Source organism: Opisthorchis viverrini (genome assembly GCF_000715545.1).
Source record: "Opisthorchis viverrini unplaced genomic scaffold opera_v5_74, whole genome shotgun sequence".
Taxonomy (NCBI): Eukaryota; Metazoa; Platyhelminthes; class Trematoda; order Opisthorchiida; family Opisthorchiidae; genus Opisthorchis; species Opisthorchis viverrini.
This window is the reverse complement of record NW_008751731.1, coordinates 405,532-473,472: the sequence shown is the minus strand read 5'-3', so window position 1 is coordinate 473,472 and position 67,941 is coordinate 405,532. Positions and strand designations below refer to the sequence as shown.

The 67,941-nt window shown below is 43.3% G+C and overlaps 2 protein-coding genes across 2 annotated transcripts; both read left to right on the top strand.

The window, feature by feature from the left end:
* Positions 1 to 14,287: 14,287 nt before the first annotated feature.
* On the top strand, positions 14,288 to 24,173 carry T265_04501 (hypothetical protein; the record flags this gene model as incomplete). Its single annotated transcript, XM_009169256.1, has 4 exons — positions 14,288 to 14,390; positions 18,075 to 18,176; positions 18,488 to 18,800; positions 23,933 to 24,173. The coding sequence occupies 4 exons, from the start codon at positions 14,288 to 14,290 to the stop codon at positions 24,171 to 24,173; spliced, it is 759 nt and encodes a 252-aa protein (XP_009167520.1).
* A 1,047-nt stretch (positions 24,174 to 25,220) lies between these two features.
* Positions 25,221 to 39,549, top strand: T265_04500 (hypothetical protein; the record flags this gene model as incomplete). The annotated part of the gene is made up of 8 exons (XM_009169255.1): positions 25,221 to 25,328; positions 28,018 to 28,118; positions 30,387 to 30,501; positions 30,566 to 30,671; positions 30,720 to 30,762; positions 33,062 to 33,187; positions 37,583 to 37,753; positions 39,387 to 39,549. 8 exons carry the CDS (start codon positions 25,221 to 25,223, stop codon positions 39,547 to 39,549), a joined length of 933 nt encoding a protein of 310 aa, XP_009167519.1.
* Between the last annotated feature and the right edge of the window lie 28,392 nt (positions 39,550 to 67,941).

Here is a 67,941-nt window from a genome sequence, read left to right as displayed (position 1 = left end):
CCATTGTTAAAACTTAACTTTTTTGGATGAATAGATTGTTGTGTACGACGAGGGTCGGAGTGCAACGACAATCAGAACGACAATGGAAAGGACTGCCGAAAGCTATTTGAAAAACAGAGCAAATATATAACACCCGCTTTTGAAAGGCATTGTGTAACGAGATGTTTTGAGTTATTTCCTAAGATCACACCGCATAAAATGTCCGCGGTCGGTACGCAGCTGAAACAGTCGTTCGGTTTTGTCTGTGCCCATTGCGTCCAGTCAACCACTGAGCTGATTTTCAGATGTGTTAATTTTACACACGTATGCACTCAAATCTCCGGCAACAAAAACGATGTCTAAGCTTCTAGCTCTGGTGCGGTGTTGCGAGTCGACTAGTTCCAGGACGAGATTAGAAGGAAGACGAAATAGAAGAGTGTAATATACACTTTAATCGTCTAATAACGGTAGTACATGAGCTGAAAATATAGATTGAGAATCGCGAGTTAATGGTCTTTTCTAAGGTATGGTTTATGCAATCAGGACATTCTCCACGCCTTGGAATGAGTGTTTACTTTGCGGAGAAAGAGTAAAAAAATCAAAAGCTATACTAGTTATATGGAGTCTACACCTCTCAGTTGCGTAGATTTTATGGGTGAGTGCACTGTTGTCGGATAAGAATGTCCAAGTTATTTCCTGGATCTGCACTAGAATGGGATGAGGGATCGTTAATAGGCGAGAGTTCAGTTTCTGAACAATCACGATGGACTGATGGTGTTGCCTGAAACTCCCCTTTTTCGGCGATATGTATTGGTTCCAGTTCTGTGTCGGATATCATGTCATTGCCTTGAGGAGCCAAGCGGCGTAAGAATACGGTTTCGTGTTTGCCATCTGGACGAACTATGTGGGCGTACTGTGGATTGCAAGAGACGAGTTCCTCTCTCTATCAGGCGGTCGTATTTAGAGACTTGATCAGTGCGTTTTAGAAGGATCGGGCCAGGGACAGTAGACCGAGTAGGTAGGGAGACGCAGTTGGCTGATCGTCGTGTGAACGGCATGAAACATTCGTGTGGGGTACAGTTGATACTAGTACATAACGGGGATCTGATACAGTGGAGAGCATCAAGGAGGACAACTTCCCAATGTGTGATAGGCAAGCCGCGTGATTTTGCAGCCAGGCATATGGTCTTCCAAAGAGTATCATTAGGTCGTCCAACCTGACCGTCACATTGCGGGTTATATGCAGCGGTGTGACTACTGGCAACACCTTTATCGAACAAAAGTGTTTAGGTTCACATGAACGCAGAACCGCGATCTGAGTGAATATAAGCAGGTATACCAGAGTGAAAACAGTTGACTCAAGCAATGAATCACAGTGGAAGAGGACACATCGGCGCAAGGATAAGCAAAATGGAATCGATAATACTCATCAATGATTGGTAGGGCGTACTTGTTAGGAGTGTTTGAGGGAAGTGGGCCTTTAAGGTTGATACAAAGGCGTTCAAGCGGTTGTGTGGCTTTGATAAGCGGACCACGAAGAGTGTCACAGGATTTCGGTTTGAGTTCGGAGCATGTAGAACAGTTGGACACCATACGTCGGACATCTCTGACTGAAAAAGGAAGGTTCTTAGAACGAACAGAATGTGCAGATCTCGTGACCCCGGGATGTCATATTATGTGAAGCTCTTCAAGTTTTTCCGCCCCCGCAATTTTAGCACAAAGTTTACGAGATAGAGTATCAGCAACGCGGTTATCCGTTCCAGGCCTATCGACGACTTCGTAGTTGTACTCTGCCAACTTGATTTTCCAACGTTCAATCTTGTTCTTTATTTTACTCTGTTGGTTCCCGTACATAAATTTGACCGAACATTGATCCGTAATCAGTTTAAAATATCTCCCGAGGAGATAGTGGCGCCATTTGCGGGTCGCTTCGACTATAGCATACGCTTCTTTTTCAACAGCAGAATGAGTTTTCTCGCTTAGTCAAGTTCCTGGAGAAAAAGGCGACCGGCCGGTTACCCCGGCTCAGGGATGCACCAATAGCGATGTCTAGCACATCAGTTTCGACGACGAGGGGGATAGTGTAGTCGAAGTAACCACCATTGCATTTCCTAGTTCGTGTTCAAGGTTCTCAAATGCTGTTCGGACATTCTCCGGAAGCGGAAATATTTCGTTTTTGACCAGTGGGTGAATTTTGTCGGAAGACACCGATATCCACTGTGAATAGTAGGCGTCCACGGGTGCAGGCATGTAAAAATCGCTCAGCTGTAACACCCTTTCGGTGCCTAGCTGCCATGCCACCTGAAGGAAACACCTGGGCTGGGATACTGCCAGGTTGCCCAAGCCCAGACAGGTGAAGTCGAGAGGCAGAAGTTGGGTTCGAACTACGGACCTTCCGGTCAGTAAATTCGAGCTTGTGACCACTGGACCATCTATACACATTAAGCCTTCATAAGAGACCGGAATTCAGGATGGACTTCATCACCAGACGTTCTCACAGTTTCTGACAATCAGTTGATCCAAAAGCAGTTTTCAGTCTTCCATAGATGTGGGCGCGAGGTGGCTCAGTGGTTAGCGTGCAAATTTAGTGATTGGAAGGTCCCTGGTCCGGATCCGACCTCTGCGTCTCAACTTCACCTGTCTAGGCCTAGGCAACTAGTATCCCTCTCTGGGCTGGGATACTGCCAGGTTGCCCAAGCCCAGACAGGTGAAGTCGAGAGGCAGAAGTTGGGTTCGAACTACGGACCTTCCGGTCAGTAAATTCGAGCTTGTGACCACTGGACCATCTATACACATTAAGCCTTCATAAGAGACCGGAATTCAGGATGGACTTCATCACCAGACGTTCTCACAGTTTCTGACAATCAGTTGATCCAAAAGCAGTTTTCAGTCTTCCATAGATGTGGGCGCGAGGTGGCTCAGTGGTTAGCGTGCAAATTTAGTGATTGGAAGGTCCCTGGTCCGGATCCGACCTCTGCGTCTCAACTTCACCTGTCTAGGCCTAGGCAACTTGGCAGTATCCCTCTCCCCGTATTTGCTTCGGGTGGTATGGCAGCCAGACAACGAAAGGGTGTTACACCTGAACCCGGTGTGTTGCAGTTCCAGTCGGGGTCCATTGAATCGAGCCAGTCGACCGAACAGTACGAAAGTGATTATTCACTATATTTCCATTCCGGTAAGGCTCGTTCAGCCCTGTAACTAACTACAACTCCCACGACATGGATGACACGAGTCTTTGTCAGAATCACCAGACATCCCATAAGAGTAAGTTGCAAGTAGTCTGGGTTCGCCCAGAGCAGTTTGGAGTGTTTGATCGGACCGAGGTCTCGTATACGTGGTTCCGAGATGCAACACACATTCAAAAGAGGGGGGAAGGTCTGAGCAATAGCTAATTCGCCCGATTTGACACAATACACAAAATTGACTGCAGTGATATAGAACAGATCTCCTGGAGTTGACAAAGCTTTATTTTAACTCATCTTACTGGACCGGGGGTTTATATAGATGACGGCGGTTAGGCGATTGACAGCTAAATGGACCGTGAGGGCTTAGTTGCACATGTGAGGAAGGGTCTGTGAATTGCCCAAGATGAAGAGGTCGATATTCCCCAAATTGAGCCATTGACTCGACGGTCTGATTCTTAAGACTGGGAGGATGCAAGGTCTTGCTCGGAGACGTTTACCGTAGCGTCTGACTAAAAATTCCAAACATGGAGACAGCGTTTTTAGGGTTTTCTCAAGAACCCTCCCCGGAGCCAATGACTCAGTAGCTTGTTCCAATTGGCTACAATGTGTTGGCCTGACACGAGGGCGCAGACGTTAAGACCCCTGACTAATAATACTGCTACACTCAGCAGTTGAGTTTGGGCAGCATCGGAGTCGGGGGGGGGGTATTTGTTTTTTTGACCGTCTTGCATAATTTACCAACGGTGATGGTCAACAGCTGGGCGACCACAGTGTCTGATTTTCACGGCCGCATTTTCTAACCTGTCCTCTTCGGGAGAAGGCAGTGTCGTGGACGTGCTTGTTGCCCGGAGGATGCACCTTCCTTCTTTCGCATTCCTATTGCAGGGGACAGTACGACAGGCCTGGCCGCTGCAATTATTCTAAGGCTCGTACACCAAGTGATCAATTTGACAGCATGAACGTCACCGTCATCGATTAACCGCCGTTTCTTGCAACGTCTTTAGCGAAGTGCAAATGGTGAGCCATGGGATCGCATCGTAGAAGGCTGACCGCACAGCAACACCCAAGCTCTTTGTAGTGTTGGTCACACTTTTCTGCCAAGTCACCTGTCCGTCTCACAATACGTGCCATTCTGAAGGATGTGCGAAGAAAACACTCGTTTCGTCGGATGATGTTTCGGCATAGGTAGTGCGTGGTTGGGCCACCGCAGTTGATGGTTATGAGTGTTTCTCGTTGCACCGCATTCTTCGTCGACAAACCTCGCGTCAACCTGTTCAGGCATGTCCAAATACACCTACAGTCCAACTCATTGATTTGACTCCGATAGCTGTCTAATTTTCTCAATTACCCGAAATCTGATGTTTAATCGGTAGGCTTGTCTGATTTTGCGAATGATCAACTCGAAGGTTGCAAAATTAGAATGGTCATGCATAGGTCCACGTTGTTCTCCCGGTTGCTCGTTCTAGAGCCATTGATTTCAACTCTGCGTACAACGAATCCCACAGTAAACGTGTTGTTCTATGCTGACAGGAGGTATTGATGACGTCACTTGCATGTCCTATGCCGAAATACACCGTTACACCAGTAAGAGAACTGAATGTCTGCTAGACACTGCTAAGTGGCTTGCTGGAGCCTTTCTGTGGGAGCTCGAAATAGCTTGGTTATTGAGGTGTGGACCGGAGGTTCTGAGATTCGAGCCCCACTCCGGAATTTTGACTACTCCTGTCTAGGTTTGGGCAACCTGGCACTACCTCAGCTGTCGTTCTTCTTGTGGCATGGCAGCTGGTGTTTGCAAATCCAGCGCTCTATAGTACCTTCGATGTACAATCACGGCATGTGGGAAGCATAGATTAAATCACCAGAAACGTTTTCAAAAGGTTTTTACCCCGTAGATGGTAGGGTTTGTGGGATATCGCTGTAAAAATCGCCGTCCAGGGAAGAAAAGAATCGCTTAGCTGTAACACCCTTTCGGTGCATAGCGCTCTAACCACTTGAGCCGTCTTGTCCAGGGAAGAGCTATCAATTTGTGGCGGTTAAGGTTGTATTCTCATCTGAGTGTGGAATGTTAGCCGTCAATGAGATTGGACTTCAATGTTTTGACACTGGAATGGCCGTTCGTTAGTTTTCGGCCGCAGTTTGCGTTTCAGTGTTGACAGCTATACAAATATATGATCGGGGGTCAAAGGTATTCCGTACGTTTTAATGCTTACCCATGTACAACGTTTCATACTTACTTGTTGCATACTCAAGGGGTTACTAAAAAGATACAATAATGATGAGACTAACTGCGACCAGTCCTGACCACAACGCAGTTTTGCATTCACTTTGAGAAATATTGCTCGCAATGTACAGGATACATGCAGTGTTGGACGGAAAGTTTGACCGCCGAAGAGCTATAAAGGAATGACGGACTTTGAAGTGTTACTAGTATTTATGGTGGAAATCCTTCAAGGCTTGGCTTTGTCCATAGTGGTGTGACAGATCACTGATTTGTTATCGCAAACTGGTGAGACAGACATTATGGTGACCTGCTGAATAAAGGAAAGAATGTGAGGAATTAATGGATACCAGAGTTCTTGTCACATACGTCCTGTCCCTACCTAGATTTCTTCCGGTACCGTCGGACCTGGAACATGCAGTTGGTGAAAATACGGTCGCTAGGCGCCGGTCATTCTTGTCGAATCCAGTGACGGACCCGTATTTCTAAAACGTCGGAGTCTTTAATTATTGAAGTGGCTGAGTTTTGCGTTTTTCCTACTTTTCAGTCTGACACCCAAAACACATGCAGACAGTAACAACGGTCAAATTGTTGTCATACAGCTAGGAGTCGACCCGATGGCTACTGTCGTCGTGGTTTCGCCGAACACATCACGTGGTTACCACACGCGATTTGGTGAATGTGTCACTGATCCGTGCGTCACATTCATTCTCAGTTTATTTTTATGTCTGGAAGTTGGGATTAGCAAAGCACACTTGGTCAACTTAGATTTATTGTGAATACTGCTTCTGTGCGCAGTAAGCTGGGATTTGGCTCAAATAAACGGATTATGATTTGTGCTATTTGCGCAGTAAACTTATACTTTCGAGTAGCTGGTCATTGTGGACCGGGTATTTTGTCAGCACTGGAATAATTGCACGGAATGTGCTCAATCCTTTAAGAACGATTGCCGAACGTATTATCGCAGAATCCATCGTGCACAAACGCATTTAATGTCCATTCGTGCTGAAAGCAGGGAGTTCTAGCATCAACTTTAGTGTTTTCAGATTCCTGGTGTTCTTTTTTGGCCATCTGTATGCAGATCCAATAGGAGCCTTCATGTTACTTAAAGAAGTAAGGTAGAATTATTCACAACCAAGTTATCAGATACAGCAGTGACAAAATATTTCAATGTATTGTTGCAATTGAATTGCATACAATTCGTTATGTTCTGTGGTTCATTTGCTAACTCGAGTAAAGCACCACGTTTATCAGTTGGAACCGGTACTGATCGAACATTCCGGTCCGCATTGATCCTCTCAGAGGTTTTGGGTTAGTGGCATTAACTTCCGCAAATTCTCTGAGTGGAATAATCTTTTCAGCGGCTCATCGGAAACCCCTAATTAATCCATCCCGCTATCTTCGGGTAATGGGGCCTGTGGACACAATATACGAAGGTGGTCGCGATTTACGTTTGCTACCGTAGTAGTGACATCACGACGACAAAAGGTGCTACAACAGGTCGCGTGATCGCGGTAAGCATGGGGTTCCATTATGATCAGCGGGCTCAAAAACCATATGATCTACGAGTAGTAGACATACTGACCTGGTATAACCTCCATAATCACGGCGATGTTACGGTTCATAACTATGTTAGCAGGACTACCGGATATTGGACCACGCTTTGGGTTCTTGGATCCGGCGAGTCTTCTCATCCACACATAGTTAGTCTGGCAACACCAAGTTCAATTACAATGGCATGCAGCGGTCGGTGTAGCGTCATGAATGCAACATAGTCAATACGGCATGTGGCATGAAGAACCTCTTCTAGGCTAGTTGATAATGTCCGCACGGCTCACAGTACGACGTGCTCTGGTGTTAAGCGCGAATTAGAGGAAAGGGTATTGCTAGATAAACTGAACTCACACCTGGTTAGTCAAGGTATTTTTGATCACAACCTAACGAGATTTCCTATTCGGAATTGTCGGCGCTTTTAAGACCTTTCTTGTGAATAAACTGGGCTTTCTTGTCCTGGAGGTTTGCAATAACGAACCCTTTCATCGGTGAAAATCTATTCCTTGTGTCGTTTTTCTCATTCAGGATCATTTACAGTAAAGGACTGATGTATGATTGTGGGTCTCCAAGTTGTAGTGGGGTTCCCTTCGAAGCGTTAGTGATGGTTATCTTTGAATCAAATCTTTCGTGTAAGAAGGCGGTTATGTTCGAACGTCAAGGCTGTTCTAAGTGCATCTTGGTTCCGATAAAGTGTATTAGTCACGCTCTGGAGGAACAGGTCAAAAGTGGTCTTTTCTCGCAAAACGAAATTCCTAAATTCACATTTTGCGCAGACGAATTCTAATGATTATCCGTATAATACACGTCTTTCCGAATTTCTCAGTCTATACTGCGCCTGAAGTGAGATCTACGGGTTGTTTTTAAGTGGAAAAGGTCTCAGCTCATCCACTTCTTGGATTGAGAGGAACATATCGCCGTGTCTAATTGAATCAAGTTCAAACAGGAATAATCGACCATGACGATATGATGGGTTCACATAAGCGAATTGGATGTGTGAAATGGTTCTGGATATCATAAATGAAGGACTCCGTTGAGTCTCTCGTTAACATCAACGTGTTCGGAAAATAAGTGTATTTTGCTAGGTTTTTGTTCGACTTCTGAGATCTTTGGGGAAGCTGAATCAGATCGAAGGGAATAGGATACCGAGTGCGGGTGGCGGTTCCGACTGCAATCATTCCACCCCGATACCTGCTTCTCTGGTCTCTGAGACAGCTTCTGACCCAAACTTGCTTCGAACGTTTTCTTGATGGGACATTATTCATAAGATTGGGTAAAACCGCCTGAATGTTATTCTTTCTCCAAGCTGGCAGTCACTACGGGGTCCTAGTATTTGATAAAAGACTCAAAGGACATGTTATAAATGCTCTTTCCGGAGGGTAGTAGCTATATCTGTACGACAGATTTTTACAGTGATGGATGGGAATCTGTAGCTCGGGGGTTGTTACCGCTCCCATTTCCCGACCTCCTAGACAGGAATAGACTGGCGCTCCTGTTGAATGTTATTGTCCACCACAGCCTTGAGCGGATTTTAAAGCTAGCGAAAAGAAACACGGATACAATAAGTTCCGATGGGGGTCAGTCATGTCCCCTGCTACGTAATGATTTAGTAAATAACATGGAGTTGCAGTCGACAGTCACCAAGTTAAGTAGTATTCTTACTTGTCGGCTGTTGATGAATGTCTGAGATTGAGATTACCATTTGTACCGCACCAACTAATTATGTTTAAGACCATCTATATCCTTCCACTGTGTATGTGCTGTTTTCCTGTTTAATTCCATGAACTCTAATCAATACAACATCCCTGTAGTAGAGTCAGTGAATTACTCGTCGAAGTGCAACACGACTTGAAGAGCTCTTCTTGGTATTACACATTACTAAGGTTGTTGAAAACTCTTTGACAGCCCACGATGGGTATCACATTCATCGGGCTCATCAGGTAGACGTAGTTCCAGAGTTTCCGCTAACCTTGTTTAACTTGAACACGTAATGGACGGAATTCGCCAAATACTCAGTCGGACTGATGGCCTTTTTCATAAATGAGTGATTGTTTTATTCCGTTAATTTTCTCGTCAAAACCAATGCATATGCAACTGGGGGTATTTGGCGAACTACTGTTTTTGTCTTCCGGTTCATTAGAGACCTCTGGTGAAACTTTCCACCGCGTTTTATCTGACGCCGCTTTTAATTGCAGATTAATATTTATCGTAGATGAGACCTACTTCAATTCAACGATTTCTCTTGTGGTATGAGATATTGTTGACGGTAATAAATGGCATACAATTAAGGGTTTCGTGATCGACTTCGAAGTCGTTGCCACAAAGTTTGTCAGTTTTTTCTTCAAGAACTTGTAATTTTGCATACTGGGAAGTGGACCTCGAACTTGACTTGGTAATGACAAACCCGAGTTTCCAGTCACCGACTAGCTATCCACCACTAGGTCTGCTGTCTATGATTTACTGGTGGGTGGGAACAGTTATAACCAGTCATGCATCGGCCAACTCGATTAGAAAGAGAATGGAGAATATATCGATCATCGGTAGCATTAATGGGTGGTAATACTTTGTCGAAACACATGGGCAGGCGACGCGCCGCGGCTGAAAACTGCAATAGTTGGAAGGAGTCATGTAGCAATTTTACTTGGAAACCAGTTCGGTTGTTTGGCAATCTGGCTGCTGTATGTTGCGGTTCCTTTTGGGATAATTTGGTTGTCGCGGAGGCGTAGCACGGTTATCGTTAGTGGAACTTCTTTGTTGTTTGGCTACTATTTTTTTGTTAGTAGCGCATCGTTATTTTGCTTCTACCTTCGCGACCCCTGGGAGTGCACATCATGAGAGACAAACTATGATTCGAACACTACTCATAAGTTTGCTGAAATCTCTTCGATATTGTACTCTCTCGAATATCGTACCAACTGAAACATGGTGTGGCCTGCTGCAGCACATTCAGTCGAAGCGAACCATCATGAAAGGGAGGTTCAGACGGATTCTTTTGGGTCTACCGTCAAAGCCGAATTCTTGTGTCGGAAACAGCCATTCCGTTTCGTACGTTACCAACAGTCTGTCGGTTCTTCTCTTCAACTGTCCGAAGCCAAACCCAATCCAACTGACCAGTTGTCTATCTCTAAGTGGTGTTCAACAAGGGAGATATCGGTGAAGCACGTTGAACTCTCTAAAGTGCTAGCCATTCATTGCTACACCACGACACCCTAGTTAACGTAGTGGAGCATCTCTCACGACTACCCTCAACCTACAATTTATCACTTACTGCGGTTTTAAGGTTCATTCTGCTGAAACGTCAATTGCTTGGAGTTCTTTGCCTTCGCATCCTCCAATCAGTTCACTGGGCGGTCTTCCATTCACGTCCACATGTCCGGAGCCCCAACAGGCTCAAGTTGCCTGTTAATGAAATTTAGTGACTGAACTTATCCCCTCTGAAAACCGTTCGTCTCCTCAGATTCTCTGATGTGTTGTTCTTCCCCGCTGCGTACAGGAAGTGGAGGCCTATTTGCTGTTTCTACAGTTCACAGTTTGTTGGGAACGAACGAAAAGTGCGATTGAAACAGGATATGTGTATAAGTACTGTTTGGCGTCGCAATCAAAGTCATGCTGTTGGGTTCCGCACTTAACCGCCCAGTTAGTTTACAGCCCGTTTCGTATTTTTTAGGTTCACTTTCAACGATACCAACGATCCCCCTTCATATTCATTTGCTGTTTCTGCTGCAATAAGTTTAACACAACAGGTCACGAGCGTTAGACGTCTGTGTAATTTTAGGACTTTACAGGTTTTAGCCTTTTTTATTCGCCTCCAGGACCCAATGTGCTGCCAGGATTTACCACTGAAAAGTGCCACTTGAAACGCGGACTCATTCGCGTGTAGATTCTATTCGACGTTTTCCAACACCCAGAACTGCGTCTGAGCATGCTGTGAGTAAAATTCCATTACTGCTGGTGGCTGTTTTCTTTCCAGCTGTACGAATTTGTTTTCTAAATACCAGTTGTTTGATGAGAGAGAATTTTCTCAGTCCAAACCTATAATGAACATATTCAGGGTAAATTTGACGCCGTGGTTTTCCTAGTAGGTATTGCGCTTTGAGGTTCTGCTCGTTAACATCCTTATAGAGGAGCTTGTGGTCCTCACAAAATCAGCCTTCACATCGTTGTTGTAGTATTCGTATACAATGGTTGCGGTAAATGTGTAAACAGGCCGTGTTCGGTCGTTTGGACCTCGTCTATGCCATGGCCACACGGAATGCTCGTTCTGCTTCTTATGAACTCTTGTCTGATGTTTGGATGGACGGATTCAAAGGCTGCAGTGGCCAGTGCACAATGTATCTCGAAAGAAAGACGTCGTCCATCTGGCCCGTTTTGGTTTGGTATACGAAAAGTCCAATGCAATGCTTCTACCCGGAATCATCAGAAGATTGTAGCTCGTGATTATTGTTTTGATAGGCATGTGGTTATAGCAGTAAATGGTTGCTATGCATAGGACTAGGTTGAGTCAAGTGGCCAACATTATTACTCCATTGATCAAGACTGGGTCCGGTGTAGAAGTATTGCTCTCGACGGGGAGTCTGATATGTAGTGGGTGAGAACTTTTTCGGTGTTTCAGCTGGGTTTCGGAAGTTTCAGTGATTATCTCTAACAGTTAGACATTAAGGTTTTCAAAAAATCGAAATGTGACTGGATCTTCAATGCACTAATGCTTAAATAACAGAAAAACAAACCATCCATTTTGTCGGCTACCGCTGGACGCGGTAGACGATCGTTTTACATTACTGGTTGCTACCACATTGCATCTGTTATTTAAGGGTCATATATAATAATACCTGGGTTCGATATAAGGCTGTGATGCGCTACATATTGAGAGGGTGTTGTTTGTCTGGTCAGCATCTAGCGGCGCTGAAGGTCTCAGTAGATTTTTGGCATTCGGTGGTCGCTTGCAGGAATCTGACCTTCCTGATACGGTTAAACCTGGTTCCACCCTAATGGTTGATGTGTTGTGGTTTTCACGGCTGGAGAGAGCATGCTTCTCTATTGGGGCTCGCGAGGTTTTGCTTAATTGCAGCTGAAGCCATTGCAACGCTGCTTTTGTGAGACCACGAAACTAAACTGCTATTTACAAGATTTTGATGTTTAATTGTAAGTATCCTGGTTGTGGGTGTGGTGGGATACTACCAGGTCGCTCATACCTAGGCTCCTTAACGAAAGCTTTTGGCTCAAAACCTAATTTCAAGGCAGCGGTGTTTGGCGTAAGGCCGTCAGAGCAGCCTGCATCTTCAAAGAACATGTCGCCACACATGTCCTAACTCCCAACCTAGAGGACGAGGAGGATGTGTTAGTCAGACCTTTATCCATTGTCCAATCTGGTGTGACAGACTCTGTGGGTGTCATACAGGTTCCTAGGTTCCTCCGGTACCACCAGACCATGCGTGTAGGCGAATTAGTGAAATTGGAATACACACTTGGTGCATTTTGAAGGATGTGATTATTTACCGACCTGTTCTAACCATATTAGTCTTGATGGACTGTGCGTATTTCGTTCAGCTAGTTTGGGCTAGTTTGGGCATATCAAGAGATGAATTACCTTAGCTCTCGTAAACGGTGACCACAATGCAATACGAAACAGGAGCTGAAGACCAGCGCTTCATTGGATGTACTATAAGAGGAACAAAGACTACCTGTTCGGCAGCAAATACACGCACTCATATTCAGAAGAGAAACAGATTTCGTGTCACATATACCATGTAATTAGTATTTGCAGTGTATCCACGTTGTTTCGTCTCGTTTTGTCATCGTTTCATTGGACAGTCCGGACTACCTCAGACGAAATGGAAGTGAATCATATTCACGTAATCTGGCACCATAGACTGAACTAATCACAACCGTATTCTTTCATTCAGGCAGATCAAAAGGAAGGTATCGTTGCCAGGTCCCTTCATGTCTTGGGCAACAATACTTTTCTTCACATGTACCATTTGCATCTGTCCCGTGACATTTAGCTCAGAAAAGTGCATAGATATCCAGACCTGTTAATGCCACACCAGTACCCAAACACGTTTGTTAAAAAACCGCTGTACCACTGTGTCGGATGAGGATGACTGGATCGGATCTATCGCACCTTCAGCCGAACCACATTTAGCTCATGCTGTGTACTCGGCGACACTACAGAATCCGGTTGTGTCTCGAATTCAGGAGACCCAGTGAATTATCCTTTATTCAGTGATTGTTACTGTTATATCTACTGCTTCGTCAATCTGAGGTATCTGCTGCTGACCCGCTCCAGTGCCTAGTGTCGGAGAGAAAAGACTCACAGAGGGAACACAACAGCTATATTCCGAACAAGCGAGCGAGTGCGTGTGAGTGCGAGAATGAGAGCGAGAGCGAGTGCAAAAGTTACAACGGCCCCACGCTATTTAAGGGGGACTTTCTGACATTGATCCAGGCTGTCTGACAGGCGTTAGTGATCACCCATCAACATCGATCGTGCCTCTGTGAAAGGCCTGAATGCTGATCACATTCGGTCGTGCTTCTGTGGCGCAGAGAACACTCATCAGGTTTTACTGAATTGATCGAATGATTGACTGGCCTGGATGCTTGCCGGCTTTCCAGTTGAGTTTTTGGTGGAGCAGTAGGTTCCGGGTGTTCAGAAGTTGATTTCAGGAATCTGACCTTCCTGATAGTTACTGACGGAGTGGTTGCCTAGTGATGTGAAGGTGATCCAATAATTCACCGCGTTCTTGTCGAAAAGTTCGAGTCCTGAACCAAACGGGCAGGTTAGGCTCCGAAAGTAGGTAACTATTTGTGAAGTGAGATGGCTGAGTGTTTAGTGCGCGAATTTACTGACCGGAAGGTCCGTCGTTCGAACCCGACTTTTGCATCTTAACTTCTGTTTAGGCTTGGGCAGTCGGATAGTATCGCAGCTCTCGTGCTTCCTTCCAGTGGCTGATTTGAAATTGGTGCATGCTCTGTGAATTGTGTGTCTCTTAAGGGGGAACGTGCCACTTTCTAACCCATTTTCTGCGGTGTGTTTACAACTGTCAGTGTGTTGCTGAGTTGTCTGACTGGTTCGATCAAAAGGACAACGTGACCCGCTGGAGAATGGTGCATTTTCAGCTTCGTTCTCGCGCTGTGGTCAAAGGATGAGTGGCGCTATGCCCTGTTTAAGTACAGGTTAGTCATAACACTGATCAGCCGCTCATTGCCGAACGGCTGTGTTCAAACTACCAAGCGGAAAGTCGTGTGCTCGAAACTGAAATTTTGTGAGATGCCTATTGATGATGATTCCCAATGAGAACGAAACGACTGTAGAGTGCTTTTCAGTTTTCCGGCATAGACTGGTTTCACTTGCAGGATGCAATCTCAGCTGGGAATTCCCAAATCACCCCATACTACCAACAGTATCCTAAGCCTGACGGCCAGAATCCAACACAATACAAATCGACCACACGTAGCAGGTAAAGTCAGGTACAACCGTTGACGGCTGGCGTTGACAACAGGCCAGCCGTCACTCCGAATGGGTTCATATAAAAACGAATACACAAAAATGGCTGCACGTGCGAACGGGCAATTTACTTCCTGCTATAGAAATCGCTATGAATTAATTAACAGCTTGGAAATAGCGTCGAATACCTGGAATATTGGGCAAGCAGCTTGCATATGCAGGATGCGACGATTTTCGAGGACATTGTCATCTACCGCGAAGTAGGGATTATGACTCGCCAATATCAGAATCTCAACACAATCTATCGATTTGTTAGCTAGGTGAAGTTTTGTAAATATTTCCGCGGAGTTGTCCGACAAATCCCCCCCTCCAAAACACTTGCGCCTGTGAAACACTGCCAAGGTATTCTGCCTTGAGTATTCATATGTTTCGGCCCGACGCAAAACAAACAGTAGTTGTTTGATCTTGTGTGAACTGGTAAACCCGACCGAAATTCAGGAGGGAATCGTGTCCAGTTGCCAACACGCACAGTTTTCGAATTGACAAACACACAGAGACACAGATGGCAAACTCGCAGCGGTGGTGCATACAGCAATACAAGCGAGGCGGGCAAATCAGCAAACGTACTACTGAAGCGCGTTTCTTGTGGGTTTGAATTGTTATCCATTGCGATAGCACAAAAAGTAATGCATTTCGGGTGGCTTGTCTGTGTGTACGATGTTGGGCGTGTACGGTTCAGAAAAACCCTATGGGATTGTCTTTCCCTAATAGTTTTTTACCACTCAACATAATAGTTGCATGTTGTCTTTAAAAACATGTGCGGACTGTTCACAACCCGATGGCGAGCAATGTCCCAAGAAGCTTGCGTCCGAAATGCGCGCTTTTAAATCACTTCCTTCAGGAAGGAAGAATACCTCATTAGATTGCATGACGTTGCAGCCGAATTCCATGTCCGCACCAGTTAATATGGATATATCTGAGTTAATAAAGAGCAGTAGTAGAATTATCGAACAGCATGCTATTTGATCGGGAAGTAGAATGCACTTTTATTCACCTGGGCCTGTGCTCACATCCATTTAGCAGACCCCTCCACACGCACACTAGAGGTGCAATTTGCATCAGCCGAAGCGGTTAGGTCACACTGGACGAATTAGTGAGGCGAGCAAATGTTTTCGACGCATGCACAAAAGCTCTCAAGGGCAGGCTGGATTGTTGACCAAATGAGGCAACTTTACGAGGTTTAACTTAGTTCGCACATGCAACCGATTTGTGGCCTGTGAGTTAAACACCTCCCTTTGAAGGTACTCATTAAGATATCAAATGAAGAATGCCCTTCGTGCCAATTTCAAAAAAGGGCAACGCACCCAACCGAGCACTATCCTGATAGGCAACTACATCACATTTATCAGTAGTATAAGTCCAACCTACGCGCTCAAAGTATACAGGAGAGAAAAATGCTAAAGCGGAACAGGAGTTATTCATTACCTAGAAACACAGATTATAAAGTATCGCGTATGCAACGACAGTCGAAGTGCAGCAGACAGCTAAGCTTACTTTGTGAGGTTAATGATCAAAGCGGTGGGAAGCTGTGTGACTGGGTGCGTGAACTTGTGTGAGCATGAGAATAGGCCAAGGAGATGATGAAAAATAAAGCACGGGTTCACATCAGCGAAAGGCATTACGAAATAAGTGATGGCACTGTTATATTACCTTATGCCGTGGGCATGAATTGAACTGGCTACTGTGTTCAAGCTTAACATCTGGGGCATTTCGGCCAGTTTGATTTTTCCTGCGTTATTCTAAAATAAAGTTCGAGTAATGGCACCCTAAACATGTCGTAGAGAACATCTCTCTTTCAGAGGAGTTTCTTCAAGTTGCATAAAACGTACTCCTAAATAAAGGCTACTCAATGAAAATTCTTATGTCCGGATCTCCCATTTTACTGGGATAACATACATTATCACGAACTATCAGTCTTACAGAACAAATGTCCTCAACCGTATCTCGCTTTGTAGCCTCATTACTAGACTTCAATACATGAAATTTGTGCTTAATGGCGGATCAATGATTACGCCCAAGACATTAAATCACCTCAAAGATTTTGTCTGTCATTACTTTTGTCTCACTTTGCAGGTTCTACCGTCAGGGAAATGAGGTTCCCTACATCGTGGATAGGACTTCCAGTACGAAGTTTGCTATGAGTGTTTGGAAACACTGGTGATCTAAATGGTTAATTTTCCAACGATCAAAATTTTAGGCTGGTTAAATTTTACCAAGTCGCGTTTGCTAGAGACCAATAATCAAAGATGACCATCTAGCTTTGTGTCCACAAAAGGACGAAAGAATGGGGAGGATCATAAAATGAGACAGGTCAAAGTGCTCATCCTAGAGACGATCACTTTTACTGGAAATTTCGGTTAGATGACTCTGTCCAGTTACTGATCAAACCACTTATATCTATCTGGATGCTCAACAATTATTTGTCGACGAGAAAAGTGAAATGTATCGTTCCCGACGTCAACCTACATTTGGTCACGTTCAGCCTCCCAGTGTGCCGAAACTAAAAGGCTGTCAGATGAAATAAACCGTCATAAGCTACTGCACAAGTGGTTACACTTACAAAGGTGACGGCAGTGAATCACTTTCAGCGTATAGCATTCGAAACATTGGAGCCGGAGGTTAACGTTGAGGCTCTGGCTTTGGTATGTTCTTTTCCGCAACCTTATACGCTTTTTTTGAAAAGATGTGGTTAACCACTGTAAATACCCATTGTTGTATCTTCTCGATAGCGCACTTCTTGTGCAGAATTGTATATTAGGAATAGACCTGGCTGTTGCAAAAATTCGCTCAGCTCGTATGGGTATACAGCGATCGAAAAATATTACGGTGAAACCGGTCTATTTTCGTTTGAAGAGCCTTAGTAAACCAGTGGGTATGGAAGCGTCTTAGGTGCATGAGTCTCTATTTGAGATTCTGACGGACTATTTAGATTTCATGTAAAAGGCGTGGATAAGAATAGTTGATGTTACGAATTCCTTGTTTACTGTGCAGGGTATAACTCTTACCCTGACTGACTTATTGCTTCAAAGTGTCTCTTAGTTCTGAGGTCAACCAAGAATTGGCAAGATGAAGCTGTATGTGGAAAACTAGTTGTTGGCGGGTCTCAGTCAACCACATTAGTGATGCCACTGGTGTTCCCCGACCCCGAGAATACCATGTGGCAATACTTATAATCTTGTTGAAAACTCTTCAGCAGCTCACAATAAGTTTCACTCTTCTTGGGCCTTATATGTTAAGCACAGTCCCAGATTTTCCATCAGTCTTAGAAGGACGTTGTCTGCGGAAGTTACCCAATACCGGCCGAGTGAAATGTGATGTGTATTTTTACTCGAAATCTGAAAATAACCTAACGCTTCACAAGGAGTACATGGTAGACTGGTCTAGTTCGGTTCTGCTCATCGGACTACGGGCTCAGAAACTATCATTGGAAACGAGAAATGACCAGTTACTCGGTGGTTCTGAGGGGTTGGAAACTAAGCCAAATAGTTCTTCGTTTACTATTGTTCACACTCTGAGAAAAGCTTTACTGTTCGATATCTCAGTGAAAATAATTGGTCGCAAGATGAACTCAGGTTCTACTGTTGTACGCGATTTTCAGTCTAGTCACATCCATTATTTTTTATCTACCATATCACAGGCCTACGAATACCATTCTTGACGTGTTTCCGAAAAAATAATCGTTCGTTATCAGGTTGGACGTGGAACACCCTATATACAATACAGCATTTGGATTATTCTGGTAGCTAGCTGGAGCAAATAAATCAATGGTTAGCTTGTTCAATGGCAGAACTTCTTTCACCCAACCTTCCGGTTTCTAATCAGACCCGTTACCATTTATATCTACAGTTTTCGGATCATCGTCTCATTTTCGCTAACTATTCACGTACGACGAAGCCGCCGGTACTTACATTCCTTATATAGAATGTCTAGATTTGATTATACGTCCAAATACAACTGAATCATGGCAATTTTACAGTTTCGGATCATCGTCTCATTTTCGCTAACTGTTCACGTACGACGAAGCCGCCGGTATTTACATTCCTTGTATAGAATGTCTAGATTTGATTATATGTCCAAATACAACTGAACTATGGCAATTTTACAAGCCGAGTTCTATCACAGATCAAACAGAGATCTACGGTTTAGGAATAGGCTGCCTGGGCTGTACGGATGACCATTTATCCCGGAGACATGGTTCAGATGAACGCCGGGGATGTATGACAGAATTTGCCGAGTGTCGAATATCTGTGCACGCAATCAAACCGTACCATTTATTATATCTTCTGGCAACGGGGAAATTGTCTCTCAATACCAACAGCATGTTTGTTCGTTTCTTCTGTCCACCATTTCAGTTTCTCCAGGAGTGTATTTTGAATATGCGGAAGAATGTGCCGGAAAAAAGTGTGCCGCTTAGTGATATGCACAAAGCAAAAATATCTTAGTGATGTTGACTTAACGGAACGGTCTAGCTTAATTAAAGTCACTTTCCCGAAGGAGGTTGGCCCTTGTCCGACTGCACACTCTGAAAAATTGAAAAGACCACTCCCATGAATCTTACATAGAACGAGTTTTCTCATGTTTCTTGGGCACAGTCCTACAAGAAACAACACGTTTGCAGGGTTCATCACTTTTTTTCCATTTGTTGCTTGAAATGACACCCTGTGAGTACCAGTGGATAATAAACGAATTCAGAGCCGACGAGTGAAACACACATGGGAGATGACAACTGATCTTGTGTCGATTCTTATTGAAAATGTGCTGCTATCAATCACTGATCTATGGTCCATGGCACTCCAGAGGCAGTGTCGTGATGTGTGGCTTACAAAAACAATGTGCCTTTTACAGTGCGTCTTTTACGCAGAGCTGGTACTTTCATATTCGGGCAAGCAGTCTAGAGCAGTCTATCTGGTCGAACTGAACCAAATCCATGGTGGGCCCTAAGAAAGTGTTCTGTAGAATGTTCAAACATGTAGCAACTCAAGTTGGTAAGTGTATCTTGTGCTGAAAGGTGATACATGTAGTCACGGTAAATCACCCAGGAGAAAAATGTGACAGGTGAAAAAGAGGTGAAAAAAGATAAACTTGTGTCGGATTGCAAATCATATGCACACCTACCTGGAAGGAATATGTTTAAAAAATCTTCACCGGCTGAATGAAGCTGCTCAGTAGCATTGCGACACCGAAGAGGAGCTCTATACTTGAACGGAACTGTTGCATAACTTATCTCAGTCTTCTGTTCACTACAAAATGTACCATCATAATGAGTTTCCCGGGAGATTCGGACCCGCGACCTCCCAGTCAGTGGTTGAAGACTAGGTGCTTCAGTCTCCCCATACTATCAACAAACTGTAAGTAGTTTAGAAAGAAGAACCTTCCATCTGAGAAGTCACTACCCGAGGGGCTAGTTAACACGTCACCACGTATGCAGACTTCGTGATTAAAGGATAAGTGGCGATGTATCATTTGCGGGTTAATAAGACTGGTGATCAGCGGCTCTGGCCGAGAAGTTTAGTTTTCAACTACTAGTCTGGAGGTTGTGGGTTCGAACCTCCTTCAAGACTCGGATTTCGTAATTTAGATGATACAGCTGTACAGTCCTTTGCGGTTCTCCATTGGGGGTGGGATCTTCATTGAGTTTCTTTTTACCGAGTTGCCGGAAACATGCCGTTTTTCGGAAATCGTCTTCCTTTCTTCTCGGAGGCATTTCGGAAATCGTCTTCCTTTCTTCTCGGAGGTGATCATTCTAAATGAAGACCGTTTAGCCCCAAGGCATACCCTGTACATACCAACTGCCCCTGCAGAGATGCCATATCTAATCAGGCCGTGCAACTGCCTACCATTATTGAGAGGGAATCGATGATCTGAGAGGTGACTACAACTCTAACAAGCGAGGTGGGCTTGGGAACGCAACCAGTGGGGACAGATTATCTGGACCGGTGTCTTGTTGTCTTATTCTACCTTCTCATCAAGTTACACACAAAGACGCTCCGCTACATGGTTCCTAAATTAGGTTACTCACCTAACTACTCAACTGTAATCAACTGCTCTAGACTAATTCTCTTTCATTTGACAGAGTGTAGAGAATTTTGAATGATTCCGCTTTTGAAGTAACCACTCAGAAAAGTTTTTCTTTAAAAAAACTTTAGAGTGTATTTACGATGAATTTCAAGTATTTGCGCTGCGTTCAATGATAAGATCATGATGCTCACAGGGAATGTCAGGACGAATCTAAGGACTTTTCCGCTATTTAACACAATACTTCCACTCGATATCGTTCAAGGGTTTGAAATATTTCCGTCCCTCTTAAACACGGCAGGTAGAAAATCCCGCTAAACGGACTGTGTGTGTTCTTTTCAATAACTTCAGTCACTACACAGCACATACGTTAAATCGGGGGTTGATAATCACTCAGGGTTATTAGATCGATGTATCCTTCCTTCCTTCCTTCCTTTTGTATCCTTCCTTCATCAACTTCTTCCGGAAAAATAGGGTGTCAGCAATCTCGTCAACTGGTTTCGGCAATGTCGAGGAAATATTCTCAGCTCTTGGGGGTTTCGCTTCCCTGTTTATGTTCATTTATTGTGACCATTTCTACACCCAATAAGTCGTGCTTTCTCAGAGTCTAATGACTTTCATATCTCTGACCGTTATGGACCTTAGACATACTAATCCGAAACTACTGTGCAAATTAAATGGTGCATGAAAAGTTCGTTTGCACGGCTGTGATAATTCGGCTTCGTGCGGCTTGTGCTGATGAAGTGATGATAACAAGCTCGCCTCGAATATCAGACGTTCTGATTCCAGTTCCCTGGACTGCCAAGGATGCTTGCTGATGATGAGCTCTCATATGAGCGAGACTCGAGTACAATACTTTATTTTTTTGGTATGAAACAACCAGAATAATCGCACGGAGGATGGAAAAGGACTGTTTGAAAGAGAGTGGTGTGTGCCATTTCTGAAAGCAATATCTGGAAAACTGAGCTAATCAGAAAATTTGTTTGTGAGATTTATATTCCCGAAACAAAACTACGGTGAACCTCCGGGAATACACCGATTTCGGTCGTTCACTTCAGACGTTTCTATATGGTACGACTGAAAAACTACCCCTAGATTCCGTATCCACCGATGGTGATTACTTTTCAGATTCCCTAAAGTTCATTTCTCCTTTTGACCGACTTAATTAATCACTAGTCTGTAAGGCGACTAATCGAATCGTGAAGCGAATGTCGGTGGCAGACAACCATTAGGTAATTTCATATGTGAATGCTGGAAATGAGATTGGATATTTTGCTCCTAGGCATAGTTTAGGGATACGGAGTAGATCACATTAACGCACAGGATTGTTCAAAGAGTCAGTCGGCGACGCACACACATTGTGTATGGCGACTAGTTTTGAAAGAAAAAGCTATCACACTTAGTTAACAGCAATTTTTGAGTGGAAAACGTAAACACCAATAGAGTGTAGGACAAAAGAATGTGTCCATTAGTGGAGAATTCGTCCTCTAAGTGAAGTCAGTCTACGTTGAAAAGCCAAGAAAACACTGTGCAGCTGTTGCATTCTTACTGGGCATCGCCAGCAGTGTGCAGCTCACGAAAGCCCCGTAGGGCGTCTCGAGCTCGCGACCTCCAGAATACTGGTTTGAACACCTAAATTTCCGCCATGACAGCCCGATCGGCAATGCGATAGTGGCATCCAGACGGAATAAGACGAGCATGATAATCCTAGTCCTTGGCTCTTCCAGCAATATTAAATGTGATTACAGTTAAGCAGAAAGCTCGGCCAAATCCTCTGTTGGACGAATCCGACAGGTTTAAAATCGTTCCAGCTGAGTGATCCTGTAGGGCAACCCGAGAGATGAAGATGGTGTTTGAGCAAGCACTCAAGGTGCATCGGTTGAGCTGAACGGTAGAGTACTCCGGGGCCTGATATATATATGAAGTGATATGTAACCGAAAGAATATCACATCAACTAGAATGTGCTGGTGTGGGATGAACCTTAGGGCACCTGATAGTGCAGGACCTAAATTCTTCTCGGTGTATGGACGCGCGTTTCCGCCATCGCCCGCTTGACGATTAGACAGCTTCTTAGATAATCCAAATCATAGCTATTTAGGAGCGGCAGTCAACGGCAAGGAACTGGCATATACGGATTCAGTTCTGATTCTTATGGAGGAAACAGGTCTCTGTTCTTGCGTCATATGAAATCTCAGTTGGTTCGTTTTTATTTCTTTTAAATAGACGGAGAATAACACTCCCATTTGATCTAATAAGGGTGTCAGCTAAATCTCATCTAACCGCACTTTAAATAAAAACCTCCTCTTTGAATTTAGCATCTCCAGTTGCCAGTCAGGTAGGTAAACCAAATAATGTGAATATTTATTATATGTCTTTGATCATGAAACTACAGGCTTTCTCGTACCTAATGTCCTATCGATTATGTCCAACAACCATGCTTTTGCTCAAACTGAAGAAAGCACATGTAACCATAAAATACGCGATATCCCTAAAACAAGTATTTCTTCGTCAAATTGACCACTCAACGCCTGGCATCTACATTCTATGGAAGGCAAATCAGTAAGGGGCTCTTATTTGTTCATATATCAGTGATTAATTGAGATGAGGAAAGACAAAAAGTCTCCATTGTCTCAGTCCAACTGAGTACGAACGGATGTCACTTCATGCACTGTTAGCGTTTACCTACCAGTGCAGTAAAGGCCCCGTTCTCCACAATCATACAGGTTAGGCAGAGCTTATGATGACAGTTCCAGAGATTTGGCATCAATGGTTCAAACTCTCGAGTTTCACGTCAGGCGTTATTTTCTCTGAAATAATGGGACAAGCAGTATAATCATTCTGGAAGATCTAAAGAGACCAAGACCATGTTGTATCTAAGGGAAAACGAAATTCACACCTTGTTGATGTTTTTTCGAATAAAGGAGGGAGTACATCTGTAATGTAGAGTGCATCATTTGATTTCCCTCAAATTACTACGGACTGTTGTTGAATAGAGATCACTACTCCGTTCGGTGACCGATAGTATGCATAAACCTGATGAAAATTCTGGACAGTCAACTATCGGTTTCGTCTTTGTGGAGTGTAGCCTGTAGGTCTGATTTTGAGACATCTTGAGAGATCTTGAATGTCGTTCCAAGTGAAAAATAAATGTGCATCGGTATTCTTGAAAAAAACTATAGACGAGGGATCCGTGTGACTTAAAGCTGAGTCCCATACCATTCTACAACTAATCGATGTGGCCACTTGTGTTGACGCCAACTCATTTCTTTTGCATATAGACAGGTTTTTTCAGTCTTTTTGCAGTTCTGTCATTCCTGAAGATCGACCCTCCCTTGAGATAGAGAGAGAGTCCAGTAGGTCACGTTTCCTTTGAGAGCCTGCTTCTCTTCAGGACAAGCTCTGGACATCATCATCACCAGTGACAGCATGACATCAGTGTTCAACACCGGTGCTTCGAACCCGGGCTAACTGCTGAACAGGGTTTTTGACGATACTCACTTCACAATGGAAGAAGAGAACAACGGGAATTTAGCGTTTTTGGACGCTCTCCTCACTTGTTTGCCGAAAAATCCTACAAACTCAGGTCTGCAGAAAGGTGACGCATACGGACTGAATTCTGAACTAGCATCCCACCCTTCTAGGTTTTCAAAAACGAACCTGCATTTGGACACTTTTCAGAAGATTGAGACATACTTCAACACTGTGGAGCCTAAGACTTAAAAAGGAACACTCCTAAACGATTTCTTTCATAGAAATGGATGTCTGAGCACTTTATAAATCGTTCAGGAAGCTAACTAAAACTGTCACAACAGTGCAAAGCGGTAAAAAGCGAGTCGTACCGCCATACATCAAAAGCATCGCTGAGATGACGACAATAGGATATAACGGTCGCTTACAAACCCGCGAACACCCTGAGAATACCTACCAAAATCAAAGAAAACTGAATCCAGTGCTACAGAAACCCTTTTTTATACGTGATCCAATGTCAGAAATGCGACAAACGCTGCAAAAGTTGAACATGTAGGAACATCTTCATCAAAACACATGAACACAAGCTCGCTGCTAGAAGACATTATCAATTATTTTTCGTCCTCGAGCACGTGGATCTTGGAGGACACGGATTTGGAATGACGTTCGTATACCTTCTCAAACAAGGATGAAGAAAGAACGTGAATTTATGGAAGCATAGTACTCTACCGAAGACGTTGTCTACAGGTATACCGAAATTGATCTAATTTTTCAGATGAGAAACCAGATAAGGAACTCGTAGAAGAAGCATGAAGTTCCGATTCAAATAGATAAATTTGCTTTAATTGACGGTCGAACCAAAGAATCAAATTAACCGGTCGATGCACGGGTACCAGCCTTTACAGTGGAGATAGTAGGGCGGGGTAACCTACTAGTCCACCCCGAGGTCAGAGTACAGCGCAACGCAGATTGCGAACGGAAGGGTTGAAAATAAGGAAACAAAATCGTTGAAGGATGGCCAAGCAAATCCAAGGGAGGCAAACCACAACGCAGCGCATATCACAGACGGACCAATGAACTCACAAGGGCGCCATCCCACAATTTTTTCGGCTGTGGCACCCTTTCGGTGTACCAGAAGGTGACACGAGGGCTTGGATACTGCCAGGTTGCCCAAACTTAGACAAGGGAATTCAAGAGGCAGATGTCGGGTCCGAATCACGAACATTCTGGTCAGCAAATTGGTGCACTAACCACTTTGACTGTCTCGCTCATCCCACAACTGGTCAATAGAATTAAGAGATGACAGATACTCCTCAAATTCTGTATAAACGCACGCGGGTAGGAATGAAGTACCCGCCCAACTGTGCACTGATGAAGTCTCCGCGTTTAGTGACGAAAACTTTTCAAGTTAACTGCCAAGCTTGGTGAATAGACCAGGAGCTGTCTGATCAAAAACAAATAAGTACACACAATCTACCAATATTTATACATTGAATGTTTCATTAAAACAGTGCTTTCTGTTAATTTTGTTCCTTTGATGTCATTTGCTTTTGATGTCCCTTCCGTTCAACGGTCAAACACACACATTATGACATGTACATACGTACAGCATTTAATAAATGTCCTCACAGAGCTGAGTAAGTAGACAATGAAGTTACTTAATTAAACTATCAGGACAGAAAAACAGGATACTTCATTTGGAAGGACAAACAATGCAGACAACACAGGGAAAGCTAGTCTTCAACAGCATGCGTAGTGAAATCACACTCTCCCCTGGCTGACTTGTATAGTGATATTTCGTGCAAGCATTCGATAGATGAGGTGATTTCTTCATACAGATGTGGAGCGACAAGGTAGAAGTCATTATATTTACGAGTAGGGTAAAACGAGGGTTTGTATTATCTAACTGAATGACCAAACTCCCACCCACATCCAGCAGAAGAGGAATACACTTTTAACTTGACGTTTCTCCCAGTGTATGGATACGAAAAGAGTTACGACCATGCAACAAATGTATCGTGGATTTCCTTCATCTTATTTAGACGTCCACGAGTCTGAGAGTGACTTACGAAAGTTTTAAGGTGTCTTTCGTACTCTTCATTGCTTGGTCTGGACATTTACGGTGGATCAACTAACCAAGAAGTTTTATCAGTGGGTTTGCCAGGCATGTCCTGAGAGGATTCGTCCGTTTATGAAACCACCCGGGTTTTCTCCGTCAATTCACTTCACTTCTCACTTTTACATCTCTTACTCTGGAAACAAAGCCCTTGAGCTGGATTTTTGAGATGTCCATGGTGCAAATCATTGGATGAGAGTGCCCAATATCCTTGAATCATATGTAAGTGGCTTTGTTAAAAAGCTTTATCGGAGTGATTTTACTTTCTTTCGGCCCTATGCTCCTCGCAGTTTGCATACAAAAAAGCAATGGTCGCTCTATCGCGTTTTGACTACCAGGAGATGCACTGCGTTTTTCAGACAATTCATACTTAGTTGATATCGGAGTGATTTCACTTTCTTTCGGCCCTATGCTCCTCGCATTTAACATACAAAAAAGCAGTGGTCGCTCTATTGCGTTTTGACTACCAGGAGACACTGCGTTTTTCAGACAGTTCGTACTTGGTTGACTCTCATCACAGCTTTGTTAGCACATATTGTTTTGTTTTAAGTCTTCATACCACCTCGATAGACGTCAAAATAACAATAATCTGTTTGCATTTGTCGAGTCTGGAAGGCCGGCCGCTCGTCCGTCTGTAGTAGTGAGGGAACGTCATTCATTCGGTTCACTCAACACTGAATGATGGCTCACAGATTCCGGTTGATTGAGAAATTAGCACACTGGACCAGATATCAAAGTGACAACACAAGAAAAACGGTGAATAAACACCCAACTGCAGTCGTCATACACCCCAACAGGAAAGGATAGTCCGATGAAGTTGTTTACACTGTCTTCTTTTGTAACTCTAAAGTAAACTTCCGGGCCCGTCTGCGTTGGATATTCTCGTGTTACTGACCAGTACAAAATAAACATGGGTCTACTGGTCCCCAGTGTAAATCCATCCAACTAAAATATTGTAAGTCTGTTAACTGGCATACTTTGGAAATTCGCAGGTCTATAGATACTTCGTAAGCTAAATCAGGGTGGCATTCTGCGATGTTCGTTAAAATAAACGTAACAATCAATTAATCGAAAAATTTTCTGTAGAGGGCACCGTCTAGGAAAACGACAAGCATTCAAGATAACGTTGTTTTTTCAGATAAGTCAGTATGTCAGATAGTGGTAGTGTTATTCTGTACAATCAAAATTAACTTGCTAATCCATAAGTAGTTAGTTAACCGCAGCAGATAAACGGAATCTGAGTGCCGGGAAAACCAGACTCACGGATCTTTCTAGCCATAAATGAATTCAGTGCAGTTTTTATATTTAGCCTCGTGGTGACAGGCAAACTTTATCCGGAAAGCACTCCATTCACTAACCGCCTTTACTGGTGAAGTTATCAAAAGGAGTAAATGCAGTCTGGTGCCTCCACAGAGCTTCGGTCAATGTACCTTCCTAGAAGAATATCAGGTGCTTTAAAAGTTACCGACAGATCCTCTTCAAGCATACAATAAAGGTGTGATCGTACGCCCAAAACTTCAGGAACACGAGCGCCATTATTATAATTGAGGCTAATCTGACGGTTTAACAGGGTTCGAACAGCTGACTTGCTAAATGACATTTCAGACGGTAATTTTTGGATAACGCATTCTCCAACGGGTTCGGCTTAAGGTGCGATTTTTGATCTAGCCAACTGTCGACTAATTTTAACGGTTATCCAACAGCGCATATTACTGATGAACCCTGTGAGTAAAATCGGGCTTCGGTTTCAAGCATACTCCCGCATCTAGTCGGCGGTTGAACTGGAGATTATTGAAATGTTCCCATGTGTCCATTCACTGACCCCAAATGTTTAAACAACGCTTGGGAAAGCTCAGGAATACTTCTTAGGTTAGATTTCTTGAACTCTATGTAAACGGCTTTGTCAATTCCGCCCCCGATTGCCTATAACCTCACAGTTTGCGTTCAAGCCCGTCCTACCCTTTACTCACAGATTGTTAGGAAGCATCCGTCCAGTTGGTCATGGATACGCGTCGGGTCCATGACCTTCCCGGTATCTCCGGCTATCCGGCTTCTGAGATGATTCATGCCTCCGAGCGAAGGTATTCATGTGTTATCGCGCGCGCATACATTGAGTCAACACCACGCTTCCCGTGAGCCTCAGTTTGTGTGATTTTTCAGGGGGTGTCTCATCCCCCCAAGCTCAAGGCTCAATTAAATTGACGACACGGAAATTGTCCAGACAGGAAACTTTTCAACAAATACATTCATTTGCACATCAACTTAGTTTTCATGGGATACTCACTGAAAACTCAGCTGAATATGTCGCTTATTACGTTCTTCTTCAGCTTTATACCTGATTGTTTTTGTCAGGAAGGTTATACTCATGCTACCAATAGGATAATCAAACCATCAAAAATAGACATTTTGGGTACGAGACAAACCTTGCTGATTTTGTTTAAGCTAATTGGGATTCAGCAACTCATTGTAGTCTAAACGCTCGGGTTAGGTAATTCAGGAGTATAGAAGGGTGATTTTTTTCCCTTGTGTCGTGATGTTCCTGATGTTTCTGCAATTGTAGGATTTAACACCCAGACCGCTACAGTCTCAAATTAACAAAAGACAACTCTCTGGTAAACTGGAAATGACAAATTGATTATCCAGGTTCCGATCACCATAGTGATAACTTAGCTGTCGAAAAGATCTCAGAAACCCTATGGGTGTTGTGTTACATCTAGACAATAAAGTATTGTGATATCTCGAATATCGTACCAAATGAAACACAGGATGGCCTGTTGCAACAAATTCGGCTGACACTCACCAGCATAAACGAGGGACTAGTTGAGTCTTCTGTCAAAACCGAATTCGTGTGCAAATGAGAGTAGCTATTGACTTCTGTCAACAGGTTTCACCGCAGTTCATCGAAACAAATATCACCTTTTCGTCCAACTGTGAACTAGTGGGTCCAGCTAAGTCTGTTGGTCATCTGGATGACAGAATGATCCAATTCATCACTACCTCTTACCTCCTATCGGAAGGCTAAGAAATTACGCGCGTGTGCCAAGGAGGCATTCTTACTATGGAGAAGTGAATGGTTTTAGCGAAATGCACTCAGTTGCAAACAAATTCGGTTTTGTGAGAGACTCACCTGGAACCCAGCTGAATCTCTGGTTTGTGATGTTTCCGGTGAATGATTTATTAGTTACGGTGTACACCCAGGTGGTCAGATTTAAGAACTCTTTACTACAGGAAAAGTCATTTTATAGATAGCATAACTCATTTTATTGTTATTGTTTTTTCACCTGCATTATCCCTACGAAGAGCTGTTCAAGCACCGGCTGTAAAAATCTTCAAATATCACCCTGTTCGCCTTAGTTTTCGAACAAACGATTGAAATTTCCTCAGGTTCACCTCCACTAATGGGAACACAGAGCCGAAAAATCCCCAACCATGAAAGACATGAAAAGAGCTGATACCGCTTGCGACTGGAATGAAAAACGAGATGATGGAGAACTTTGATGAACATCTGTGCAACCTTCTCACGCACAACTAGCATGGACAATTCATGGACTGATACGTCTATGTAAAAAGCGCACACGTCGGCGGTCAAACCTATTCGTTTAGAACAGTCAATATTTGACACAATGTGTGTTCGGAGACAAAGGAATTGGAACTGTCATCTGTCATGTGTTCCCATGTTTATTCGTTAAGCCAAGCCTCAGGTGTACAAATAATATTGACAGGTTTATACCGGCCTGGAGACACGTCGTCAAAAATTATACCATTGGTAAAATTTGGACAAATTGAACCTTTTTGGAGTCTTTTTTCAATTAACAGAGAACCGATCCACTGCAAATTTAAAGTACTTGAAACTTTTTCAGTGTGTATTCCTCTCAAACTTACATTCTACAGTTTGCACTGCACTCGTCCGGTGTGGAATAGAACATAACAGTCGATGAGCACATGGTACTACAACGTGTCTAGACATACGTGACTACAGATCAAGATGTTAGTTCAATTGTAACAAGCAGTTCAGTTGTCAGTGCTTCATCTTGGATGTCGTTGTTCTGGCAATACAGGCTATGAGGCAGAAAATTCAAACAGTTTTCAGGAGCCAGACAAGATGAATGACAAAGAAAGGTTGAGTTATTCAGTGACCAGAAGAAAAGTTTCGAAAATGTCTATAGTTAAACTGGCCTATTCTATTCGCAAACGCCATTTCGATTTCAACTAGTAAACCCTAGTTTTGCCTGGTTCAAGAAGCTAAAGTACCCCAAAAGAGTAACTGATGAATTCCTCGAGCTTCCATCGACTTTATGTACTACTTGAAACCAAATTGCACGAAACTAGCGAAATACACTCATTTGCAGACTAATTTGGTTTTGCGAGAGACTCACCTGGAACCGAGCTGAATCTCTCGTTTGTGATGTTCCCAGGCGACTGAATGTGCTGCACCAGACGGCCCCTTGTTTCAGTCGCTTCGATGTTAGAAACCTAGTAGTGCATTACAAATATATATATATATATCGCGATATCTCGAATATCGTAGCGACTGAAAAATGAGGCGACCTGGTGCAGCACATCCAGTCGCCTGGTAACATCACAAAGGAGAGATTCAGCTGGGTTCCAGGCGAGTCTCTTGCGAAACCAAATTAGTTTGTGAAGGAGTGTATTTCGCTAGTAACTGGTGAAATTTGTTTCAGGGAGCATTCAGCTGCGGAATGGACCATTTCAGTTCACACTGGAGTACTTGCCGAGGAGGAAATCGCATGTTGAAGCAAGCAAACTAATACACTTTTTCTGAAAATCCCGATCTTATTCGTTTGTAGTAATTACAATGTATCTGGTGGTCCAAAAAGTGATTTTCTTGAATCTACCTCTAATTTCCCTTCGTTAAAACCTCACTGATTTTTCAACTAACGGCTTGGATTGACCGTGCTTCCCTGGATGCACTAATTGATATGGAATGTGCAATGCGTGTAAAAGCCAAGAGCTTACCCATGAGCAATCTAAAAAATACTTACTTTGGCAACGTAGTAGATAACCGAATCAAATATGATTGTCATCTTTCCGATTGTTGGTCATTGGGTTCTCGACAGATGTGTTCCACACACAAAATGAAGTCTTTCCGGTCAATCATAACCAAAACAACGATCGTACAGTGGTCATTTTTAGGTTTCTACTTGACCCCATAAAAATTTCAAGAAACTGAAAGTCCTCGCATTTGCTCTGTTTGTGGGTGCGTGTTAATTGCATTGCTGATCCTTTGCTCTTGACCGAACGCTTAAGAGTTCAAACTATTAGCCGCATAGAGAGTGGACATCCTCGCAGGGCACAGCTCCTGGTATGGAGGCCTCAATAGAGCTCACCATGCACTCATAAACCCACAAGCAAGTTAGTGTAAGTACTGGGTAGTGATCACAAACGTATTTGGTATGCGCTATGAGCTCATATAGGCGGGAACATTGACGGATTGACAAAGTCAAAAGCAGCCTTGAATTCAATGGAACCTTGTACATACGGATCGTCTGTACAAATGGCGTCGTGACGGAGTCAATTCATCCTATACCTAGTCGAAATCCCGCTTGATGTTCATGAGTGTGTGCCACCGTAAGACAGCGAAGAATCAGTGATGTTATAAGCTCTGTTATAAGCTTACACTCCTGTATGTAATGCACTGCGAGTACTTTTTTTGAAAATGATTACTATTGTCGACTCGCCACCTATCTGGGACGGTCTCTTTCTCTCAGATGGAGGATAATAGGCTAGACAGGTACCGCCTACCATCTTTAAGCAGTGGATGTGGAAGGTCGTCGGGACCAGCACCGCGATGAGATATTCACTGCGATATTTATGAGGCTGAAGTGGGTTCCCTGTTCACAGTCTACAACGTTCTTAATGAAAGACTGACAGTTCGGATTGAAAATAGCAGGCGGCCGGTTGTAAAAGGGTATCCACATCGTCATAGAAACAGTTCTTGGCAGATTCAAAGCTACAATTCGTCAGGGCGTAGGCAGATATAATAGAAGGGAGCGACGAACCTAACTTTCTTGAGATTCTCTCACAGACGCTGGCAAACAAACAACACAGACGTGACTATCAGCGGGTATCTAATAAACTAGAGTTAGCCATGCTAAATGGCTCAACACAATACATACACCGATACATCCAGTTGCAGCAGCCTTCGTGACATCAGATGTGTGCAGCCGTTACCCAAAATAAAACCGGAGACAGTCGGTTCAGTGGTATTACTGCTTCCTGTTTTTTTGTTTCTGAGAGAAAGGATATGTCGATACAGCGTACGAGCAGGAGCCACTTGTTGTCCTGCTTGCTTCAATATGCGAAAATTAAAGGGTGCCTTCGAATTTCGAAAACAGACTGAATTATTTTTCGGGTTGTTAGTTTAGCCGGGCGCATGGAACCCGCAGACTAGTGTGATGCATGGCGAACAAAGCGGTCAGTCCTAGCGCCAGGACCTGCGCAGGAAGCATTCAAATTAGGGTGGAGTAGGGTAGAATGGAGAATGCGTGAAAGTTTAAGAGGCAGCTGTATGTTTTCCCTTACCCGCCCTGTTGTATGTAACAAGTTAATCAACCAGGTCGATGGCACCACACGACGACCAATGTAGCATGAGCGTATTCTTATTTACAGTTATCATGATTTTACGTAGGCTGAGGTACTGCCAAGGCGCTTAGCTTCAGACAGAAGGACGGTTGGTGTCCTCGATCGAAGACTTTTGCTCAAAAGCATTACCGCAGGGCACCGGGTGGGTGCTGGCGGACTAGTACAAGCTTTGTAAGGAACAAGTCGCCTTGCCTGTTTGAACCCCCGGCCTGGAAAACCAAGAGACCGTGCTCATCAGAATTCTACCCACTGACCAACCTGGTACCATTAACCCTGAGAAAGTCAAGATGCAACCTCACAGTATATTTCTGTGTCAGACAGGTACACAAACCTCCGCACCGCTGGAATTATCAGTTTCTCTGCAGCACTCACCATCGTTAGACTGAATGTGCCTTCCAATAATGCTGCGTCACTCATATAGGAAATCAGATTGCACTTTTCCCTGTGGTGCTACCCTTAAGGAAGAGTATTTTATATCAAGACAATTGATGTTGCCAGTCAACGAGAAAATGGTCACACTATACAAGGTAGTCCAGAGTGAAGACAGGTGAGTGGGAACCAGCCTCCGGATTAGCATTATGTCGGACAGCTAACACCAAACGGTTCAAAACAGCTGACTTAGCAGAACAGGATCGGTGTGACGGGCGGTGAACAGCGCCGTCTAAGTCTGACATTCGCAGTTGAACGGCGGCAATTCTCTTATTCACTGGCACTTCTTTGTTGGTAACCAGCGTTCAGATGAGGGCGTGGAAGTAGCTCAGGTATACCAACCGACAACTGATGCAAGCGAACTGTTTGCTGTACCCATTTGTTCCGCTTTATCACTGGATGCCTCTGCGTCCAACCAGCGGTAGATTGTCACAATACCTGGGATAATGGCTGTATCTGTTCCTTTTTTTACGGACAAGTATATCTGATTTGTTTGGCTGATCGTGGTGTTCCAACTCACACTGACATTCTACTCTCATTCCAAAAGGTGTGAAGCTGAAAGTTCTTCCGTGATTTTTTGATTACTAACGTAGCACTTTTGAGCTCCCCTTAAAGCAAAACTAATAGTTCGCCTGGATTCAATTTCTCAAAACTCATGTGATGAGTTCGCCAGGCGTAGCTAAACTATTGTATCATTTTGCGTTTAATGCAGATAATCTGTCATAGAATTTGGAGCTTTTTTCAATGGACATACAATCATCTGGATATACAGAAGATGCCTACGAAAAAATGTAACATATGAATTTCGATCTTGGAGCAGATTCACTGAGTAGATGGGTCAGACACGTCTACACACTAACATGATAGATAAAGCCACAAACTTCCAGATGAATATCAATTGTCATACACAGTCTCTCGGAATTAAGGTCGGAACCAGAAAATTGCTCACCAAAATGATACATGTGCGTACTTTCTGCGAATAGACTCCGTAGAAATCAAGCTGAACTGGACAGACAGAGATGACTCACGAAAAGCTACATCCCGCCTCATCAGGCGCTCAGCATTAATCTTTGAGTGCTTGCTGTTCTCTGGTGACTTATTTACGCACCCATCCGGTAATTAGACTGGGATGGATGACTTGCACGTTAGTGTTAGAACAGTGTGGATTCTATCTATCTGGCCAGTATATACACAAAGCAATTAAGAACGCCCAACGCAGCGTATTGAAAGCTGTGGGATAATGAGATATTGTGACACTCTCCCCTGTTTGGGTAACCATGCCGTGGATGTAGTTAGTGTAACCAAAGTCATGAGTTGTGGATAACAGACAACTTGCCAGTCCCTGAAGTATTGGCAAGGTGGTTGACTTTTGAATGCGTAGCTTCCTGTAAAAACTGATATCTTGCCTATAGAGTTGACAATATCTGTGCACATAAGTTTCGCTGTTATTCAGTATTGTAGCAATCCGATGCACAGTTTATCAGAATAGTGAATAGGCCACATCTTTCCTAACACTGGAGTTTTCTACAGAGTGTATGTGACTTGCGATTTTAACCTCTCTCTTTCGGGCTAGTTTTAAAAAAAGCCTTCGTCATTGTTACTGGTGAAGCCTCATTTCGGTAGGTGCACCGATTTGTCTTTTCGAATGTTGACGAAAACCTTGCAACTACATTACCAAGCATGGCGAACATATCACCCACCACGTGGTCCGCAGTCAAGATCATATCTTCGTTCTGATGAACAAATCAACAAGGTCGTTTAGGGATTTGGGACGTGACTGTAATCAGTCCTGGATGTTTATTAGTTGATCGTTTTGCCTAGCACAGACTTTTTGGGTTTTGCTTGCGTTTTCTTCCGTCTGCTAATAAGCTCGGCTACAAAACCTTTTGTACTATGACAAGAGCTGTTTTAGTGGGGTCAAACCACGACTGTAATCAGTCCTGGATGTTTATTAGTTGATCGTTTTGCCTAGCACAGACTTTTTGGGTTTTGCTTGCGTTTTCTTCCGTCTGCTAATAAGCTCGGCTACAAAACCTTTTGTACTATGACAAGAGCTGTTTTAGTGGGGGTCAAACCACAGCATGAATCGCACATCATACCATTTAGGGGGTGATCACTTAGCGAAAATTCAACCTTACAACGAGCAAAATACAAAGTAACAAGGAGTGTTGTGAAAGTCTTTCTTGAGTAAAGGGGTGCCATAAATGGTTGGGTTGGGTGGCACTGAGTAGTATAGAGCACAGAGGCTCTAAAATGGTTTCTCGCCATACACCCACCACATTCAATATATCGTGACAGTTTATTCGTACCTCCCAGCTTTATCCACCTGGTTCGTGAGAAAACCACTTACAAGTATTGCGCACAAATAGTGCGTTGCTATTCTGACTTCATTTAAGTTTTGCAAATGCAATCCAGAAGAAAAAACAAAACCTAGTTAGAATAATGAATTTAAGTATGACTTCACGTAGTGGGAGACAATGTGTTGTTTCTACTTGTCTAATCTGAAAGAGGATTGAAGTGTGTGTGGTCCATGAAATCGCAGGCGCACTACGTTTCTTGGCTTAACTCTGCAATCGAATCCCGTGTTGAGGTTTATCAACTCGGGGTCTCCTATGCTGCGTGCAATCTGTGTGAGTAATTTTGATAAGTAATAATGCTCACCAAGACGACAAAGAAGTGGATTCTAGCTTTTTCCATGACTGCCCTATGCATGTCAAAGTGGTCACCCCAAAAACACACGATGCTATGTTACACGGGTGGACTAAGTGACAAAGGACTTACTGGTACCGAACGTAGCGGGAATGGCTTTGAAACTAACTGCAATAGGTACGCCAGATAACATAAATAACAGCAAAATCATTAGTGCGTTAGGCTTTTCAGAACAACCATCGGTAGAGTGGGGAAAATGACAGCGTGGAACAATCAACTCCAGCTGTTAGAGGGGAACAGTGGCCTGTCCGCTTCAGACAGACTTGAGTACGAAAGTTTTTATTCAGCAGGTTGATCGTCCAGCAGATCTACCTAACTCATCATTTGACTTTTCGTTATAGTATCGACAATCCCTCTCCGCGTTTGGCTGAGACGTGACGTTGGACAAGCTTTACGGCCGATTGATTTGAACGGCAGATATACATGGTCAGGACTGAAAGCGGGATTGTACCTTTCATACACAAAAATAATGTATACGATCCCGAGACAACCGTAGTCGGATGATAGGTAAAATTATTTTGAAATATGCACGAAAGGAAATATTTTATTCCCTCAGCGTTCTACATCCTTACCCGAATAGTTTGATGGTAAGGGCCTCAGAGAGTTAAACACTCTTCCGGGTGACAGCACCTCTTTCACCAAGATAGGAACGAAGCTACAATCTTGTAAGGACAAGTGTCAGGAGATCCTAAATTCTGGTGAACCGAGACGATAGTGAGCTTCCTAGCGGTTACTGTCTTCATCAATGGGAACCTATATTATTCTTGGTTCACAAAATCTCCTTCCTTGGGGATGAGTTCCGGTTGAGAACCACTACTCTAAAACATTCCCAGCTCTATCGAAAATCCCTAGCTTTAATTCACTCCGGTATATTTTAGAAGTGAACAGAATATGATTTAGACACACTGGTGATATATTAATCACGCAACTTTGATACTAAAGACACGGGGATCCCGAAAACTCAAACGGTATGAGCGATATTTTCCCCGGTAGGATAGAGTAGTCTGGCGGGGAAGAATTGAGGGCTTGGTTGTCTGGTCAACAGTTGCAGGCCGTTTAAGACCAAAAATCACATCACACTGCCTGGCTTTGAGCTGGAAATTGGTTCGTTTTGCACTAATTACAATGGTATAGTAATTCGCTTATATCATTATGACTTTCTGTGGTTGTAGCGAGGCGATGGAGTTCGCACTACTCATTTTGAACAACAATTGCAAAATTTGTCCTAGTCAACTGGGAAACTTGCCGCATTCACGTATGTTTGTAGTTTAGTCACTGATTTCTGTCACTCGCGCATAAATCCTACACACCAGAGTTCTGTCTACATGCTCACACGGTTAATCGTCAGACAGGTTTGTGGATGCAAGTGCTGTTTTCTGACCTGACGGTACTCTTAAGAATGCGCAGTCTGATATAAGTTGGCCAGAATTCCGGCAGCAAGTGAACAAGTAAAATAAGCTAACCTCTGTCACAAGGGGTACGCCACTCATCTAGAAAAGCATGGTGTGGCATTGCCTAAATAGGGGTTGAGGTGCCTGTTCTGACGGGCAGCTTCTCAGCGTGACGTTGACAGTTCAGTTAATTGATCCATATTGAAAAATCCACAGTCGTTTTGTGGTGTCCTCGTTTTGACGTTCTACATATGATGTACAGGTTAACATACCGGTAAAACTGAATGAAAATACCGTTTCACAGGTTAATTTGCACTGCAAAGATGTCGCATTTTTATGACGCTTTCTAACGATGTGGTTGACTAATTTATCTGTGATGTGGATCCGCAATATCCGCAGGATCCTCCATTCAGATGTTTATTTGAAAAAAAACTGCTAGAAAAACCGAACTGGCTGACAGAAGATGACTCTTCATCCGTTTTCCACGATCCGAATGGAATCGGTACAAATGATGCTTTTGAACTGGATGGTACTTATCACGACAGAAGAGAGATTGCAAACTACTTCTTGAGGATGACTCGCAGGTTAATAAAGTGCCTCGGGGTTATAGGAAATTAGTTGGACCATTCCATTCAAAGGTCGAGCTGTTACTAATTAATAGCCAGATCAGACCTATAGTTTAACCGAAATTTTGATGTGTAAATTTGGATCATCGTAAATGACACCAGTAAATCACCACGGGGATGCGTGAGTAGCCCCAGAAGCTATTGTGATCACGAGTATCTCCAGCTTATTTCAATGAGACTTACAATCGATTTCAGTTAACTCAAAGCTACGGCTCACAAGCACGGAAACAAAAACCGAGATTTCGTCCTGTCAGTGAAGGCAATCAATGCTGAAAAGCCGAAAAGCACTGTACAACTGTTTTATCCGTACTGGAAAGCATCGACACTGTACCTCTTACGAAGCCCAGAAAAGTTCGAACCCTTGAGGCCAGTGGTTAAACTCGTAACGGTTTGGCCTCGAGCGGCTGAACAGCAGTGTGCTTAGCTCCCATCGAACTGACTACCTCATTGTTGATATCACGATGTGGAATTTTCAAACAGCTTCAAAAGGTTGGGACTCACGGTCAGTCAGTTCCCTCACCCCGATGAACTAAATGATCACACTGGTTAGCACTTAGGTGTTTAGCTGTTACAAAGCCGACAGTGCTTCGCCCGTACTATCACGGTCACCTATGCAGCAAGAGCCCACCAAAATTATAAATGTATGGGTAGCCATCAATTGGGTTGCACAAATGATGTTCCCAATTAATATCAAAATGTGAGGAGTATGGGGCTGAAACAGGGCATCTTCTCCCTATCACAACATGTACTATTGATTCTTCGCCAGCTGTATTTTTGTTTTTCTATTCGAAACAGTATTACTGAGGTCCAAAAGGTCTACATCAGCCACATTGTATGAGTGCAACTTTTCTAACGCCATCATCAAGTGTCATCAACTGAAACCACAGGAGCCCGGTTCTTGATGGTATCTTGTTCTTTGTTGCTTCCCCTATCCGTTCGGTTGTTAATACACTAAACAGATTGAGACTTGCATCAATGTCAAAAGTAGAATTGAACTGCAAAGACACATGTGCCTGAATCATCAGTGTCCTCCTCCAAATTGACCCTCAAACTCTTGAGCAAAGAGTTCTAAGCTGATTACAACGTAGGCATGAAACCTTTTGCCAAGTGACATTCATCAACTGGAGGTAAAGACAATTCCAAGTTGATCGTGAATCCTGAAATGCTCAACCCCCATAACGAGAGTGTCCGGATTCGGCTGGTTTGTGCTTGCGGGGAAATGTATGCTATGCATGAGTCCGGTGCCCACACTTCGTTCAGCTTCCCGAACAACACTACCAGAAGAGGTTGTCCGCAATTGCACTCCAGTTACCAGAAACGCCTTCGTCCGGTGGCTGTGTAAAGGACGTGCGGTTGGGTGACAGATGTTCCAAACTAAAGTTCAAAAAGTTCCCACGATTTTGTGTGTTGTTGCAGTATCCCGAGCGATGAGGTGTTCTCCTTACCTAACCAACTGTCCACCAGTCTCGAAACAAGGCTCGAGTCATCTAGCAAATCTTAAAGTGGTAGTAATTCACGTGCCACTGAGAGAGGTTGGTACCAGGGGACCTGTTTCGGTTCGGCGGTAATGTATATATCGTGATATCTCGAGGATCGTATCGACTGAAACATGTGGCCGCCTGATTCAGCATATTCAGTTGCTTGAAAACGTCATAAACGAGAGATTTAGGTGGGTACCAGGTGAGTCTCACGCAAAACCAAATTTGTTTGAAATGATTTTGTGCATTTTGGTTTCAAGTAGACCAAAAGTTTGACAAAAACTTGGAGATCGCGCCTTCCTCATGAGCCTCAAGAAGGGCGAAACCGGTCGCGGGCTGTAGAAGAATTTTCAGCAATCTTAAGAGTAGTGTATTACGTCCATAACTGACTTTAGGTTACAAAATGAATACAGCATCGGTGGCGAATAAGCTTAGATTAGGCCCTGTAACAGAGATCATGTGGGTTTAGTGCATTATGTCCTGTTTGGTGTCCTGTTTGCTGTCCATCCACATTTATTTAAGGCTACCAATTGTGCTAAATACAAGCTTTCTTTTCAACTTCATGATGACTATATGATAGAAAGGGACACAAATCAATCTGAGTATAGCGTCTTCCGGATGACAGATTTGTAGACAGTAATGGCAATGTTCCTCTCTATTCTCAGGATATGTTTTTGAAAAAAGAGTGCCAGAAGTTTGCTAGATGCGCTTTGAACTTCGAGAATGGGGAGAAAATAACTTGACTCCATATAACAAACCATCCGCTCGGGAGTGTTGACAAGTGAGTGTGTGATGCAGTGACCTCTAATCGAAAGACACACCAATAATAGCTATTACCACTGTACCCAGCGATTTCAGCTATTTTAAGTGAAGTACAAGCAGAAATTTAAGAAAGAGTAAGTGTCACGAATTTGTGTTCCAGTTTACTTAAAAAGGGAAACAATCTACTGGAATCTCTGTCCAAACTGAACAATCCAGGTTACGCCATTTAAGAAAGAGTAAGTGTCACGAATTTGCGTTCCAGTTCACTTAAAAAAGGAAATGATCTACTGGAATCTCTGTCCACACTGAACAATCCAGGTTACGCTTTGCACAGTCTTTAGTTGCCAATTTGGGTTAGAATTTCCAGCTCAGAATACTTCTTCTGGGTCTAGATGAGATTTACTTTGGCCTTTCCAAAGCTGTTTTAACAAACCAAAGATGAACGATATATGAGGAGGACGCCCAGCGGAGATCGAATCCAGATTGAATTATATTGTGGTGCTTCAGGACCTAAGAAGCTGGGGTACACGCAGGGATCTAATGGCCAATCGGAAACTTGACTGCATGTGACCACCTAGATCTCATGGCAACCTTCATATGGAAGTCACGCAGATTTGCACGCCTTTGCATTTCAGCTAACCCGAATTTAGTGTTTCAGTTAACCTAGTTCGGTTGTGTGTTTTAGGTGTGAAGACCACAGAAAGCATTAACGGAATGCATGTCTGAAGAAACTGATCCATTTGAGTAGCATTCCCAAGTTCCCTACTTATTTGTAGATTTGACGGGCAAACAAAAAACTATACGTGCTTTTAACCCCATCCAGGTAGAGAGATAGAGTACGAGAACTTACAAAAAGTGTCTAGTGAGTGTGGATAGACTTTGGTCCGCAAAGTGTGCTGAAAACTTACTGTATGTTGAAGACAATGGTTTCAGCATGGTAGGAGTAAAGACAGACTGGCACACTCACGGGTGACTGTTTTCATCATGGAAATGAATACTTGTGGGGGTTCGGTTACTATAGTGCCTCATTTGTGAGGAGAATTTGACTAGACCAAAACGCAACACAAATCTCAAAGTGGCCAACCAATTTAAGTGCCAAAAAGCTTTCAAACAACCATTGACCTTGTGTAGATTAACTACGCTTTAGAAACAAAATAAACACTAGCATAAGTGGAGGAATCACACAACGCCCAACCAGGCGCTTACGATCTCTTCTCGCATGGGAATGATGTGCCTGCAAGCTAATTACCAAGCTCCGCCAACGGGTCAGTTTCATCATGCAAGCTAATTCGTGGAGGGACGCAAATGTAGACCCAGTTGTCATATCTGCTTCCTGAGCACAGTGCGAGACACATTAACCGGAGTACACCTGTAGCGACTAACTCTGTTTCGGTGCCTAAAGAATTATCCATGTGTGCCTGTCACTGAAACCCACATATAAATTAAGAAAGCTTCATCGAATTTCTCCACTTCTTAGCGAAATTTCAGGGACTACGAACTGGTTGTTATAGAGAATCTGTTTTCCCGAGGGTTGTAACGCCATCGTCGCTTCACAATATAACGTATACACTTGGAGTGCTCGTAACACACACTTAAAATGACTGTGCACACAAATGCATGTTGACTTTCGATACCAGATTATACAGACAAATAGATGGAATAGTCAAGGACAGTCCTTCAGGTTCGCCTTGTTCAGACATATTTATGGTCGCTGTGGAAAACAAAGCAGACAATCACATCACATTGTGGACTGTGATAATCATCATCATGTTGATGACTCATTTCTCAGATGGGCAGACAATATCCGTACAAAATGGATAATCTAACACCTGAACACAGTGCATCCCATTGTGAAATTAGTGACAAAGACTGAGGACGACGACAAACTCATTTGCTAATTAGACTGGTGTTAACCAGAGATGTAATTGAATACCCTTGTTGAATTACACTTGCTGCAAAAGGACCGCTCCGTGTCCTGGTTTACACGATATTTAATATGCTGAAGTATATTTTCTAGGGATAACAAACTTATCAAGTTGTCGAATAGTTTTCATGAATAACAGACTTAGGTTCATGGATGTGAGGATTACCAGAGACTCATAAAGTTTTGTATTCACCACATAAAATCGCCAATTTAAAAACGTGTATGTATACCATAACGTGTAGAAGCACACCGGTGCGTTCCTAACTCATTAGAGTGCACCACAAAAGCTCCTTGTGTGGCTGAGAAAGTGGGAGTGAAGTTATACAGGAGTAACACTAAACATTCATCGTGCTACTCAGATTCACCAGTTCAAAAGTGATTCAATCAACCCGAAGATTAGGTGATTTGTAGCGAGCTAAAAGTATCACTGTTTTATGAGGAATGCTGCTTTTTCACGATTAATTCTTAAATGTGGCCCTTAAATCCAAGAGGACAGCTCCAAAGACATCTTTGAAGGCGAAAAACGTTTAAGTACCATGTGAAATTTTGACCAATTTTTTCACTGTCACCACATAATGTAATGGTCTGCGTTGGGATAGGTCTTTCAGATAACCTGACTTTTATAAGCGTTACTATTCCATCTACACTGGTTAGGTAGGATTCTGAATCATACTGAAGCGTAACTTCATTCACAAAGGCACAGAAAAGTGAACCAAGAGTTTCTTGAGTGAACAAAACCGACAGACTTTCGCAAGAGATACTCCGTCATGTGTATTGGTTTGGTATTAAAGTTTAGTGCTCCAAATGTCCTAGTGTTTGGTGAAGATCCATATAGAACATTGTTTTATCGTATTTTCGTTACTGACTGAACCGCGTGTTCCAAAGATCTTATTGAGACAGTCCAAGAACACGAGGATTAGCTAGAATTGAACATACTTGTTATGGACGAAATTCAGCAGCGAATTCTCCATACATTCAAAGCTCTGGACATTCTTGTCAGTCAGCTACTTAACTGTTCTGTTTTCGCAGCAAAGCGAAACATTCAAGTGAGAAATATTGAGGCACTCAATATTGCAAAATATTTACCCTGGGTTTTCAGGGGGGTGAACTGGGGAAAAATGTCAGTTTCGGGTCGCAAATTATTTGGAATTATCCGTCCATTGGTTATTCCAGCAGACGTGGAAATGTGCGCTGCAAATCCAAACACATCCTGATAACTTGTACCGTGATTCTTTCAGATACGATTGAAAGAACCGAAGGAAACATTTGAGTGTGCTATTCTGCGGTGAAATTTGGACCTGATCTTGGGTAATCTCCATGGGTCACATTCTTAGCAGGGAGAAAAAAAAATGATGTGTTGAGGTGGTTCTGAGCAAAACTCCGAACTGAAATCTCTTGTTAAAGAACAGTCAGTCAGCATATATTGTGCCAAAATATATGAAAATCTACACTAGGACTTCATAGCCAGTTCACAGACGATTGCCGCTCATTTTCTGAACCACATTCATCTAATTACTCTTTAAGTTTCTGCGATCGGAACACTGTGGATTCTGGAGTCCACTTTGAATTGAAAATATTTCACCAGAAGAAATCATCTGGCAATTGTTAATCCTAGTTGCGCGCTAATTACACGCTGTCAAATTCAATGGCTATTTAGTGGCTGTTGTCTAGTGTCGTAGCAACTAGAATTGCGAGAAGAGGAAAGCTGAAACCAGAACTCAGCACTCTCTGTCTCGGTTATATTGTCATGTCTATCAACAACGAAAATGAGACACTATCGAGTTCCAACCAAATATGGTTTCCTATTAATGAACAAGCTTATCTAATGGAATATCTTAATGATCAAACCGAACCATTTGATATCGGTTCGGAATTGCTTTGATCGTGGTCCCCCAAGAAGACAAAATATGACACTGTTGAAATAGCATCTCCTCTATGGATATCAGCTGGCAGTTCCACTACGTTTTTGCTGGCCTTGCATCGAAATTTCAGCAATTACTGTCCCTTTGTTGATTTTACTTCTTTTCGGGATCTAGTTGTTGAGCCGATACCCGGAAAACTTCTGAAGTAGGTCAACACAGATTGTTCCCTTCACGCAATCGAGGTCGAAGCATGACCTGATTGCCTTCTGGGGTTACGGCCAACAAGAGCGAGGCTTGGTTCAAAATGGAGCTCGTCCTGGGCACGTGTTGCGTGGTTAGAAAACGGTAAACTAAAGTCGAATATGGAGGTCCGCTTCATAAAAAGTCCATCGAAAAGTGACTGTAAAGTTTGCCAAGGTTAAGTAAACGAAACAGTCCATTGGGTGAACTTGCTGTAGAACTTACTTTTCGCTGAAATGATTTTTCACAGGCAGGGCATTTTTGCTGAATGTCAATGTACGACAGTCGTCTTGCGAAGGATTCTAACCCCGTCGCTGCCGGAAGTACGACCGATTGCGTCGGAACCAGCGCAGCCCATGAAGAAACGGGACGTACTGTGTTGCTGCAACAGCAAAGTTGCGGAATTGTTTGCCTTTATGCTTGGGCCAATAGCTACACTTTTCCACAGCAGTCTGAACCACAAGTTCACTGTTAGGTTCATCTTAGTGGATGGAGGAATCAGTGAAAAAATAGGGGGGAAGGGGTGAAAACCTGAGGCCTATCGAAAGCAGTGGAAAGACACCAAGGTTGAGCACAACAGACGTATCACCTTAAGAATGGATATATTACGGGTCGCTATACATACGGCCTCTGTTGGCATGAACGATAAAGTCGGAAGAACCTATACATCAATCAGAAATCAGGAATCTGTGGTACAGTGACATCATTGGCGCATTATCACTACGGCCAGTGGTGATCAATATATGGTGGACATGAGGGGAGAATTTTTAAGGTAGATCGAGCCATTGGTCGTGTGAATCAGCAGTCATAGTTGTTCGGTGGAGCATCAGTCAAGTGGCTGAGTAATATACATCCAAGAGGAACCTAATTGAAAGTGAAGCATTTTGAAATCGTTCACAACAAATTGACCTTAGATGATTAGACACAACCTGGAAATAAGTGGCATTGTTGGAGACGGTCGTGTGAATCAGCAGTCATAGTTGTTCTGTGGAGCATCAGTCAAGTGGCTGAGTTGGAGAAAATGATCGAATCATAGTCGAATGACTGTCAATCAGACAGTGATCGGGAATCAAACTCAGCAACAATCGCTCCGCTGAAGACGATGCAGGCAAATACTCATTCATCATTACGACCAGGATCCGTATCTTTCTGTTGATCGTGAGATTGAATCATGCGACTATCTTCAGAGGTGCTTTATGGTTAATGTGCAGAATCAGAATGAAACTTGGCAGTGGATTAGAATAGAACTGAGAAGAGAATAATGAAGAAAATGGCCACTTTTCTGTGTCGCTAAAGTTAAGCCTGAAGACCTACATGTTTTAGAAAGAGTGGCATGGGATTACAGAAGCCTGTGGTGTACCAAGGACCTTCCGTCAGTCTCATTCGCGACGGTAGCGTTGACATGATGCTGGGTAGTGAAGGGCGGAAAAAGACGAATAAGCGCTAGGTCAGGTAGTAGCACCGACCACACGAACCGGGAGATTGCGGTATCCAGCTCAGTCTTTGAGTAGTATGCGTCAGATGACGTGTATGCTAAATGTAGAAACATCCAGTACGGATGCAAGTTGTTGGTATAATCGCCTGCAAAGAAAACGGATGCCTCTAGTCTGCGGTGAATCGACCAATGAATTCTGATTTCATGGTTACTGTTGTTTTAACTTATTCTACTTGAATTTTGTGTACAGGATTTTCAGATGGTTTCATGTACGTTTCTTGAGTCGCTCACTCATTGTTTTTTAGTAATTTAACTAATGGTAGACAGTGGTGACACGAGGATAATGGGTAATGTTTGCTAGAGATTTGCCCTCTCATTCAAGCTTAATAATGCTGAAAAGTCGTGAAGCGCTGTAAAGCCGTTTCCTCCTTGCTGAGAGCCATCAAAGTGCGTCTCTAACAAAATGTAGAGAGATTCGAACCGGCAAACTTCCGGCCAATAGTTAAAAAAGTAACAGGAAGAAACGCCCTGTGATGATTCCCACAGAGACTGCACGACGTTCCCCAGCTTTTTAGCATAAATTAGATTTGCTGACAGGACACAATCTCTATTGAATACTGGCGAACAGTCGGGTTATTTTGTCTAACACGAAATACATTGAAGCAAATAACTCCTTGTGACTGCTGCCCCATGATCCTTGATAATTTTGTGTTTAGGTCTTCTGTATTTCTCAGCTGTGAGCGCGGTCTTGGTGAGACTCAAGATAATGATGAATCTGTGATTGTTCACAAATTTTCTAGTCCGGCTAGATTGACTGATGTGTCAGCCTAGTATTGCTGACTGTGTACAGTTGCATCATCGACGTCAACAGCTGGTTCTTTCGAGCTATGTAGCTTACAGGATATGAAATATGTATCCAACATCCACAGGGCAATAAGTTATTGTCTCTATCCTGCGGGGTCTATTGTTGGACTGGCTGCTCAGACGCACTCATGTTGTCTGTATGGGGGGGCTGGCTGTATCAGTTGAAAAAAATCTACAAAGCCATACTTGCCCTGCCACTGAATCAGTCTAAAAGCTTATCATGGAGCGACTAGAACGATGAGCTGTAGCCCAGGCAGACATGGAGAGAGAGAGAGAAGCAAATGACATCCCTAAAGATTGAAAAACTAGACATACTGTAAAAAGAAACGCATTACTTTGACACAGTGGACAGGTGCAGAGTTGTGCTGTTGACTCAGGCCCCTGAGTCACCAAGTCGCAATTTGGTTGACAAATCGGTATGATACCTCAGACTTTCACTCAGAAATAGCCAGTAGGTAGACTGAAGGCCAAGTCACCTGACGTTGAGTAGACCGGGTTTTAGTAGACTAAAGTTCTGAGCTCTTTTGGTCCTAGGCAAAGTTAATTTATCGCTTTTCATGAATGATACACCGTGATACAGTTTGCAAAGCCCAAATAAAAAATGATAACCAAACAAAGGCTGGGAAGAATGGATAAAAACATCTGCGTACTCCAGGACAAAGACAACTATTCCCACTAGTATGTTAACAGCACTTCGCCCCCACAATGTGTTGACAATCTTGAATAAGCTTCCGTTCATCAGATTTGACACTGTCCATGTATACTGTGTCATTTGTAGCATATTAACAGGTAGTTTTTGTGTGTCTTGTCCGGTTTGATCAGCACTTCCGGAAAGATGGATAAGCGATAAACTGACTGGCATTCCAACTGGTGCGCCGTCGTTGACAAATAACCCCGAAATCTGTCGTCAATAAATGGAAAAAAACAGTTGTTTCCAGTCTCTTTTGCAGGAAAAACTTTTTTGGTGCTATTCGTTCGCTTAACTTGGTGTCAGCAGCAGACCCGGTTGAGCGCCCATGTCAACTTCACTCCCGTTTGAAAAATCTTCATCTTCTCCTGCTGCAGTTGTCCTCGTGAGTCCAAACCAAACGGGGGAGCACTGGACTAGAGTTTCGGTCTTACCGGAGCTAGTTGGCAGTGCATATCCTTGGTCGTGCCGAGGTTTGAACTCCGGACATCTGACATGCTACGTGAGCATGTTCCAACTAGCGCCTGAATTATTACGTCCGAACAGTTAAATACACTCAATTTTGGGCGATCTCACTGGTTTGCCTTGATTGACGATCCAGTAAGCATCTTGGGCAAGAGCTAATTTCGTGGATACCTCAGGTGTCTATACAAAGGGCACCAATCCTGCGAAAAGAGGATGAATCCAGTCACTGCGACATTGGNGGCTGAACCGCATGAATAACTTCAAGCATGCACTTACAAGAAACACTGCTGGATCATTACAAACAAGATAACCCATCGGGAAACTGTGTTTTGCAAAAAATTTGGATGCAGAAAATGGACTTGTCGTGAAACATAAGTTAACCGTGTTTCCATATGATTGTCTTTCTAGTTGCCATGTCTTGTCCAGACACGGTCATTCTGGTTGGATTAAATGGAAGAGGGAAGCGCGGAACTTCAGTTCCGTCTCCGTAAACTGTGTCTATCCTGGGCTTTGGCGAAATATCAGTCCCATGACATCTGTCAGGCGAAGCGAGCGGATCAACACTACTGCAGCACCGCATACTGACGAAACTGTCTTGAAAAAGAGATCGCGATTTTCTCCGAATTCGTAAACCTTTGTCTCAAAAGCTACGAAAAAGAGGCGCGTGAACCAAGCTCACTGCCAATTAACGAAGGCGCATTTCTGAGATGACTTAGGACGATAGTAAGTGCACTAGCTCACTGTATACGTGATGATGTGATGCCAACACAATACGCACTGTCAACAGAGTTTAAACCCCAATGAATTCAGGAGGGAATCACTAGAAACCTGAACAATAACAGGCTGTCAAAGTAGCCAAATAGTCACAGAACTTTTGTAAAGAGCTGCATTTCATTCACAAGCTTGTGTGATACAGACAAACTACAAGGTGCCTTGAAGCATTGTAAGTTTTCATGAGCTTCTCAGTTCTCCAAATTAAAGAGATAAGTAGGATCAATTGCTGATGGGAACGCGTGGATTGCGCTCACTTGAGGAGCTCTGAAAAGGACGAAATCAGTGGTAGGTTTGGGTCTTAAATGAATATTTTAGTTGGCGTACTGTATACTCTTCGAGAGTCCATTGCTGGTTTCCACTTCTTGGGGCTCATCAGTTAGGTGTAGTCTTCATATTTCTGTCATGCTCCTGTTCAGATTAAAACAAAATTTCAGGAATTTCGGAAAATACGCTTGGGGACTAGGCCTACCCGACAAGCTGCAAAAATACGGAATCCGTCGTGGGCTGCGAAGAGCTTTGGCAACCTGATGACTAGCTTTCTCCACGAAAATATACTGTGACCTCTTGAATATCGTACCACTGGGAACATGTACACTTGAAGAATATTATAAACGAGAGATTCAGCTGGGATTCAGGTGAGTTCCCCCAAACAACTAAAGTGATACGCAAATGAGTATGCTTGTCAAATTAACTGATATTGTACGCAAAAGGACCTAATACCCACAAGGGTTGGGAGGGTAGAAAAGATTCACCTCAACTACTGTAAAACGTGGGCTTGAAAAAGGTCGTCTGTGGCTAGTCTTTTTAAGATACAGTCACATATCTACAGTGACCATCAGGTAAAACTCCAAATTCGTGGCTAGGTAACAGCTGTGTACAAGTTGCAACTGAAAAATTCAGAGGCAAGGGTTTCTTCTGTGCTAACTCACTAAGGGTGTATTTGCAGGAAAAGGCAGTAGAGTCAACACCGAGATGACTATGAGGTGATTTCTGACTTCTGTCTATGCGTCTCTAGTGAGAAATTTGTTCACCAAAATGTATTAACAACGCATGAATTAAAAAGTGGAATGAGCGTATCCACCTTCTTTGCGCCTCACCCAAACGACTAAGTGGTGGATCACTGTCTCGTACAACCACTACAGGCCTACTTGAGTCGGTTGAAAAATCTGCTCAATCGCTTCCCCAGAAGTACAAAAGGGTATGCGCCTCAATGAGTCAAACTCTATGATGGTGACGGACTCCCAAATGAAACATTCTTTAGTCTTCCACTTTTTGCCCCTCGAGATACACACCTCGACATCATCACAAGCACATTTTTGCGCCCAAAGCCAGGGTTTGTTCCATTAATCAGTTGGCAGCCATTCTACGCCTCAAAGACAAGTTTCCTCTGAAAAACGACAGTATGTGTTTGTATGGTTTCCACTGTCGGTGTTCAGCCGGAAAAGCAGGTCAAAATATGAGGCAACCAATCAAGTGAGAACGATAATATCTATGGGTTTGAGTAATGAGAGTCATAACAATAATCGACTAGCTCGATCCTGGAGCGTTTCACGGCTTTAAGTCACAGTGCTTAAATGACATTGTTCCATTAATCAGTTGGCAGCCATTCTACGCCTCAAAGACAAGTTTCCTCTGAAAAACGACAGTATGTGTTTGTATGGTTTCCACTGTCGGTGTTCAGCCGGAAAAGCAGGTCAAAATATGAGGCAACCAATCAAGTGAGAACGATAATATCTATGGGTTTGAGTAATGAGAGTCATAACAATAATCGACTAGCTCGATCCTGGAGCGTTTCACGGCTTTAAGTCACAGTGCTGGGTTAAATGACACTGTTCGCGTCACTCACCGACGGCTATTTCATAAAAACAAGAATTTTGGACACCCAAGCTGGGCGCAGAAGAAATGAGGCAGGATTATGTAGTTGAGAACAGTTTTTCAAGGTCTACCGCTACCCAAAACTAGTGGACATTCCAGGGCCACTTTGCTTAAAACCACTTAGCCGCTGATCGGCATCCCACCACTTTTTTTCGGGACTTTCATCAACCGCTACCTAAAACTAGTGGACATTCCAGGGCCACTTTGCTTAAAACCACTTAGCCGCTGATCGGCAGCCCACCACCTGTTTTCCGGCACTTTCATCATGGAAACAGTTTTGTCATGACACAAGTCTGCTGAGCACTTTGGTTTGCTGATTTTGTATATTGCTGATGTTACAGTCCAAAGAATATTCGTATATGAAAACTATCCGTTCTAAAAACTGAGAGCTGAAAAATAAGACCAAGTCCAAAAGTGTGTATTTTCTTTTTATACTGAAAGTTTTTGTGAGACACGCATATTTCATGTTTATCCCTCTCGCTCTCCATGCACACCAACGGGTCAAAATCTTGTCAATAATGCGACCGATTAGAGCCTACTCTCATCACAAATCACTGTGGCATTCAAACTAAGAAAATCGCGTGAGAATACACAAATTGACGCAGTGACCTAGAACCCGTCAAAATACAATAGTTGGCCTACCTTGGGAGTCACCAGGATAATACTGCCCGCAGACAGTCAGGACCAGGAATTTTTGACCGGAATTCGAGAAACTATGCATTGCTTTCCATTTTTTCTCCACCCTCCAAGTAACGTCAACCAGCGATTGCATAAAAGTGACGGGAATTCAAGACTAGCGACGTCATTGTCTGGAACCGATCTTCAGCCCCAAAGCGTGGGCAGAAATGTCCGTAGCCAAACCTAAGACTGGTAGAATACGGTCAACTGAGTTCATGGATCTGCAGGATAAAAACATCAACAGTTTAAGATGTTGCTCTAACCTCGGATTGAACAGCACACATGCAAAGATGTCAAACGTTCGTTTGTCGTAGTTGCGGTATGAGGAGACAAAAGACTGGATATGCCTCTCATGATTCGTGACGCCTTGGGCTAAAGCTCACAATGTATCAGGTTTGAAGGTGTTCAGCCTTTCAAAGATTACGGCAAAATGCAACGTCAAGAATATGGATTTACCTTGACTGGCGGTTCACATTAACCTGATCGGAGGGTTTATCTCAGGAACGTGACTTTTATTTCGCTGCAACTACAGAGTTTCTTGATGCTTACAAACAGTAGACAGTGAATAGATGACCTAAGGTATTCCTGGGAATCCTTTCTACTGCAAAATCACTGTTGGTTTTAGGTGCGCATAAACACCCCACGTAACAACCTTGGACACTTTCGGTAGCCATATGTTTAGTATGTAAATCAACAAACACTGGCTGTGAAAGATTCACGAAATTCAAAGGGACTAAGAAGCTGCTGCAGGTTTCCAGATAACTATACACTAACTCATGTAGCCTGAATCCATTTCACGGCCGAGGTCAGGGACTAGTCCATATTGGTGCATTTATTCAAATTTAGAGCTTTTAGATTTTCGGCACTTTACAAAATTACATGTTAGACCGGCAACTTCGTAAAGGTGAATGAAGACCGAGCAAAACTTTGAAACTTGTCTCCTTTAGAGGCACTTGCAGTCCCTGAAATTTTCTCCAACAGTCAAGGGTTCTTTACTGAGAGGTACGTGATACCCCATACCCAATGATAAGTCTTCAGGTTGCTGTTCATACTTCACTCTAATTGGACCAATGGATTATCCCTTTGTCGCAGTTTCACAACGGTTTCATATCCACCATTGACAGGACATCATGAGTTAAATCCCACCATCGCACTAGCGATCAGGTTGTATGCGGAGAAGGGAGAATCCCCTGTCGACACAGTACGTTAGTGGGTTTCACCGATCTGTTTTTTTACCAGGGGACGTCCATACTGAAGGCAAGAGTGAACTGTTTTTATTTGAGCAAACCCTAATGAAAGTGCAAATGAAACGCATGTTCACGAATATGTAACTCTAAAAGTGACGGGAATATATCGAGTTTTCGAAAAATATGGAAATTGTGTAAACGCAATATGGTCCAGGAATTAGCGGTTCACAGCCTTCACAGCATGCTGTACTAACTGGCTATTTGGAAAATCGACGGAGTCATATTTACTGTTTTTGTAAGTAAGCGTACTGGTGAAAGGAAGAAGGCCTTTGCAGCAGAGTTGCTAATCAAAAAAACACCAACTGAGCAGTTACAGACTATTGAACAGGGAAGCAAAACTCTCATATGCATCTTGTTTACAAAACTGTATATCCATCTTCTTCTTAAACGCGTCTTCCTGGACTTTCCTGGATTTTCATTGACTGTTACCCAAATGCAAGCAAATGCTATAAAGTGATTGAATAAATTCCGTAACAGACTTCACTTTTCAAGAGACGCGAAGCCTATTTAAGAGACAACATACTACTCGCATGCCTCATCAGTATTATCCACCGTTACACTGGCACACTCCGGATCATCCGCTGATCGATCCTTAGGACTGAACTCCACAATATCGAACCAATGAAAGAGGAATAACGTGAACCCTGAAACACTTTATTCACCATGCTGATATCTTTAATCGGGGGAAGGATTCACTGATATTAGGGTAAACTAAGAAAATCGTTGAAATCGATACAGGTCAGCCTCGTCGATAGCTATTAACAAAGAGCCCAACGAAATACTGCCACCGTGTTGAGAAACAAACTCCCTAAGTAAACAATGCGTAATAGCACAAGATGCAGCTCATCTGTCCTGACAATTACATAATCTAACTGACTGAATAGATAAAGGATATAATAAACAGTGAATCGTTCAAAAAAAATAGTTAAACAGTAACAAAAGCAGCAAATACACTTCATTTTCCAGGGTGTCACTTGAGAAGAGACTTTCAGGTCACATGAGATGTTAAAAATCCCAGCCTCCCCTCAAGTTATAAAAAGTTGGATTTTTCAACCATCCAACTTCTAGTCTCTACACTCAACTGCTTCCGTGTAAAAAAGCTACGGCCCCATTAGCTGGGTTGCAACGAAAATGTGCTTTGTCAGTCATTACCTTCTGGATCCACGTGACCGAACTTTGTGGAGATTTCCATTTTCAAGCCTATTCTCCCGGATTTCTAAATGATCCAAACAGCTTGTAAGAGACGCTGATTGGCTCACTGTTATCTTGCGCCGGGCTGTACCAGTTATCTTTAGGAAAATTCACTTTTTTCTGACCATAACTCAACTTCCAGTTAGTAGATTTAGAAGATTCTGGCGAACAGATGACAGATACTTGCAGGACTTGAAACAAGTACTTTACTTAATCAGAAAGTGGAAATGGGTGTGACAGAATTATAAGACCACACCATTGTGCCATCTTGCTAACCCTTGTTTCTCTTATTTTCATGAAAATTTTGGAGAGAATAAAGATATCCGTCTGTCTCCGGAAAGCCAGCACCCCAATTTTAGAGCCATAGATGGTTACAACTTTGTTCACTAGTGGCACTCCTGTATTCTCTGTAGCACTGTGAGGATGGATGCCTCAATTAAAGTTTGCCCAGACCCAAAGGAAACCGTGCCCGGATGATGAGAGGCGTGAAACACCCAGCTGTCCTGCTCAAAAGTCAAATCCTCTCGTCTTTTTATGGCAATCATCAATAATGATACGTATTTTGATATCCGACAATGAACATTAGTGCCTTATTCACCGCTCAGTAAACCCAATTTGCTAGTCTGGAATGTCTTGCGACATTTCTTAAGGCAGAGCTCTGACCAACCTCGGCGGGGCCATGAGACCCGTCAGTCATAACTAGACGAGAATCCGTGACAATGGAAAAGCGAGCAGCCCTACTGGGCTAACATTGCTTCTCGTTTTGGACGGTAGTTCCTCTAACCTAGAGCCAGCGACTGAGCATGAACAATGGAACTTCCAGTTCGATAGACCAGTCACACGGAACTATCACATGCATGATACCCATTTCGGACATTTCGTTTAGAGCGGCTCCTCAGCTTACTAACTAAGGCAAATAGCTGAAAGGATAATGTAGACATTGGCATGCCTAATGGTGGCACTGGTCCCCATGGCTTGTAAACAAGGTAAGATAGGATGGCACGGTGTCTCACATCACCAGGACGCAACTTCCACTCTACCAAATCAAGATGTTGAACCGCCCGGTTTACGGTGCTGATCTGCTGTTTGTCCGACAAAACTTATTGAAGCCCCCATCCTCATTTTCGTTTTTTCTGAGGCTGCTAGACTGAACCTTTCAAACTAGTACCAGGTAGGCCAGCACGAGAGTGCTTAACTAAAATGGTCACCGTCCAAGCAACATTTTCCTGACCAGCTAGACGCCCACCTCCGGAAACCTATCTCAGACCTTCCACTAGTTTGATTTGTCTTCACCAAAAACAGACAATTTTTTATGTCAACTCAGGATGAAAACATATATCATTTTCTTGTATCTGCTTACTCTTTAGGAGGTAGGGCCACATGGGACAAGTGCCGACATCAACTGATAACCATCCGTAACGGGGGACATTTGCTGACAAAACTTCCGGTCATTTGGGTGGCAAGATTTATTTGCGAGGAAACATATTTGAGCATGTGAGTCATGCATGGGTCGGGCATTCTATGTGCGCCTGTTCAAAACCAAGTCAAGTCTCCCGATGACTGAAAGCAGTGTTTGTGTTTTTGAGTTTGTTTGCCCGAAGGCGACGCAACCATCCTCTTCAAATGCAATTCCCGTGCAGGAATCTAGCCCAGTCTCGATGAAACCCATTAACGAAGAGATTGGTTGTTTGCTACGTGGAGATTCCATTCATATCACTCGGAAATTGGAAAACAATAAAATCGTGTCATGCATTTTAGTGGTTTAAGGGATGGACCGTCATTCAGATATTGGCAGCCAGTCATCATCGTTATCATTTTTCGGCATATTTTACCTCTTCTCTGCCGTCATACAAACGTCATCTAGATTTGAAACGCGTCGTTCGCGGACCACTCTTTAATAAAGTGTATTTTTCGGATGGGCAAAAGAATGACGTGCTGAAGCGTTTTGTTTCTCAGTGTGACACCAGGAGTAACAGGTGACTGGTGAAATGTAAAGGGCAACAAACAAGTACAATTCAATAATGGCGCCCTGAAATTACGCCACCGTGCAAACTTTAAAAACCAATCAATCATTCGGAACCTAAAGGTTTCTACTTATCTGTTTAAGACATAGGCATCCACATCGGTTGGCTCGTATCTGCCGACTACAATATGATTTGTGCAAAGGAGAGAATACATATGTTGAGGGCTTCAGTCCAAACTGTTTGAAACAAGAACACAAGAGAAATTACTTTTGCGTCTTTGGTTATGCATGCATAGAATAGACAGAATTTTGTCGATCATCAGCCAGCTTTGTGCACCGATATTATATTTTGACTTTGAGCATTGATCTGCTGATATTTGATCATGCTATTTTAAATGGCCCATACGACTTATTCCGAAAAGGTAATTAAATTGGGAGTAAACATCGGCGCTACAAACTGGCTCAAGGTCAGACGCATTTATTGATTTTCTGGACTCCGGTTCAGAGCAAAGCTAACACAGTTGTGAGGCACATTGCTCAAGTGAACTTTCACGAATCTTGATCTAGTTGGCAGACAACTCCTAGAACCTTGGTCGTCAATGAATTAGTAGCATAAGTTTCTTCAGTATTCGAGGTGACATCAACACATCTTGTGAATTGGAGTGGAGCGGTCGATCAGTGTTTTTGTACTGAGTGGTGGTGTTTGTGTGTACTACGATTCATGCTGGTAACCGAGACTTATGAGCGGTTGTCTCATTGGGCGTTTTGAATGGTTGGTCCGTTAGCTGAGGTTTTTTCTTAGCTGGCGTCTACGCGACAGTTGAGCAATGGAGTTGGTATACCGCATTATGCTTTGTTAGAGCTGTCCTCGGCCTCTATGTCAATGTTGGCAAACAATGTCCAGTTTTTGGGCTGCGAAAATTTCTCTTTGCTGTGATAACCCTTTTGAAAGTGAAGGTATTCACTTGGAGTACGGTGAGATATCCCGTTTGTTGCTTTTACTGATGTTGTTGGGTTATTTTCTTCAAGCTTGGCCTGATAGAATTTCTACGTTATCCATTTTTGGAAGGATTGTATTCACTCTTTATCAATTCTTCGGTATTACAGTGTGTTTCTGTCAGCATAAAAGGGATTTAGATATAACTCTTCTTGTCTTTTGTTGGATGACCGCTGATGTATTCGCATACTTTGTCCAAACTTTGTCTGCCTCTGATATATCTAAGGTTCGAGGATTTCAGTCCCCTGCTACTCACCAAAAAGTTCAAGAGTGATAGTTTTGCTTTCTAGTTCAGTTGTAAGTGTGGTAACCTCAATGATAGCGCTAAGGAGTTCTTGCACCAAATTTAATTCCACCATGAGTAGCATCGTCTATGTAGGGAATACCAACTACGGGTTTGATGAAGCAACGCAGAAACGAAGTACATAGAAAGGAACCCACTGGTGATTGCACTTCACCTAATTACAGAGGGGCGATTTCAAACAGCTATTTTATCTACAGGTACACCACTTCACAAATTTGCGAGGAAATCGAAATGAGGACTGTGAGGCTTTTTATCCGGGACTAAAGAGAATAAAAACAATCCTAATCACTTTCTAAGCAAACTAAGAGGCGAGGAAATGGTTAGTTTGTTCGAAATCGCGGCTTTGTCTATATCAGCCATACATAAGTTTACCAAGGAAACAATAATTAAATGAATTTAGAGTAGTCCAAACACAACAGCAACTGAGAAGCGGGAAAGTCTATACAATCTGACGGACTTCTGCATTGAATACAGGCAAGGATTGATACGTGCATGAGTAAATATCTCAGCTGTGAGGGAGAAATATATCAATATTGGAAAGATACTTCACTGAGGTCAGTAATGTCAGGGTTCATTGTTGAAGCAGTATTGCGGAAGCTTCATCACGTTCTTTCACCAGCGAGCAAGAGCACACTTCGTTACATAAACGAGGTTGGTCATTATGAAATCAAATTTGACGTAGAATGTGCATCCACTTATTAATGACAGTTGAGTCTGAAGGACAACATACAGCTAACATAATTGGAAGTTATAGTGAGAAGGAACGTGAATAGAACCCTCAAAAAATTGTGTGTTCAACCGGAGCCAGCCAATATACCAGTCGAAGAGATTAACACAAACCCTAATCGAGAAAGCGAGAAACCATCGCAACACAACAATACTGATGAATGAATTTGGATTCCTCCTGTTCTGGACAAAAGCAAGCAAAACATTGGAACATGCAGGATTTTACAGTTACGTTGGACCAGCCCTAATGGCGATTAGTACACTACACGTACACAACATGACATTTAAGGAGCTGTCCTTCCCACAAACCTAAATCCATACTCGTTTAACTGACAGACACCTGCTGACAGATGCACTAAGGAATCGAATGTTTTAATTCGAATCGAAGTGAAGAAAAACAAGGAAAAGTATATTCTTAATGCGATTCCGCAAAACAAGCGCAAAAGCTTTTATCTTTGACCTACCAGCCACCTTGAATGGACAGCGTCCCTGTTAGGACGTTATCTCGGAATACTGATTAGGACGATCCTTACCGGGTGTCGGCCAGACCACTGCCGCAAACTCCCCAAGTCACGTATATTAGCCTACCGGTCCCTAGTACAGTAACATAATCGTTGAGACCGGGCAGCACATTTTGTACGTAAGAAGGGGTTGCAATTAAGCTTGTCAAAATATGTTCTTCCTGCGAAAAAATTGAAGCCTCCCCCTAAATCACGAGGATTTCCTTTGCAAAAGTATGTCTTTAAATAAAATAGCCGTTTTCACATTTAATTCTAGAATTTCGTATTTTGGGAGTGCACGTCCTTAATCTGATTGGTCCATTTGGCTCCATAGCCAAAGTTCCACTTCAGTGCCCATTCGCGATGCAAGATCAATCAAAACATGACTCAATTTTGTACAGGACTAGTTTGAACAGACTTAGCTCAGTGAGTCGACCAAAGTAGAGATCTAGCTTTCATACTCGAGGCACATCTGCGGACCCAAATAAGCCAATATAAATGTGAATAAAACAAAATTTCCTCATCAAGACGGCCAAGAGAGGCTCACTAACGGTAATAACGAACTCAGTTACTAAATCCTTTAGGCAAACCAACAGCAAAAAGCAGATTTAACTAGATACATACATAAGTAGAACGCCACGATTCACTATAATATTCTGAAGTGTAGGTTTACACAGAAAAAATAGGTCTCAAAGAAAACGGGCTATTGTTCATTGGTTTGCAAGTGGAAAATCCTGTCACCAAACATGCGCTTACCGTCAACCAATCGTATGATCAAGGATGTGGGTTGCACAAACTGGTTTCGACCTAAACTTGCCTTCATTGAAAGTCTCTCGTCACCGCGCCACCGAAGACAACATACATAACAGGTCAGACCTGGTAACTCCTTCAATTAACCCTTCTGCACCACCTCTACTTTAGTGCGTGGATGAACACATCGTGAGGTCTCTGACTCCAAACTTTAGAGGTAAAATTGGGAACCAACATCTTTAGTCATCAAGCTACTGCTACGTATGTGTGTCTTAACTATTGTCAATCTGTAAAACTTTGTCTGAAAGACTATGTGCCTAGAAGTAATTGTATTAAAACATCTGACTCATGTGATTCTAAGCAAGCGCATTTACTTACTGGTAGTTCATTCTACATTTTTGCTGACGCCTTCTTGCACACAACCTTAACGCTTCACCCCTGGTGGCTGGAAAAGATGAAGTAAGTGCTGAAATCTCATGATTTCAGTTTCATATTTGTGCGAAAGTTATGAATAAAAAATGCATTGACCCTGCACACCAGTTTGACTTTCACAAGGGGCTCAACTTAACCCAAACTGAATCACCAGCCTATAATAAGTCCCAAGAAAAGCGAACCGTTCGTGGTCTATCGAATAAGTCTCGGCAAAATTGTGAGTAATTTCATTCAAGGAGCTATCATCTGAAAAGAACGGCGAATCCGTCCACTTGCCTCCGGTCTGTCCATAGACTTACCTGGTTTCGGTTTGTACATGTCGACTTCCTGTCATGCGAGATTCCTCACTTTGTTCATGCCGTACTGGTTGGCCAAACACCGTTGTATAGTTTTTGCCGTAGGGATTATCCAAATCGTGCACAAATGTAGTTAGCTAGAGCTGGCAGACATTTGCTGGCTGCACGTTTCCAAGCCCTCAGTTGAAAAATGCTTATTTTCTGCTTCATTCAAATAGATTCGGCCTTGAACTTCAAGTGAATATAAAAGGACACAAAGTTCGCCGCATTAGCGTATGCCTCTTGTAGCTGGTTTTTATAGTACGGTTGGGGCATTTCTTTGGTAAATACTGCGTGCTCCTGATCATCTTGATTAGGAAGACGCATTCAGCTTGTTACTGAATCTATCCTTGAGGCCTATCAGTAAGCAGCCCGCCGTGTGCGGATTCAGGAATTTAAACGGCTGCGTCGAAATATCTATCTCCTCACTTGCTGTGCGCAACATAACCTCAACCAACAAAACTTGTCATCATTTGGGTTGACAGATGTCTGAATTTGTTTGCAACAACACAATTGGTAAGGGATTCTAAGAGTCATGTTTCGACTGGTCTTTGACTGGTCTTTGATTCCATAGTATCGGTCAATGTAATTTTCATCCAAAAACCCGTTGTTCTCTCAAGAATGCTGTCGTCGAAACAAAACAGTACTTAACCTAGATATTGTGGCAAGATTCTTTCAAGATAAAACCAGTCTTTGAGTATCTGCCTGTTCTTCTCAGTTTATAGATGGTACATTCAGAGAATCCATCTTGTCCTGTGCACTTTAGAAGTATAGACAACGATGACTACTACTTAGACTTCTGTCTGTCATTCACACAGCTCCACTATTTTTATTAAACATCCCCTCCCTTCTCCCCACACTCCACGCGTATCCCTCCATGCTTCCAGTACATCATGTATCTTATAGACAGGCGTGAGCATTGTGTGCTCTGCGTTTTGCGACTTTACCGGGGAATCGTGTGAAAGTTACGGGTGGTAAAACGCAAGAGGAAAATGCCAATTCAGCACCTTAAATTCATCTGTCAATTAGCGCGCCGTTTAAACTTTTCACCCACTGATGACTCACTACCCTCTTCCATGTTTCTTTGTGTTTATAGGTATTCCTTGCATTGTTGTCTGCTTTGTCAGTTTTACGTATTAGCGCCACTTTTGTATGTTTGTTGTGCAAATGGGAGAAGCAGACGGCTTGGAGACAAAAGAGAAAAACTGACTGTAACGGATGCACTGGGAGCCCCAGATATCAAAGAGTAGAGGGTAATCTGACACGCAATCTATATTATACACTACTGTTTCGGGTGTGACGTGGAGAATTCCGACAACAGGGAGTACTTAAACTTTTACCCCTGGGAATCACTCCGACCAGCGTTCTATAATGAGACCGAATTTTAATAAACTACTCAGTGAGGGAGAAAGACCAAATATAGTGAAGGGACATCTAGTGATCCATATGAAAAGCTTTATAAGGTTATTTCTACCGTTATCACGAATAAAGTTGATTACGAACAGGGTTTGGGCGGACTGAATTCTGACAAACTGAGTCCACTTTCGCAAAGTACCACCTCAAAGCTACGATTGCCTGTTTGCTTTAAGAGGGCCCAGTGACAGTGGACGAGTTCGTGTATTACCGAAAATTCCTAAACTCGATGTCTCTCTTTGACATCTTGTACGATTTACCGGCCGCGTCAGTTACAAGTTTCCGAAACGCTTCATCACTGTATTCAAACCGTTTCTGAGACAGGATTAGCCTCAGGAATTGTACTATGTCTAAATACTGGCAGCTTGTGTGAGTTTATTGGCAGCTGACACTTCTGTGATAACACTATAAATACGGTTATAATAATCTCTCTTTGTCTGAAGCTACGGTGCCCTTTGAGATACCATAATGAGCGGAGCAGGAAACCGAGGACCGACATCGCATCACCTTCCAGCAAGTCACAACACGAGGGGAGATTCAGAATATAAGACGAAGGAAGCATTGTCTATTGTCAAATGATGATGCTTAACAAAGCGTGGATCAGATTAGTAGAGAATACTTGCCACCACTAGTAATTTAGTGACATGATGTGCCTTGACTAGTCGGGTAGTAGCAGTGTGAAGAAGAGTAGACATGCCTGATAGTTACCAATCATCGGATTTGTATGCCAGTATCATCTATCTGTTTACCTCATTTCCGAAAAACGGATGGGAAAACTGTGATAGCACAACGAAGTTTACAAGTCGATTATCCAGGTTTTAAGACAGTCCTCTACAGAGGACACACGCCGGCTAAGATCATTTGTTGTCTTCTCTAGTGTTTGCCTTTGTAGGACAACGACTGTCCCATTTTGAGTTGCATTAATACAGATGGATAAATAAAAACCAAATACCATGACTTCAGTAAAAAGGTATTTCTCTAATTTTTGAAAACTCCAGAATGAACAATCCAAAAAGATACATCAAGGAGCATATGAAATAATTTGTAAAGGTTCACAATGAAAGCGTGATGAGTTGAACGTGCCACTCGCGTGATGTCAGACAACTACCATGAATTGGGAGGTTTCCGAAGAGCTTTCGGTTACAACAGTAATCAAATCTGTCATAACAGCTGGCTTTCCGGATCACTGAGTACACAGGAGCAGCACTGTGGTATTTTTAGTGGTGCCTTCCAGAATGAGTTCAAAGGAAGAGCTGAAGGAATGTCCTCCATTTTGATGTTAAAGTTGTCAGAATACTGAAGATATTTCGAACTTTTAGTCATGGATGTCATCTTATACCGGAACGTCCAAAATCATAGTATATACTTTCTCATCTTTGCAGAAAAGCGTCACAAATGTGCAAGTTCCGGGAATCCGGAACTTGCAGTCGTTCCGGACACTCAGTGATTCCGCCACATGTGACCAATCAGAGTTGCTTAACATGTAGACAGCTTACTCCCATAACAGTTCAGTGAATACTTCGGGAAACTCATGAAGTCTTCGCCTTAGAGGCACATGCAAATCGATTCTATATTAAATGACGATCGACACCATCTCAGTAAATATTCTGAGTCTCAATAGTTACTCCTGCATGTATCACGCCGAATACAAAACAATCGTTGTTTTTAGGTTAAACAAATGTGTCCTACTTGATAACAAAAGGCTATAGGCGGTGTTCATTTCGGCGTAGTACGAAAAATCCACCCGTACTGTCCAACTCAATCCTTTGTGAATATGTCAATCCAGTCAGGCGATACACAGATGATATCCGAAGCTCGGCTTGGGATTCATTCCAAAGGAAAGAGGAAGAAGACCGACATAAGAGCGGTACACATGGGTGTGGTACAAAGCGGCCCTACGTTCACAATGAAACCATTAATCTTCGGCACGTTATTGGCATGAAATCGATACAAGAGGTTTTATGCTGACGTTGAAGAACTACTTCTGTGTGTTTGCTTGAAATGTTGGAATAGAAACATTTGACGTACCAAGACAGGATAAGGTCCACCACCACCACCACCAGTAGACACACCCGAGCTACCTATACTTCGACAAATTGACCGACATTTTAAGTCAGGTAGAGCCACGGACACTTGAAACCCGCTGGACACTTCTGGATTCTTTGTTGGTGACTGAACTGATATCGATCATTTTCGGCAACCTCAATTCACATTTCCATCTGTTCTCCTACTGTTCGATTTTCCAGTTATAAAGATCTGTAGATGAATAATTTAATCATCGGGTCACGTCACTTGACTACGGAGCATGCTTCTGTATGCGCCAAACACGCTGCACGTAAATCCATGCACTTCAGATGCACCAACCCGACTGTCAGAATGTGGGTTGGACAGTGTTGAAAAAATGGAGGTTTCAGAATCAGGGTATTTATAGCCAGATGCATTCTTACGAGTTCCACCATTTTTCATATTTAGCGACTGACTGTGTCATTTAGAAATTCTGGCGTTAAATTTTTGGACTCAGACATTACCGAGTAGCCCTGTCGTAGTCTTGAATATCAAGCGTCAGAAAAACGGTTTGCGTATGATATCCGTAAAATATATGGTTTTATAGTCTACTTTGAACTGACATGTCACAAGGCTTCGTGTATTACTTTGACCGCTCAAATTGGTGACAACTCTGAAAGTTAGCTTCATCAGCCCCCGACAAATACCTCTACTGCTGTAAACTACACTATATTTTGAACGGGGTAGTCGTAAGTTGCCAGCTGTCCAGCATTTATTCAGTGATGTAACTTGTACCGTATGAAAGGGGTATTTAAGCCGTCATGATCATTTCCGGCAACAGTTTCTTGCAGCAGTATCCAGCCGAATAACCGGTTAGAAGACAGACTGGTTAGTTCTCAATCAACAGATCTTACGGATGAAGATTTATATGGATAGTGTATTGCGGCCCAGAGGGTTTAGCCGGGCTTCTATACGGGGTTACTCCTCTGATAATGTTCCGGAGCTTATGGTTACCTGTCATATGAATGGAACAATAACGTAGGTGAAGTATGTTTCACCCCACAGCAGCCCACGAAGCTGGCTCTCAAGAGGGTGTCTCCAGAAACGTGGCTGGCGGCTAGACGCGATATGACTCCGTCGTAAAATTGTTTCCATTAGAAGATTGCCCCACAAGCGAGGTGTTTCTGAGAAGAGAGCGGTGAAAATTTTCTTGACGGACATCACTACTCATAGGGTCGCTGGAAACCTCTTAAAGAATATCGGAAATGGGAGATTCAGCTGGGATTCAGAAGTCCCACGTTTACACAAATGATCATAGTTTACCAATTAGGATGATAGAACACCGTACTTCACTTATATTGTTCATGGTCGAATCCGGAACTGAAGCGTAGTGGATATATCCTTTTTCCCATACCACCTTGGGGTGATTTCCTGGTCAGGAAATCGTGAGATGAGCGTAAAATGTATGGTGTTATTCAGGGTTGAGACGTAGTAGTAAAAACTCACTGGGAGAAAATATGTTTTATTTTGTTGCACATTCCTCTGCGTGGCTAACAACATTTGCGTACGAATCCACCAGTAACTGAGTCGACCTACAGGAGCGGAGTGCAGAGGATCAAAGGAATTATAGCTACTCGTGAGCACACGTTTAATATACTCTCTAGTTTTCATTCACATTTACCCTGAACAATTTAGCAACGGTCATACAAAGGGCATCGTGGGATTCAAACAACTGAGTGATTGATGACAATGAAACCAGACTGTTATTCTGTTACTCATTCTACCCGGAGAAAATGTCAGTTTCTGCTTGCGTTAGATTACTGGAACAACGTTTGGATGTTCCTTCTATTGTACGTATATGTATATTTCATCTGGATAAGAAATGATACGGACGTACGTCTCCATGCGTATACCTGCTGCCAACCGACCGAGAGCTCCCATGATGAGTACGGCTTGCGTCGGTTTCGAGGGTGCGCGTGTGTATACGCTGACACCACTGTGAAAATTTAACTTAATGCGTCTGACTTGACATGATGATATTTCCCCCATTCGTTTGTTTATTCTGTCCGTGCCCTTTTGATCTGCACATGTTTGCCCCTCCCCTCCCCTCCCGTTATGCAATTCACCATGCTTCAGAGACTGCCCGTTCGACACTCGTATTGTGATGTGTGTGTACGTGTGCCATTGACCTACAAGTGCTTTGGCACCAAACTTAATGCGTCTGACTTGACATGATGATGTTTCCCCCATTCGTTTGTTTATTCTGTTTGCGCACTTTTGGTCTGTACATGTTTGCCCATCACCTCCCCTCCCGTTATGCATTTCACCATGCTTCAAAGACACTCGTGTTGTGATGTGTGTGTACGTGTGCCGTTGACCTACAAGTGCTTTGGCACCCCATCTGATGGGCTTGCTCCGACGTGTTCTGTCATGATTTCCGTACGATCGCACCGCCAATCAGAATCACGAGGCTGGCCTCAGAAGGAACGACTGCAACTCACACCACCGAGCCAATTGTCCACTCGCCTGCGAACCCTGACACTACACTGTGACGCTGTTTTGACACTGTTTTGACGCCATGGACGGGGACTATTGAGGCCTTGTGTATGATTTCGTTTGATTTTTTTAGGTGGTAGATTCCCGAACCCGACTGAATTTTAATTGATGTATGTTGTGGGGTTTGTGGGAATGTGTATTGTTTACACTCACATGACTCCCGTCTGAACAGACGTTCTCCTGCCCAGGCGGAATTATTCTGGTGAATACACATTAAAGGGGGGAAGCACTGGACCCGAGTTTCGCTCTTCTTAAAGCATGTCAGAAGTGCACATTCAATGGCCGTGCCGGGGTTTGATCTCCGGACACCTGACATGCGAGGCACTAGAGCACGTTGGACGAATCTGAATTCTCAGGTCTGAACGGGCGAACGTGTTCACGCTTGAGCGGTGATTGGTATACCTGAGAGATCATCGATACGACGACGCAGTAACTGTCCTGGTTGTGACGACAGATTGGCCCGCTTGTCAGAAATTCCCAGTCAGGTAGCGCCACAGACGCTTGAAACCCGCTGGACAACTTTGTTGATGCAGGTTGTGGGGTTTGTGGGATGTGTACTGTTCACATTCAGATCACTCTCGCTTGAACAGTTATCCTTCTGTCCTGACGCAATTATTCTGGTGAATCCACGCCGGAGGGTGGGGGTAAGCACTGAACTCGGGTTTCTCTCTTATTAGACCTCAGTAGCGGTGCATATCCAACGGCCATCAGCCTCAAAGTTCCGTACCGGTAACCTCAACATACTTTCTCTGGTGTTTTTTCTCTGGAACATCTGTAGGACGGTACAAAGAAACGGCTAACGAACTTGGAGCTGACAGAATGTTGATTCCCAACGTTTGGAACTTACGGGATGGGAGCACGCATCAAATCATTTTTACCTTGACACCTAAATCTTGGAAACAGCCTGAAGTGTGGAACAGAGATGCAGATCCTCACTTGTTAGCTAATCGAGCATGCTTACAGGAGAAAAAACATAGTACTCGAAAATTCCAACCAATAGGCAACAAGAAATACGCCAGAAAGCTACGATTCATTCGGGGTGCGACGCACCATGCTCTACGATTATTCGGCTTTCAGAATGCTTCTATCGGTATGGTAAAGTGTTTTGTTCTTCAGGGAGACCGGTAGATCAGAACTGCAAAATCCACTAGTTCGATGTTTCAATGTGCACAAGTCTTTGTCAAGAATGGATTAACTTTGAGGAGAAACGGGAGTTTGTGCAACCATGGCCCTCTTAGCTTACCCACTGACTCAAAGTAGATAGCCCCACCGAATGTATGGAAAATGAGGAAATGCCAACAAGCCCAGAATTTGATAGAACGATTGTAAAATCTTAGAATTATAGGGCCAAATATATCTTAAAAGCAAGCATATGAAAACTGAGCACTGTTATTGCCTCTATTTTAACAAACGGAACAGTTGGGGAAACTCGTGTGCGTAAAGTTGGATAATTAGAAAGAGTTTTCGCTCGTGCAACTTGGATAATGTGTTCAGCATCAAGAGCTGCAATGGTTTGTTTTCATTTACCGGAAATATTGTTGTGTTCCATGCCCAATTTCCAGTGGTGCAAGTAGAGATGTGGTCGATCGTAGACCTGAGGGAGGCTGTGGGAGCAATTACGAAAAGTCTGGACCCCGAATGAGGTCCGTGTGATTGGAAACTCTGCAAGTCATTCCGGCTTTCTAGTTGTAATTTTCCATCCAGATTGCCTTCACTCATTCTTGGATAAAAAACGCATGTTATTCTGGGCCAGGTGCGAAATCCTAGTGTGAAAGGTGTGAAAGTCATCATCACAATGGACGGCTGAAACAATAGTGGGGGAACACACTTCTGTGTTGTGATTCTGTTTCTGTTTTTACGCAGACAGTGTTCAACCATCCGAGACTATGCTCACGTCTGTCACTGTTGCTTCATGTTCCCAGACAGTGATTTGATCAGCTAGCTTGATGAAAGATGCCCAATTGGGTGCTCTCAACTCCTCAAAGATGATATATTCTTTGCAACCTGATCATGACGAGCATATCAAGCATCATGCGTGATCCAGAGATACTGCATTACGTGCGCGAAACTCTCCGGTCGACCAGACAGAAGATCGTCTAGTCACCATGATCACACCAGGCGTTTCTAACTGTCTCATCAGGCTCTATCGGAGCTGGATACTGAAGATAAAAACTCGAAGAAACACGCATTTCGGAGTCACCAGGAAGTGATTCGAAAGAGGTGTAGTAATAGACTCTTTTACACCATGACCATCAACGCTACTGTGCGGTCTATCTCCCCAAGTAACCAACGCCCCTTCCTCAGTGTTCACGCACCTAGTTTGGACTCGGATCAGGAGGCTGCGGTCTGGAGCAGCCGTGCCAAGGGCAGAATTATTGAGCAGGTTGCGTAATATTTGGCACTTCGTAGGTAACGTCTTTTCAATACGTGCTGTAGATGGATGCATGTACTCCGGTTTGGAACACTAAGACCTCCACGATGTTTTGCCGGCGTCAATGCAGCTGACTGAAGCATGCTTCGGTAAACGTAGTCAGTCATGGACAGACCGCCTTATCTATCTGTGCAGTCATTTGAGGGTAGTACGATGAGCTTGGCCGATAACGAGCGAATGCGTTAATCTTGGTAGTTAGTAGTTTCTCGTCACCTCCCTTTCGCTGATGCAGCTTCAACCCGGCTCGCGTCA